This window comes from Mytilus galloprovincialis, chromosome 10 (genome assembly GCF_965363235.1).
Source record: "Mytilus galloprovincialis chromosome 10, xbMytGall1.hap1.1, whole genome shotgun sequence".
Lineage (NCBI taxonomy): Eukaryota > Metazoa > Mollusca > Bivalvia > Mytilida > Mytilidae > Mytilus > Mytilus galloprovincialis.
The window spans coordinates 81,050,318-81,122,406 of NC_134847.1; the positions used below are offsets into that span (position 1 = coordinate 81,050,318).

Genomic DNA, 72,089 nt, shown 5'->3' on the forward strand with positions numbered 1-72,089 from the left:
ACCATTTTAGTGCCCACCATATGTGCTCTATATATATTTTTTTGTGTGTTTTGAATGTGGACAACCCTTGTGTCATCTGTATCCTTTGTATGAGAACGAACTTAATTCTTGTTCTTTAGCCCAAAATGATACATTAAAGGAATAATGTTGATACATGTAATTGTGCCATTTAAGAAATGACAACACTAAACAGATTAACAACTGAGAGAAACTGTTTCAATGAACTACATGTCTCCACTGCATTTATAGAAGATACAATAGAAATGGAATGGCAAAATTCAATAGCAATATAATAAGAATGAGAAGATGTTGTAGAATTGCTACAAATACAAAATGTTGGTAATAAAAAATCTTCATTAAAAGGCAATAACACTTAATTGGCAAAAAGTTGAATGAGAATTTCAGTCATATTGACAAAGGAGTATGTGCGGTAAGGGTTGATTGGTCTCTAACTTCAGCATGTTCAGGTTCGACTGATGCAAGATTTGAGAGACTTTTTAAACACTTAAGTGCCAACTTCAGTTGATTCCAGTGTTCCAGCTAGGATTTGAAAATAGAGGGGCGCGTTTTAAAAAAAGGGCACTTTAGCGCGTTCTCACTGAAAAAAAATCAAATACTCAATTTTACCACATAATGAATATACAAGTTTAAAAAACATTTATTTAGAATCATTCAATTAGTTTATGTGAAAGATTGAAACTGACTAAGTTATTAAAGACGACCAAATTCAAGCTTAATTTGAAAAATCTATCAAATATGCCATAATATGTCACTTGTCAGATGTTTTTTGTCAAAAATTAAATTGGCCGCATCCTTTTTCACTCTCAACCTTTATATATGTTATGATAATCATAAAATACAACTAACAGTTTAATATTAGGAAATAAACTCATCATAGATACCAGGATTAGAATATTTTAAATTTACTCTAGATGTGCGTTTCGTCTACAAAAGACTCATCAGTGACGCTCAAATCCAAAAATGTTAAAAAGGCCAAAAAAAAGTACGAAGTTGAAGAGGAATGTGCATAAATGCAGTTACTTCCATTTTAGACAGAAACTGTCCAAAATATAGCTCAAATGCTAAAATTGTGAAAATTTCAATACTATAGCATGACTTAGTGAAGCTCGTATCCGATACACATGGATTCTACTGTAAAAATCAGCCCATATTTATGGAACAGAAGTATTGTTTTTTCCAATAAATAGCTTAAAGTTAACATTTCAACAATTAGTAAAACTGCTATATTTTTGGGCCAAAAAGGGGTCATAATGGACCTACTCCCTTGTTGATCTTAGATGGCTTATAACTTTATTTCTCTCTACTAGTTTTCTAAAATAAAAAGCAAAATCAATTGTCCTTTGAAAGGAAATGATAAAGCATACATATTTTAACCAAAGACCAATTTTGGATGAAAGTCATTACTTTAAAGGTTTCATTGATATAAATCAAACCAGTGAATAAATTTCCAGAAAATTATTTTCTACTATTTCAATTTTATTTATGTAACATACAACCAAAATAATATAACAATATAAGAACAAGCATGATATGGCAACATTTAAGGGCCACCATAAAGACTCAAATTTGTCAATTTATTTGACTTATTTACCTAAAGCCTTCTTAATTTACCATAGTTACATGACATTTCATTCAATATTAAGTAATAAATTCAGGCTTGTACTATTTTATCAATCACTCTCTTTAGTCATTAAGTTGATTGATTGCACTTTCTTGTTGTGTTGAATATGAATAAAACGTATCTTAACAGTAAACATCAAAGGAGAGATTTCTTCTTTTATGTTTTTTTTTTTAAAAAGATGCACACTTTTACCCACCAAAAAAAAAAAATATATCCTAAAAACTGTCTGGTAATATTTTAAATAAGAATTAGCATGAAGCAGTTTTTGAAGCAACAAAATCAATGCTTTACTTATAAAATAAAAAAATAATTTGTTTAAAATTTAGAAAATTGATGCATATACTCATAATTGTATAACTGACATAATGACAAATTCTTGATGCTCCTTTACCTGCATAAATCATAAGTCTCCTTCGTGTCTCTGTTAATGTGAGACAAAAATACAAGAGAGGCTGAACAAAAAGGATTCTTAAATCCATATCATTTTGTCTTTGCAGACAATCACATCAAAATTTAAGGTAAAAATTCACATTCTTTCTTATAGATTGGTGTACACAATGATGAAAAAAGGTTGATGCATAATAAATGAAAACCATTGCTCATAATTCACCCAAATGACAATGTTTTAGAAAACCCAAAAGAAAACATCATTACACACATACCTTACATAAAAGCTTTAACCTCTATAATCTATATCAATAGGATTTCATGTTTTAATAATTTCTCAATCATATTTGATTTTTATTAACTCTCAAAACGGCATTTTCCACATCCTTTGAAGGTAAACTCTCCTCAGTAATAATAGAACTATACCTATCAATAATATAACAATAAGTATTGTAGATAGTACTGATACAGAATGTTCTGGTTCAGGTTCAAGTTCTGCATACTGCACATGACTAGGTCCTTGTTGAGGACGTACAGGGTGAGAATCAATGTTTCTTTGTCTTAGTCCATCTGTAGTGATTGACTCAGTCATAGAAGGAGCAACATCCTGTTCATCTCTGTTTGTTTCTAAAGATGAAGCTGTAAGACTTTCAATTTGATCATTCTCCATACCAGAGGCAGGATTTGAATTGGTTACACTTGCTCCTGTACTTGAGCTCGGCACTGATTGTGTATTGGGTGTATTGCTCAAATTTGAATTATTTGGTGTCTGAGATCCTGATACTGAATTAGGCGCAGCACTGTTGTTTAGAAAAGGACTTTGGAATCCAGAAGTTTGATTAGCAGCAATAAAGGGATTTCCTGCCGACATTCTCATTTGCGCAAACATTGATGGTAGAAATGTTGGAGGAAATGGAAATCTGGGTACAAAATTTGATCCTTGCTGTTGTTGTTGTGGGGTGTTGGCCATGTGAGGAAACTGCTGAGGGAATGGAAATGCTGGGAAAGGAAACTGTGCAGGCATGTTTGGAAAAGCTGAATAAACAGGTGTATTTGGAGGAGTAGTTATAGGTGTGGAGGCTGTAGAACTTGTTGCTGTGGTAACTGTTGCTGAGGCTGTAGAACTTAAAGCTGCTTCCTCTGCAGGTTTGTTGTCTAAGGCTGATTTTTCACCCTGTAAATAGAAACAGTTAATATACGTTATCAAAGATGGTAAATAAATTTGATCATTGTTGATACAAGAGGAACTTTTTCAGTAAAGAGCTCATTTTCAATGAAGCATACCATTCCTTACCTACAATATCCAGACCTCGAAAAAAATTGGAAGGAACATTTTATTGTTTTTTGAAGAAAATAATCTTAACCATTAGTTTTGAACTTTTTATGAGTAATTAAAGAACCTTAGTGAGCACGCTCACATACCCCACGTCCCCACATTTTCATTGGAGAAATTAAATAAGTATAAGAAAAAATATTGAATAATAATTTCCTGTCTATATACAAAGTATGTCCTTATTATCTGAAAAGGTTTCGTGAAATTCTGTTGTGTGGTTAGAGAGGAGTTGCGATGACAAACTGTTGCAGTAATACATTAAAGTAAATAAGTTCAAAGGGGCATAACTCCTAGAAAAAAAATTGTATTGCAATTTCCCGTCGATATGCACAACTACATAGTATGTCCTTATTATCTGAAAAGGTTTCGTGAAATTCTGTTGTGTGGTTTGAGAGGAGTTGCGATGACAAACTGTTGCAGTAGTACATTAAAGTAAATAAGTTCAAAGGGGCGTAACTCCTAGAAAAAAAATTATATCGCAATTTCCCGTCGATATGCACAACTACATAGTATGTCCTTATTATCTGAAAAGGTTTCGTGAAATTCTGTTGTGTGGTTTGAGAGGAGTTGCGATGACAAACTGTTGCAGTAGTACATTAAAGTAAATAAGTTCAAAGGGGAGTAACTCCTAGAAAAAAAATTGAATCGCAATTTCCCGTCGATATGCACAACTACATAGTATGTCCTTATTATCTGAAAAGGTTTCGTGAAATTCTGTTGTGTGGTTTGAGAGGAGTTGCGATGACAAGAAACAGGACTGACGGACGGACGGACGGACGGACTGACGGACGGACTGACGGACGGACTGACGGAGGGACGGACGGACGGGTCAAAAACATTATACCCTGCGCAACGAACCTGCGCAACTTCGTTGCGTGGGGAATAAATATAATATTCCATAATAGTAATAGCTGACAAAAACCTCTTCAAATCTTCAAATGCAATCAAATTGAGTGTGCATTAGGGACATATTTATGGTACATAGCTGATTGTTTTCTTGCTCCAGCAGTATTAAAAAGTTTTAATCTTGTTTTTGGCTTCTTCCTGCATTCCTGTTGAATATTTTTGCAAAGATATTAGCTATTAATTCTATGCTTCTTTTTTTTTTTGCTATATACAGTGCTGTCTCAGATTATTTAATTTATTAGCTATGCTATTTATTTTATTTTGTTTTATTTTTAATTTATAATTGCATCCTTCCTTTCATCCTGCAGGATTTTAAGCTTTTGCTTGTTTTGAGCATACATGAATATACACATGTTTTTATACAGTGGGTTGTAACAGCGCATTAGAGTTAATAATACATCTGTTTAGTATATATGTTACTATAAACTGCTTATTTACACAATTTAAGTATCAGTATATCATGCAGTATATCAGTATATCATGTGGGAATTTCTCGCTACATTGAAGACCTGTTGGTGACCTTCTGCTGTTGTTTTTTATTTGGTCGGGTTGTTGTCTCTTTGACACATTCCCCATTTCCATTCTCAATTTTATGTAAATTAGAAATGAAACATTTTTAAAAATGATTATCTCCCTTTTACCAGAACTAATACTGACAAAAATGTAAATATGTTCTATTGCAATGGTGACAAAAATCAGAATACTAGCAACAATCATACTACAGACATCTTAACCTTATTTTAAAGTATAAGCTCTTTAGTTTATCAATAAAGACGTTCCAATGACTGGTAAGACCAAAGTCAACTATAAATCATAGTTCATTTGATATATAGTCATATATTGCTTTTTTTTTATTATTTGACTTGTGTCTCTTTATTCAAATAACTTCGGGTCTTAATATATTTTAGCATCTTATCGTTTTAAAGCCATTGACATGTAGTTGTGATGAAATCTAGTGTTGTAATATGTAGTTATGTACCCTAAAGTTGATCTGTGATGCTAATTCTTTGGCTTCTTCATTTGCAGCTTTAGATGCCTCTGTCACTGGTTTTAGGATGGCGGCTATATTGCCACAGTTCTCACACTTCCAGTCTAAAGTTCTGAAGAAAAATATATAAAGTTTAAAGTACAATAAAAGCAGTAACATTGTATCAATAAAACAGTATCTGTGTATTTTACTCTGATAACTACAACATTCCTGATTAAATTTACATACAAATGTACATCGATCTTTAATAGCCATATCAATAGGTTTTTTAATTGCCATTTTGAACTAATTTCTGTTTGCTATGCCTTTTCCTGCAACTCCAGTAATGTCAATAATATATATTTTTTATTCATTATCATAATGCTGCTCTTGTTGCACACAATATGTGCCTGAGTGTATTAATAAACTTGTCTTGTCTCTCAAAATGGCATATATTGTGTGCAAAAGTTCCTAATTTTTGTTAGGACAGTGCAGCTTTCACAGCTATAATAGTTTTTTTAAAGCAATGTCTGATATATATATATTGGTTTGAATAACATGATTAATAAAAGGCAGAGCTTTTTAATTGATAAATGAGCTTAACTGATGAAAAGCTGTCAACAATAACATGTGTCATACATTTAGCTTATACTATAAAATATTGATATCAGTTATCTCCCATCATGCTTAGTAATCTTGTAGACTTTCACATTAATGATTATATATTTTGTTTGTTTATTGTAGGAATCTAACTGAAATGTACCAATATCTATTGAACATTTATCAATCAGGAAAATTGAACAGACCTTTTTGCTAATTTTTTTCTCTCCTCTGGTGGGTAATCCAGAGATCCTATAGCACCACTTCCATGTGTAGGCATAAAACCTATGATGGCTAATAAGGCAGTCCTTACTGTTAAATAAAGAAATAAATGTAAAAATTGCATTGAAAGTTTTCTACTGAAAGGTAATATATTTACTGAACCTATATGCATGATATGTGTAGGACCAGTACTACTGTCATGGGAAGACATAAAACCTATGATGGCTAAGAAGGCAGACCTTACTGTTAAATAAAGAAATAAATGTAAAAATTGCATTGAAAGTTTTCTTCTGAAAGGTAATATGTTTACTGAACCTAAATGCATGATATGTGTAGGACCAGTACTACTGTCATGGGAAGACATAAAACCTATGATGGCTAAGAAGGCAGTCCTTACTGGTTTTTTCATAAATAAAGCAATGTGTAAATTACATTGAAATCTTATTATTAGAATAAGGCATGTTAACTATCATTAACTTATTTCAAAACTGCCATATTTTTATGGGTATGCCTGTAGTTCAGTAGTTGCTGTATGTTCATGTCTGTTAAATATTTGTTTCTTGTAAATTGTTGAGTTGTAAATCAGACCATTTAGTTTATCAATTTGATTGTTTCATTAATTCATGTCATGACCTTTTATCATGTTTATAGGCAACTATACAGCATAGGTTTTACTCACTGTTGAAGACCGTATTGTTGCCTATAATTGCTTACTTCCACTTCATTTCAACTTCGGTGGATAGTTGTCTCATTGGCATTCATACTTCAATATTTTAATGAAGAAACATTCTACATTTAATTCACTTCCATAGATTTAAAAACTTATTACTTACTAGACCAAGATGGTTGCCATGACTCTGGATGATGTCCAGATATACTCAGACATATCTTCTTATTAGTTTCAAATCTTCCATTTGGCTGAAATATTCATTTAAATTAAGTTTTTTGTCATGTACACATAAATTAAAGTTACTTTAACATTAGTAATTGTGGTTTTTAAATATTAATAACAAATGTAGAGGGTTATGAGGAAGCTGAATCAGGCCTCAATTTTTAATTCAGTGAAAAGGTGTAATAGTTATGGAGAGGGTTGGGATCCTGCTAACTTGTTTAACCTTTCCACATTCTGTGTGTGCCTGCCACAAGTCAGGAGACTTTAATTCAGTGGTTTTTGTTTGTTGATATGTTATACATTTGTTTTTCGTTCATTTTTTGTACATAAATTAGGCGGTTAGTTTTATTGTTTGAATTGTTTTATATTTGTCATTTCAGTGCCTTTTATAGCTGACTATGCAGTATGGGCTTTCCTCATTGTTGAAGGCCATACAGTGACCTATAGTTGTTAATTTTTAGTTGTTGCATTGGCAATACTGAAGACTACAATTTGGTTAAACCATTCCAGATACATAAAGTAAAGATGATTATAAAACAGACAATTAAACAGTTTATTATGCATAATACATGTAATAAGAAAACTAAAGTGACTATTACATTTAAGTTAAAAAATATTAAAAAAAAAAAACCAATGGGAGATAACTCCCCTTAAAACTATGTTACCTATCATTTGCCTATTCAACAAAATTAAACTTGCTAGAACAAGTACTACCCCTTTCTGACCTGTTGTTTAATTCAATCAATAAACATGTTTTTTATTGACAATTTTACATGTAGCTGCTGGTAGTTCTTTAAAAAGAACTACACATTGTTATGTATTTAGTTTCATGTTTTTCTCATATCATTATCATTTTAAAATGTTCAAACAGAAAACATCCCATGCTTAATCATTGGAACTCCTTTAAAAGCATTTTAACTTAATTATACATCATTGTACATAGCATCGAAATTGCATTGTGAATATTCAAAATGTAGGATCTAAGCAGAAGAAATTTGCCATAGTAATTTGACTGATCTGTGGTTAAATTCTCTATTATACAATGAAATTGTGGCCTATCTTAAGAAGGATCTTATAAGGCAGAGACACATATGATAATTGTTTAATACCAGTTTACCCCTATACTTACAGTCAATAATATAACATTTGGAGGTTTCATTGGATAATCAGGAGGCAGTATTATTCTTCCATGATACAATCCTCCATCAAAATCAGAGTTTTCTGGTCCTCTGATAGTAAAATGCCATTCAAATAAATTATCCTGTAAACAAATAAAACAGATTGTCATCATCATTATAATATTACTTTTGGCTATTTTAAGTAAGTTCGCTTCTCTTGTTTTTTTTAAATTTGGTCAAATAATCAGAATCCTCTAGTTTTATCCATAAAACTTTCCACCAATCCCTACCTTTCTTTTAATAATTTTAGTATATCTAGTTTAAAAAAGTCATTTTTGAAAATCTTAAATCCTTGTTATTGTTTCATAGATTCTGAAAGAAAAAAGGTGCCATTAATGTTAAAAGGTGCCATTAATGTAGAAGCATAAATAAATCTAGAGAGAATCATTTCCTTCATTTGGTCAAAGATCTTACAAATCTATTACGCAATACTGTACACTTGAAGATCTCTTCTTGAAACTTTTTAAAAGTTATAAAATTTAAATCCCCTAAAAAAATTGGACCCCCTCCTCAACTTTTTGAAACCCAGCTTTGAGCAATAACCCCAAAACTCAATCCCAACCTTTCTTGTGTAGTATGGAACCTTGTAGTACAATTTCAGAGAGATCCATACACTAAAACACAAGTTATCGTTTGGAAACTAGAAAAAATGCTTGTTTTGCCCCTTAGTTGGCCCCTATTTCCTACATGTTTTGGACAATTAACCCCAAACTCAATCCCAGCCTTTCCTTTTGTGATATGGAACCTTGTGGTACAATGTCAGAGAGATCCATACACTTACACAAAAGTTTTTGGGGCCTAAAATAAAATATTATTTGTTTCCCCAATCCCGACCGACCCTGCAAAAACAGTGCTACTCATAAAATTTTATTGTCAAATTTAAGTCAAATATTATTTTATTCATTTCCGATTTGCAGGCTTGCAGGATCGTCCAATGCTGTTCAAGCTTTTTGGAAAAAATAAAATTATTTCCCTACCTTCCGACCCACACCTGGCTTGGCAGGGTCGGGATTGGGGAAACAAACAATATATTAATTTAGGCCTGGCTGGAAACTAGAAAAATGCTTGTTTTTGGCCCCTTTTTTGGCCCTTTATGCCTAAACTGTTGGTCCATAACCCGTAAATTATAAAATAAGTCCAAACCTTCAACTTGTGGTATTAAACATTATGGTACAATTTCAGAGCAAAAGAAATACTTTTACACAAGAAATTATTCCAAAACTAGAAAAATGCTTGTTTGGTGCTCCTTATTCCTAAACGGTTGGGACAATCATCCCCAAAATCAATCCCAACTTCCCTTTTGTGGTATTGAATCCTCTTAAAAAATTTCATAGAGATCCATTCACTTAAACTAAAGTTAATGTCTGGAAACCAATGTGTCTTTGGACGACTTCAATGACAACATCATACCATTATACGATCCCAAAAATTTGTTTGTGGTACAAATGTAGTATAAAAACAAGGCCATACAATGACATAAATCTATCATTTTTTCTGCTTTTAAAGTTTGGTTACATAATTTCAATTGATAACGTCTGATGTGTTTGAACTTTTGATTTTGGCATTTGATTAGAGACTTTCAATTTTGAATTTTCCTTAGAGTTCAGTATTTTTGTGATTAAACGTTTAACTATATTTTTAGTACTGAAGTCAGAATAGCTAAATTCTTGACTGAAATTATGTTAAAGTGAACATTTTTCATGTAAGTGTGGAATTTTTAATTCAACCTCATTCCTTTATTTAGTAATGAATTTCAAGGGGCAAGAGAGAAGACATTTGATTAAATCCATTACAAAAAATGTTAAAACTTTCAGTTCATGTTAAACATGTTAAAAACACATGTATATTACATATGTAGGAACTTGTATTATTATGTTTCTGATACATGTACCTCTAACGGTTGTGTGAAATACAGTTCTGTTGGCTCACGTAGCTCCTGTGCTTCTTTCATCAGTCTCTTCACGGCTAGAAATATAAAGTGAGTACATGTACACCATATTTCAAAAATACAAAAGGGTTTATTTAAGAAATAATTCATGGAAGCTATATATTTGTTGGAAATTTACACATGGTCTGGGCCGTGATATTCAAATTTTATCCTGAGTGATAGGACAAATATGGTCATTAAAAACTGAAGAGAGGGTGGGTATACTGTGTATGTGGCTGATCCTTTTTACTCCCTGTTAGATAAGGCTCAAACATTCTAATAAATTTGTAGCTTTCATGGATTATTTTGTATGACATGTACATTGTATGACAAACTACTAGAAAAAAATCTGTTTGCTTCTTTAAATTTTCAAACCTAACAATTGCCATTTTTGATTTACAATGTACATGTTTTTTCTCGTATGCTTCCGTCAAATCCAAAGTTGACATTACTCAACTAAGGAAGGAGCTGTCATTTTGACTTGCTGAAATTAGTATTAAATATGCAAAAAATACAATAGAATAGAAATATTAAATAAAACCTACCTCAAAAATCAATTTTGATTGAATAATATACGAATTTCGATGCTATAAGTAACAGAAAACCTTCAACTCTAGTGTTTTCATTTGTATGAAGTAATGTTTTGAAAAGACTTAAGGAGGCTCGCGGATCACACTTACAAAAATTTCGGCAAAAAATTAAACATTTGTTTTTTCAATACAAATTTTATTTATTACACTATTAGTCTTGTTAGTTATTACTTTATGATATGGTATAAAAATCCACCAAAAAAATCGTTTTGGTTTGGGCCCAGATGACTTTTAAAATGTTTATATTATTGCAAAAGCTCCAAATTATCTCCCTATGATGCAAAAATGCCATTTTTTGGCATTAAAATTGAAATATCTTCTTTAACTCATCGCTGACCTATATTTTTTAATATTGTTTTCAAATAAGCTTTACATAAACTAAATAATTGTAAAATTTTAGCGATTTTTGTAATTTATCTCTTTTTTTATTTCGATATTACAAATGTATTACCTTTATTTCTCCAACATTTTGTATTTGTTCAACAGAAAAAAAGGACATTAACAAAAATGTATGCTTCTTTCGGAGGCAGATTGTGAGCTTAAATGAACGGTGACCCCATTTTTTTATTTCATTTTTCTATTGTTAATTTATGAAAAAATTTAGAGAAATCCTACATTAGGAAAAAAATTTGATTTAGACCCGTGAGACCCCTTAAATGCGCCAAAAAACATTAATAGAATTTTATTCTATTTTCATTTTGTTGATTTCTCCATGCTCTTGTTCATGAATTCTTTTTATTATGCATCCAAATAAGAATAAAAGTTCTTTTGTCTTTTTAATTGCAATTTTTAAAACAACAATATCGGCAAAGCATTTGAAAACAGGTTCCAATACATGTGGATTTATGTCGGAAGGTATATTGTAATATTTTTTATTATGCTGCATGTTATGTAAATCTCTAAGTCTGCACAGAGTATCAGAATAAGATATATATGGAGAATTTTATGAATTTTATATGTTGTTTATCAAGCAAAAGAAGCATGTCAAATCATATTCGAATAAAATACATTTAAGCACTATTGAGTCAACCTTAATTCAGCATATTCAGCAGTCCGAGATTACTCTGACTTCTAACGCCTTTTTTGCCAGACCCAGCTTGTCTGGCAAAACAGCCTTTGGATGTTAGAGTAATCTCCACCTACATATTCAGGTAACCACAAAAACAAATTGAAAATGAAAGTACATGATGTATTCACATAATTACAATAATCATAATAATGGCAGTAAAAAATGAAACCAAATTAAAATATTGCAAATGAATATAAAATGTGTAGAGCCCTGTCATCCTCGTGGATGCAGATTGATTGTTTGTTTTTTTGGCTGAGACTGCAGAATAACAATTCGAAAGAAAGGTATTTTTAAGCTGACATGGCTGATGTGATGCAGATTTAAGCCAAATTATGGGTGTGTCTTTCATTCTTACAATATTTCAATGTTTATACCTGGACTTCGCATACTGTACATAGCCTTCATGGTTGTTGAATGGATTTTGCAGTGAATTGACGTTTCAATGCAAGAAAAGAGGATGAATTTGTTAAGACAGACGTGGCAAAATATCTGACAAGAGTGAAACATAAACAAACTTCACAAATGGATTTGTTATCTAAATTTTGATTGAGTGTTGACTTTTTTATTGACGAATGAGATGAATTGTCTCATTTTGTGGAACTTATGAATAGCCACTTCCGCTTAAAACGAAAGTAGAAAACACGTGAGATTGAACATAAAAATGTCAAGAACAACAATTTGCAATTCTCAGTTGTACAAGCTGCTTACATCCAACAAATTCATATCATTTAAACAGATGTGTCACAGGCGATCTAAGAAAAAAATGGTATAAGAAAGATAAATTATAATTTATAATATTTTCCAAATTATTTTTTATTTTCCAAATATATTCTACACCACTATCATGACTATAGTCTACAGGCATGACAGGGGTCATGATATGAGGCAGGCATTACTTGTGAAAGGGGACGAAGTCTGTATGATTTTTTTTTTTTTTTTTGTAACTTCAAAAGGAAGGAAGCACTGACAAATCGCCACCTCTTTTAAAAATATCGCCCCAACCTGGTTTACCAACTCACCCCACTTTTTAAAAAATCGACCCACTTGTGAAAAGGGCTAAATCCTGTTCATTTTTCTCCTGTCAACTCGCCCCACTTAACATGACTTAATGAAAAAAGGTAAAAAGTAGACGATTTGGCAGCCCTAAATCCATGACAGTTTAATTCTTTTATTCATGAGAGGGGCTTTAGTTGGTATGCATTAATTCTGTACATACTTTTATTTATCCATGGAACGAGTTAGGAGACATAAATTCAATGGCATTACTTTCTTTTTCATAAGTAGAGAGAGTTTCATTGGGATTTTTCTATTTTTCTCAAGTGGGGCTAGTTGGCATTCATGTCACAGACGGTCACAGAAATAAAGATAATCGTGTCTTTCTGCTTATAATTTCAACAAAAAGAAAAGAGAAGAACTACAAAAACATGTTAATCTAAGGTTTTCATAAGTATTGATTTTATTTTTAAGTGGAGTCAGAAACATAGATATACAAAGGGATTGCATCTTTTGTCATTATAAAGAGGGGCAAGTTGGCATTACTGCATTCACTGTAGTTTATCTATATATGTGTCATGAGTGGGGTGAGTTTGCAAACCTCATCTGAGTGGGATTTTATAGGAGGGCAAGTTATCCAACCTATTTTTAATGGGACTTTACCATGTTTACCCTTTTTCATAAGCGAGGCAAGTTGGTAAAAATGAGTGGGGCGATTTTTTAAAAAGTGGGGCGAGTTTGTGAAAAAATAGGGCGGGTAGGTGTGGGGCGATTTGCCAGTGGGGCAATTAGTCATGGATTCACTTCAAAATCTGTTAAAAAAGAAACGGAAATACCGCAACGTTCTGTTGTTAGTGATTTTACTTGTGACGTTATTTAAGTTATGATGTCATGTTTAATGTAAACAAAGAAATGCTATCATCAGGTAACATTAATTCATATCAAAGACAAAGAATTATTAAAAATGAAAGTGGTATTGTGTTCCTTGAGTTCCTATATTTTTCTAGACTTATTCAAAGTCTCATGACATATATTTATATATTATGAAAAATACATGTATATAGTCATTTCAACATACAGTATCTAACATGGCATTCATTTAATATACCTAAAATATTGATACAGAATGAAACCTAATTTTTTTGAAATGTTAAAATTTATTTCTAAACACATTATCAAAGTTTATATGACATAGACAAAACTGGTAAAAGACCAGTTACCAGTCAAGGGTATAACTCTTGAAAGTATACGGTTACAGAAAAAATATCATGTATTTGTTATTGCAGATACTTTCATGAGTTCTCACTGACTAATCCTCTTGTATATTAGGACTCAAACAGTACTGGCCACATTTGCCTGTCTTTTGCCTTTTTCCAGGTTTTCCCAAGGTCTTTCTTCTCAGTTTCTACCATTCTTCTCCAGGTCTCTTTTCGCCTACCTCTTTTTCATCTACCATCAGGTGTCCATCTCAAAGCAATCTTGGTGATATCCTCATTTTCTTTCATGAGTTGTTTATTCATGTTATTCTTTATTTCTAAAATTTTCATTATTTGTAGAAGCATATATGTTTTTTATTTATTTAATATTAATAAATCATCAATACTTTAATTTTTAATGGGCACTTGGGATTTCTTGAAACCTTGTACAGTAACTTATTACTTTGAAATAAGAAGATGTAAAATGATGTATGAATTCATCAAGAATAGACACTTTTTCCATGAAATTAAATCAAGATTCCAGATTGAAAATAGAAAGTTGTTACAAAAAGTTTACTGCAAAGTTGAGTTTTAAAGTGGATGCTAATCATGTTTATACCAGTTGTCCGTACCATAATCATCTTATTGCTAGTCATCAGAATTATCATGATTATGTGTATCATGTTAATCATTTAAAGACATATGTACATGATAATCATGTTAATGTAAGACATCAGTAATTGTGTACCATGATTATAATGTTAAGACACCAGTACATGTGTACCATGAAAATCATGTTAAGACACCAGTACATGTGTACATGTACAGTAATAATCATGTCAAGACATCAGTACATGTATGTGTACATGTACAATGATAATCATGTTAAGACATCAGTACATGTGTACATGTACAATGGGAATCATGCTAGACTTCAGTAAATGTGTACCATGATATAAAGCATGTTACCACATCAGTGCATAATATCTATCTATCATGATAATAATATTAACGCTTCAGTGCAATTGTACCATGATAATCATGTTAAGACAACAGTACAATCATAATCATTTTAAGACAGCAGTACAATCATAATCATCTGATCATGTTTAGACAGCAGTACAATTATAATCATGTTTAATAATGCAAGACATGTGTACCATGAGGATCATGAGGATTATCTAACTGAAAGTCCTTTTTTGTAAAAATTGTAAAAGCTAATTATTTATTTTCTATCGTACAGGCTTTCCAGAGCAATCCCAAGAGTAATACACAGCATGCCTTAAATCACTTTGACATGTATTACAGTAGCTATTATAAAGAACTTTGGCCATCTATAAGAATATCTCTACTGTCACAACAGAAATATTGTGCTTTAGTAAATCACTGTGATGAGGGCACAACCTTCAAAGCAGAGTCAATTTTATCTGATTTAGGTGCAGAAGACTTTATACAGACAGCTGTTGATATGTCAACTGATTTAAAAACGGCACATTCACAAAGCATTGAGACTGGTCGTTTACATACTGAAAAGGAAAAGCTTATTGTTTCTGATGATTCTCATAAAGACAATACACAACCTTCTCATAGAAGTGATTCCATTGTATTTTCCAGTAACAATGATCCAATAGATGAAAAGAATACTAGTTTATATGATTTTATGCCTACAAATAAAGTTTATACTCAGAGAGAATTTCTACATCAAGAACTTGCCAGACAGAATACATTTGAGGATACAGACTTCCCTGTTAATGTTATTACAGAGGATATTCCTCGCATACCAGAAACACTCAAAGCATACTGTTATAAGAGAGGGAATATTGATCTGTTTCCAGAACCTTCCATCAGTAGGCGAAATAGTAAACTAGGTAAGAATGAAAATAGTAAAACATTGGAATAACTTGAGTCATTGTTTTAACATGGAGGTTATCATTGTGATCATAAAAAAGAGAGGCGAAAGATACCAAATAGACATTCATGACTGTTCTTTAGATAATGATAAGTCTCTGGAATTTTAACATGTAGGACGAATTCAAATATGGGTAGATGCTTGATTGTCTTCAACATGTGAAAGGACATTTGCTACAAGATATAAAAAAAAAACATGATTTATTTTCAATCATTATAAATGAAAGTATATATATGCAGAAATCATTGCCATGTTTTTATTATTGTGAAAAATGCAACATTGTTATGATCGCCATAATAAAAACAAGCATTTTGATTTTTTTTATATGAATGTATGAATCAAACATGATTTTTCAGAATATAGACATGATAGAAAAAATTAAAATCACATTTTAGTCAAAAATGACAAAATCGCAATATTGAATGCACTCAATAATTTCTGAATTTACAGTACTTAGTCAAATAATAATTATGTTTTAGCAGCTAATTTGGTTCAATATTTTCAAGTTAAGCTAAGAAACAAGTGAATAATTTGACCTCATTGAATTCTTATTTGCGTAACCTTTGATTTAACCTCTTATCTAGAGATTGATTACCGTATTTGTGCATGTATAGTCTGCACTTTTTTCCTTAAATATGTAGTTTGTACAAGGGGTGCAGACTATACACAACTATATATATATATATATATATATAGAAATGATAGACAGTTTTCGAAAGAAAAAAAAAATTCAGTTTTTTTTTCTGTATTAATAATGTATAATGAAGCTGTTTATTATATTTATTTTATTTAATTTACAGTGAACTAGACATTTATACAAAACTTTTTTCTCAATTTTTAGGGGATGAAAAGGGGATGCGGACTATACATAAATGCGTACTATACATGGCCGAATATGGTACCCATGCATTCAGCTATTTACAGGATCAACATTGAAAAGTGAAACAAGGATGAACAATAACATGAATAATGTACAGCTATGTCACATATATATTTCAGGTTATTACATGATGGACGCAGCCTCCTTATTGCCAGTTATTGCCCTTGATGTACAAGATAATGATAATGTTCTAGACATGTGTTCTGCTCCTGGTGGAAAGATGTTGACAATGTTACAGTATCCACATTCAGGTAGACAAATATCTGTGTTGTTTACTCATTTGTACAATTAACTTTACATATTACCTCATCTGTCTTGCAGTGTTATCTTCCTGTGTTATTAATGATACCAGAAACAATTCCAATGCACCAATCTTATCTTTATCAAACTTTATTGCCATTTGCATGATAACTAAAAAAAATAAAAAATCTATGATATAATAAAAACATATTGTAAAAATGGAGTGGTAATTTTGGTTGTCATCAAATAATACAAATGATACACTTATGCTTTACTTTAACAAAAAAGGGGGATTGCCCTCATTGCCATCTAATATTACTGTAGCAAGCTGCCTCTGATTATCACAACATATGACTGGTTTATCCACTGTTGATTTTAAGGGAATGAGACATAAAATGCTGCACATAGTAGAAGATTAATGAATGTACAATTCTGATTTTTTTTCCATCTCTAGTTATATACAAATTTTAGAATATGGTGTTGTTTAAAGAAGTACATAGAACAGGCTATTATTTGAACTTGAAATTATTATTAATTATAGAATTTGCAAAATTTCTTGTGCTTGAAATTTTTAATAAATTCTGTGTTTATTTGGTATTATAATGTTTTGAGCGGTTCATAACACTTTCCATAAAATGTTTTTTGTATAGATAGTGTTGTGCGCATCACAGTACATTGTATTGAAAATGTACTATCTTCTTTGTAATAGAAAGTGTTGTGTGCAGCACAGAACATTAGAGTACAGAATAAACATGGAATTTAAAAAAAAATTTCAACCACAAGAAATTATGCAAATTCCATAATTGATAATAATTCCAAGTTCAAATAATAGCCTGTTATCTATACTATTAAACGAGAAGACCTCATTTTGTGTGTCGCTTCTCTTCTTTCCATAATAAATTAATCAACACGCCTCTGTGTCCTAGTCACATTTGTCATCCATTCATATGATTATTAAGATTGAGTTATTTTGGGAGAAAAATGGAAAAAAAGGCATCTGGATATTGTCCCGTCATTGGATGAAATTTTAAGTCTGATAAGACTTCCGGTTTGCGTTTTTCTGTATACTTTGAACATACATATACTAAGAATAAAGTGTATTTTCAGAATTCTATCTGCTATCATTTTCAAGTTTACTATCCACGGCGGTTATCTATACTATTAAACGAGAAGACCTCATTTTGTGTGCCGCTTCTCTTCTTTCCACAATAAATTAATCAACATGCCTCTGTGTCCTATAGGTACAGTGCATAGTCGCATTTGTCATCCATTCATATGATTATTAAGATTGAGTTATTTTGGGAGAAAAACGAGAAAAAAGGCATCCGGATATTGTCCTGTCATTGGACGAAATTTTAAGTCTGATTAGACTTCTGGTTTGAATTTTTCTTTATACTTTGAACATACATATACTAAGAATAAAGTGTATTTTCAGAATTCTATCTGCTATCTTTTTCAAGTTTAAGAAAAACGAGAAAAAAGGCATCCGGATATTGTCCCGTCATTGGACGATTTTAAATCTGATTAGACTTCCGGTTTGCGTTTTTCTGTATACTTTGAACATACATATACTAAGAATAAAGTGTATTTTCAGAATTCTATCTGCTATCATTTCAAGTTTACTATCCACGGCGGTCACAGAGTTTATTAAATAGAAAGGGTCTGTATACTATATCAATGACCACCATGGATCGATTAGTAAACTTAGAATTGAAAGTAATTACACTATATTTATATAGTAATGAATGAATGTTCATAATATACAGATAAGCACTAAAATTATTCATATGAACTTTTGATACATTTTCTGAAATTCTCCAGTCATTAAATCTTTTACGAAATTCATTGATTACAAAAAAAAAAAGAAGTTGTGGTATGATTGCCATGTTGAGACAACTCTCCACAAGAGACCAAAATGACACAGAAATTAACAACTATAGGTCACTGTACGACCATCAACAATGAGCAAAGCCCATACCACATACTCAGCTTTAAAAGGCCCCGAACTGATGGGCGTCAAGTTGGTTACCTATTCCCTATTCCCTATTCGTTACCTATTCCCTATTCCCTATTCGTTGCCTATTCGTTACCTATTCCCTATTCCCTATTCGTTACCTATTCGTTACCTATTCCCTATTCCCTATTCGTTACCTATTCGTTACCTATTCCCTATTCCCTATTCGTTGCCTATTCGTTACCTATTCCCTATTCCCTATTCGTTACCTATTCGTTACCTATTCCCTATTCCCTATTCGTTACCTATTCGTTACTTATTTGATTTTTAATATCCTTCCCCTTTTTAATTATGGCATGGAATAGTTTAATATGGCTGCCGTTACCATGGAAACGGCACAATTGTGAAAAAAATGAGCTTTTGGTTTTTGGTGAACTGTTTGGATATGCTTCAACTCAGAATCATCATATTTTAAAACAATGTAGGTGCCCACTATATACAGGTGTTGGATGATTTTGGCGATCATTGGAACTACTATGTTGCCATGGAAACTACACCAAAATTTTCAAAATTCTCAAAATGCTCAAAACTTCATGAAACTTCACAGTAATGATGAGCAACATTGGAGTTGGAATTTCCAAAATAGGTCTTGTTACCATGGAAACAATGCAAAAAGGTCAAAAATTTCAAAAATAAGAATTTTCCGCAAACTGGATGAAACTTTACAGGAATGGTAACTGGCATAGGCAGAGTTGGATTTTGAAGTTAGAATTTTCAAAATGGCCGCCGTAACCATGGAAACAGCAAAAATATCAAAAATTCAAAATGTTCAAACTTAATGAAACTTTGCAAAAATGTTACTAGACATCTGTAGATGCTCTCTTTGACTTTGGAATTGTCAAAATGGCTGTCGCTCACCTGGTAATAGGGGGAAGAGGTGCCTTCCGTTATTGCTAGCAATTACAAATCTAGTTGTTAATAGTCTTACATATGGTAATAGTTCTGAATTGGTTGAGGTAAAATGATCTTTTTATGACCTATTTATATGTGTTTGTGCTCAACCGATCCTTTTACTTCATGTTCGATACGCATTTGTTCCTTACTTGTTTTTTATACGTTCTACCTTTTAACTGCTTTATGTCCGTATGTTTGAAGATGGATCTTGGTTCGACGGGATGAAATCACCGTGTTAGCGCTTGCGTAAAAACGAAGATGTGGTATGATTACCAATGAGACAACACTCCACATTAGACCAAAATGACACAGAAATTATCAACTATAGTTCACTGTACGGCCTTCAACAATGAGCATAGCCCAAACCGTGTAGTCACCTATAAAAGGCCCAGACATGACAACCTCATACAATTCAAACAACAAAACTGACGGCCGTATTTCATATACAAAAAAATAAACGGAAATATGTAACACAAAAACAAACGATAACTACTTAATTTCAGGCTCTTGTCTAGGGACAGGCACATACTTACATAATGTGGTAGAGTTAAACATGTAAGCAGGGTGTACATCGTTTCGGAGCATGCTATTACCTTGTTTAATTCGTTCCATCACTCGCTTATAATTCGCTTATAATACGTGTATCTTACGTTGCACCTTTTAAAACATGATTTTCAATTGTTTTGTTGTCTCTGGTGGAAGATTTGGGCTCTTAGAGGTGATATAACTCTATAAGTGCATTTGTATCCGTTCCAGCGGTCGGATAATACCCTGTTAAATATTCGTTACTAATTCGCTTTTAAAAAGTTTGTTGTACGTTGCACCTTTTAGAAAAGGATTTCCAATTGTGTTCATATCTCTGGTGGTAATAATGTGTACTTATAGATGAAATACCCCTATAAGCGCATATGTACTCGTTCCAGCGATCGGTTAATACCCTGTTACCTATTCGTTACCTATTCACTTATAGTACGTTTGTTGTACGTTGCACCTTTTAGAAAAGGATTTTCAATTAAATTCATATCTCTGATGGTAACAATGTGTTCTTAGAGATGAAATGACCCCATTAGAGCGCATGTACCCGTTCCAGCGCTCGGTAAATAACCTGTTACCTATTCGTTACTTATTCGCTTTTAATGCGCGGGGTATACGGTGCACCTTGAAATAAATCGTTTTTTAATTGTGTTCAGGTCTCTGGTGGTAAGAATGTGTTCTTAGAGATGAAATTACCCTATTAGCGCGCATGTACCCGTTCCAGCGCTCGGCTAATACCCTGTTACCTATTCGTTACCTATTCGTTACCTATTCGCTTATAATACATTTTTTTATACGTTTCACCTGTTAGAAAAGGATTTTCAATTATGTCCAGGTCTCAGACGGTAACAATGTGTTCTTAGAGATGAAATGACCCCATTAGAGCGCATGTACCCGTTCCAGCGCTCGGTAAATAACCTGTTACCTATTCGTTACCTATTCGCTTTTAATGCGCGGGGTATACGGTGCACCTTGAAATAAATCGTTTTTTAATTGTGTTCAGGTCTCTGGTGGTAAGAATGTGTTCTTAGAGATGAAATGACCCTATTAGCGCGCATGTACCCGTTCCAGCGCTCGGTTAATACCCTGTTATCCATTCGTTACCTATTCGTTACCTATTCGCTTATAATACATTTTTTTATACGTTTCACCTGCTAGAAAAGGATTTTCAATTATGTCCATGTCTCAGGTGGTAACAATGTGTTCTTAGAGATGAAATTACCCTATTAGCGCTCATGTACCCGTTCCAGTGCTCGGTAAATAATCTTGTTACCTATTCGTTACCTATTCGCTTTTAATGCGCGGGGTATACGCTGCAACTTGAAATAAATCGTGTTTTAATTGTGTTCATGTCTCAGGTGGTAACAATGTGTTCTTAGAGATTAAATGACCCCATTAGAGCGCATGTACCCGTTCCAGCGCTCGGTAAATAACCTGTTACCTATTCGTTACCTATTCGCTTTTAATGCGCGGGGTATACGGTGCACCTTGAAAGAAATCGTTTTTTAATTGTGTTCAGGTCTCTGGTGGTAAGAATGTGTTCTTAGAGATGAAATGACCCTATTAGCGCGCATGTACCCGTTCCAGCGCTTGGTTAATACCCTGTTACCTATTCGTTACCTATTCGCTTATACCGGTAATACATTTTTTTATACGTTTCACCTGTTAGAAAAGGATTTTCAATTATGTCCATGTCTCAGGTGGTAACAATGTGTTCTTAGAGATGAAATGACCCCATTAGAGCGCATGTACCCGTTCCAGCGCTCGGTAAATAACCTGTTACCTATTCGTTACCTATTCGCTTTTAATGCGCGGGGTATACGCTGCAACTTGAAATAAATCGTGTTTTAATTGTGTTCATGTCTCAGGTGGTAACAATGTGTTCTTAGAGATGAAATGACCCCATTAGAGCGCATGTACCCGTTCCAGCGCTCGGTAAATAACCTGTTACCTATTCGTTACTTATTCGCTTTTAATGCGCGGCGTATACGGTGCACCTTGAAATAAATCGTTTTTTAATTGTGTTCAGGTCTCTGGTGGTAAGAATGTGTTCTTAGAGATGAAATGACCCTATTAGCGCGCATGTACCCGTTCCAGCGCTCGGTTAATACCCTGTTACCTATTCGTTACCTATTCGTTACCTATTCGCTTATAATACATTTTTTTATACGTTTCACCTGTTAGAAAAGGATTTTCAATTATGTCCAGGTCTCAGACGGTAACAATGTGTTCTTAGAGATGAAATGACCCCATTAGAGCGCATGTACCCGTTCCAGCGCTCGGTTATTAACCTGTTACCTATTCGTTACCTATTCGCTTTTAATGCGCGGGATATACGGTGCACCTTGAAATAAATCGTTTTTTAATTGTGTTCAGGTCTCTGGTGGTAAGAATGTGTTCTTAGAGATGAAATGACCCCATTAGAGCGCATGTACCCGTTCCAGCGCTCGGTAAATAACCTGTTACCTATTCGTTACTTATTCGCTTTTAATGCGCGGGGTATACGGTGCACCTTGAAATAAATCGTTTTTTAATTGTGTTCAGGTCTCTGGTGGTAAGAATGTGTTCTTAGAGATGAAATGACCCTATTAGCGCGCATGTACCCGTTCCAGCGCTCGGTTAATACCCTGTTACCTATTCGTTACCTATTCGTTACCTATTCGCTTATAATACATTTTTTTATACGTTTCACCTGTTAGAAAAGGATTTTCAATTATGTCCAGGTCTCAGACGGTAACAATGTGTTCTTAGAGATGAAATGACCCCATTAGAGCGCATGTACCCGTTCCAGCGCTCGGTAAATAACCTGTTACCTATTCGTTACCTATTCGCTTTTAATGCGCGGGGTATACGGTGCACCTTGAAATAAATCGTTTTTTAATTGTGTTCAGGTCTCTGGTGGTAAGAATGTGTTCTTAGAGATGAAATGACCCTATTAGCGCGCATGTACCCATTCCAGCGCTTGGTTAATACCCTGTTACCTATTCGTTACCTATTCGTTACCTATTCGCTTATAATACATTTTTTTATACGTTTCACCTGTTAGAAAAGGATTTTCAATTATGTCCATGTCTCAGGTGGTAACAATGTGTTCTTAGAGATGAAATGACCCCATTAGAGCGCATGTACCCGTTCCAGCGCTCGGTAAATAACCTGTTACCTATTCGTTACCTATTCGCTTTTAATGCGCGGGGTATACGCTGCACCTTGAAATAAATCGTGTTTTAATTGTGTTCATGTCTGTTGGTAACAATGTGTTCTTAGAGATGAAATGACCCCATTAGAGCGCATGTACCCGTTCCAGCGCTCGGTAAATAACCTGTTACCTATTCGTTACCTATTCGCTTTTAATGCGCGGGGTATACGCTGCAACTTGAAATAAATCGTGTTTTAATTGTGTTCATGTCTCAGGTGGTAACAATGTGTTCTTAGAGATGAAATGACCCCATTAGAGCGCATGTACCCGTTCCAGCGCTCGGTAAATAACCTGTTACCTATTCGTTACTTATTCGCTTTTAATGCGCGGGGTATACGGTGCACCTTGAAATAAATCGTTTTTTAATTGTGTTCAGGTCTCTGGTGGTAAGAATGTGTTCTTAGAGATGAAATGACCCTATTAGCGCGCATGTACCCGTTCCAGCGCTCGGTTAATACCCTGTTACCTATTCGTTACCTATTCGTTACCTATTCGCTTATAATACATTTTTTTATACGTTTCACCTGTTAGAAAAGGATTTTCAATTATGTCCAGGTCTCAGACGGTAACAATGTGTTCTTAGAGATGAAATGACCCCATTAGAGCGCATGTACCCGTTCCAGCGCTCGGTAAATAACCTGTTACCTATTCGTTACCTATTCGCTTTTAATGCGCGGGATATACGGTGCACCTTGAAATAAATCGTTTTTTAATTGTGTTCAGGTCTCTGGTGGTAAGAATGTGTTCTTAGAGATGAAATGACCCCATTAGAGCGCATGTACCCGTTCCAGCGCTCGGTAAATAACCTGTTACCTATTCGTTACTTATTCGCTTTTAATGCGTGGGGTATACGGTGCACCTTGAAATAAATCGTTTTTTAATTGTGTTCAGGTCTCTGGTGGTAAGAATGTGTTCTTAGAGATGAAATGACCCTATTAGCGCGCATGTACCCGTTCCAGCGCTCGGTTAATACCCTGTTACCTATTCGTTACCTATTCGTTACCTATTCGCTTATAATACATTTTTTTATACGTTTCACCTGTTAGAAAAGGATTTTCAATTATGTCCAGGTCTCAGACGGTAACAATGTGTTCTTAGAGATGAAATGACCCCATTAGAGCGCATGTACCCGTTCCAGCGCTCGGTAAATAACCTGTTACCTATTCGTTACCTATTCGCTTTTAATGCGCGGGGTATACGGTGCACCTTGAAATAAATCGTTTTTTAATTGTGTTCAGGTCTCTGGTGGTAAGAATGTGTTCTTAGAGATGAAATGACCCTATTAGCGCGCATGTACCCATTCCAGCGCTTGGTTAATACCCTGTTACCTATTCGTTACCTATTCGTTACCTATTCGCTTATAATACATTTTTTTATACGTTTCACCTGTTAGAAAAGGATTTTCAATTATGTCCATGTCTCAGGTGGTAACAATGTGTTCTTAGAGATGAAATGACCCCATTAGAGCGCATGTACCCGTTCCAGCGCTCGGTAAATAACCTGTTACCTATTCGTTACCTATTCGCTTTTAATGCGCGGGGTATACGCTGCACCTTGAAATAAATCGTGTTTTAATTGTGTTCATGTCTGTTGGTAACAATGTGTTCTTAGAGATGAAATGACCCCATTAGAGCGCATGTACCCGTTCCAGCGCTCGGTAAATAACCTGTTACCTATTCGTTACTTATTCGCTTTTAATGCGCGGGGTATACGGTGCACCTTGAAATAAATCGTTTTTTAATTGTGTTCAGGTCTCTGGTGGTAAGAATGTGTTCTTAGAGATGAAATTACCATATTAGCGCGCATATACCCGTTCCAGCGCTCGGTTAATACCCTGTTACCTATTCGTTACCTATTCGTTACCTATTAGCTTATAATACATTTTTTTATACGTTGCACCTGTTAGAAAAGGATTTTCAATTATGTCCAGGTCTCAGACGGTAACAATGTGTTCTTAGAGATGAAATGACCCCATTAGAGCGCATGTACCCGTTCCAGCGCTCGGTAAATAACCTGTTACCTATTCGTTACCTATTCGCTTTTAATGCGCAGGGTATACGGTGCACCTTGAAATAAATCGTTTTTTAATTGTGTTCATGTCTGGTGGAAACAATGTGTTCTTAGAGATGAAATTACCCTATTAGCGCGCATGTACCCGTTCCAGCGCTCGGTTAATACCCTGTTACCTATTCGTTACCTATTCGTTACCTATTCGCTTATAATACATTTTTTTATACGTTTCACCTGTTAGAAAAGGATTTTCAATTATGTCCAGGTCTCAGACGGTAACAATGTGTTCTTAGAGATGAAATGACCCCATTAGAGCGCATGTACCCGTTCCTGTGCTCGGTAAATAACCTGTTACCTATTCGTTACCTATTCGCTTTTAATGCGCGGGGTATACGCTGCAACTTGAAATAAATCGTGTTTTAATTGTGTTCATGTCTGGTGGTAACAATGTGTTCTTAGAGATGAAATGACCCCATTAGAGCGCATGTACCCGTTCCAGCGCTCGGTAAATAACCTGTTACCTATTCGCTTTTAATGCGCGGGGTATACGGTGCACCTTGAAATAAATCGTTTTTTAATTGTGTTCAGGTCTCTGGTGGTAAGAATGTGTTCTTAGAGATGAAATGACCCTATTAGCGCGCATGTACCCGTTCCAGCGCTCGGTTAATACCCTGTTACCTATTCGTTACCTATTCGTTACCTATTCGCTTATAATACATTTTTTTATACGTTTCACCTGTTAGAAAAGGATTTTCAATTATGTCCAGGTCTCAGACGGTAACAATGTGTTTTTAGAGATGAAATGACCCCATTAGAGCGCATGTACCCGTTCCAGCGCTCGGTAAATAACCTGTTACCTATTCGTTACCTATTCGCTTTTAATGCGCGGGGTATACGCTGCAACTTGAAATAAATCGTGTTTTAATTGTGTTCATGTCTGGTGGTAACAATGTGTTCTTAGAGATGAAATGACCCCATTAGAGCGCATGTACCCGTTCCAGCGCTCGGTAAATAACCTGTTACCTATTCGTTACCTATTCGCTTTTAATGAGCGGGGTATACGGTGCACCTTGAAATAAATCGTTTTTTAATTGTGTTCAGGTCTCTGGTGGTAAGAATGTGTTCTTAGAGATGAAATGACCCTATTAGCGCGCATGTACCCGTTCCAGCGCTCGGTTAATACCCTGTTACCCATTCGTTACCTATTCGTTACCTATTCGCTTTTAATGCGCGGGGTATACGCTGCAACTTGAAATAAATCGTGTTTTAATTGTGTTCATGTCTCAGGTGGTAACAATGTGTTCTTAGAGATGAAATTACCCTATAAGCGCTCATGTACCCGTTCCAGTGCTCGGTAAATAATCTTGTTACCTATTCGTTACCTATTCGCTTTTAATGCGCGGGGTATACGGTGCACCTTGAAATAAATCGTTTTTTAATTGTGTTCAGGTCTCTGGTGGTAAGAATGTGTTCTTAGAGATGAAATTACCCTATCAGCGCGCATGTACCCGTTCCAGCGCTCGGTTAATACCCTGTTACCTATTCGTTACCTATTCGCTTATAATACATTTTTTTATACGTTTCACTTGTTAGAAAAGGATTTTCAATTATGTCCAGGTCTCAGACGGTAACAATGTGTTCTTAGAGATGAAATGACCCCATTAGAGCGCATGTACCCGTTCCAGCGCTCGGTAAATAACCTGTTACCTATTCGTTACCTATTCGCTTTTAATGCGCGGGGTGTACGGTGCACCTTGAAATAAATCGTTTTTTAATTGTGTTCAGGTCTCTGGTGGTAAGAATGTGTTCTTAGAGATGAAATGACCCTATTAGCGCGCATGTACCCGTTCCAGCGCTCGGTTAATACCCTGTTACCTATTCGTTACCTATTCGCATATAATACATTTTTTTATACGTTTCAACTGTTAGAAAAGGATTTTCAATTATGTCCATGTCTCAGCTGGTAACAATGTGTTCTTAGAGATGAAATGACCCTATTAGCGCGCATGTACCCGTTCCAGCGCTCGGTTTATACCCTGTTACCTATTCGTTACCTATTCGTTACCTATTCGCTTATAATACATTTTTTTATACGTTTCACTTGTTAAAAAAGGATTTTCAATTATGTCCAGGTCTCAGACGGTAACAATGTGTTCTTAGAGATGAAATGACCCCATTAGAGCGCATGTACCCGTTCCAGCGCTCGGTAAATAACCTGTTACCTATTCGTTACCTATTCGCTTTTAATGCGCGGGGTGTACGGTGCACCTTGAAATAAATCGTTTTTTAATTGTGTTCAGGTCTCTGGTGGTAAGAATGTGTTCTTGGAGATGAAATGACCCTATTAGCGCGCATGTACCCGTTCCAGCGCTCGGTTAATACCCTGTTACCTATTCGTTACCTATTCGTTACCTATTCGCATATAATACATTTTTTATACGTTTCAACTGTTAGAAAAGGATTTTCAATTATGTCCATGTCGCAGCTGGTAACAATGTGTTCTTAGAGATGAAATTACCCTATTAGCGCTCATGTACCCGTTCCACCAGAGACATGAACACAATTAAAAAACGATTTATTTCAAGATGCAACGTATACCTCGTGCATTCAAAGCAAATAAGGAACGAATAAGAAGCAGGGTATTAACTGAGCGCTGGAACGAGTACATCTGCGCTAATAGGGGTATTTCATCTAAAAGAACACATTATTACCACCAGAGATATGAACTGAATTAAAAATCCTTTTCTAAAAGATGCAACGTACAACAAACGTAATATAAGTGAATAGGTAACGAATAGGTAACAGGGTATTCACCGAGCGCTGGAACGGGTACATGCGCGCTAATAGGGTAATTTCATCTCTAAGAACACATTGTTACCACAAGAGACATGGAGACAATTAAAAATCCTTTTCTAAAAGTTGCAACATACAACAAACGTATTATAAGTGAATAGGTAACGAATAGGTAACGAATAGGTAATAGGGTATTAAACGAGCGCTGGAACGGGTTCATGCGCTCTAATAGGGTCATTTCATCTCTAAGAACACATTGTTACCACCAGACATGAACACAATTAAAACACGATTTATTTCAAGTTGCAGCGTATACCCCGCGCATTAAAAGCGAATATGTAACGAATAGGTAACAGGTTATTTACCGAGCGCTGGAACGGGTACATGCGCTCTAATGGGGTCATTTCATCTCTAAGAACACATTGTTACCGTCTGAGACCTGGACATAATTGAAAATCCTTTTCTAACAGGTGAAACGTATAAAAAAATGTATTATAAGCGAATAGGTAACGAATAGGTAACGAATAGGTAACAGGGTATTAACCGAGCGCTGGAACGGGTACATGCCCGCTAATAGGGTAATTTCATCTCTAAGAACACATTCTTACCACAAGAGACCTGAACACAATTAAACCAGGTGCTCCGCAGGGCGCAGCTTTATACGACCGCAGAGGTCGAACCCTGAACAGTTGGGGCAAGTATGGACAAAACATTCTAGCGTGATACAGCTCTGAATTTGGATTGTGATCAAATTTTTGACATTACATGGGTTTTTTTTACACAAAACAAATGTCAAGATTTTACAAATTTTACAATTAAAGATTTCTTCTTCAAACTTTTTAAATCTAAAATTAAATAGTTGACACAGCATAGGTTTCTAACACAGAATGAATGTGGTCTAATGAACTTAAAAGTTTGTTTTTGCCTTTTAGCAATTCACTATGCTGTTGAATATTAATCCTCTCAAAAAAAAGTTTGAAGAAATTTTCTTTTTATTTATGAAATCTGAAATGAGAAAAATTTAACCCCCCCCCCCTTTTTTCACATCCCCGTTTCCCTTTTTCCAAAACTGATATCAATTCAAATTTCTAATGGAGTTTGCAACAATAACTACTCTTTTAAATACATCATAAAAATTAAAATGTAAAATAAAGTGCTTGTTATCACTGAATGGTAAAGATTGGTTGGTAGTAAAAGTGAATATACATTGTTTATTGTATAGAACAATAAAAAAAACTTCATCAGCAACATTTTATATTGGCAAATTTCCAATGAAGTTATTTACATAAAGTTATTGGCAAATAAAAATAGAAAATGACATCATAGTCATGTCTGGCAAATGTCCAACATACATTATCTAAAATCATTTTAGATAAGATAAGGAAATAAGATGTAAAAAAAATGCTTGTTATCACTGAATGGTAAAGATTATTTTAATTTATCAGTTGGTAGTAAAAAGTGAATATACATTGTATATTGTATATAACAAAGATTTAAGTTGATTCTGGACAAAGAAAGATAACTCCAATTAAAAAAAAATCTTGCTATTGCACAATATTTTGCAATTAGATATTTCTTGCTTACTATTCTGGACAAAGAAAGATAACTCTAATTAAAAAAAAATTTGCTATTTCACAATATTGTGCAATTAGATATTTCTTGCCATTGCGCAATACTGTGCCATTGAAAAGACTTGCTATTGCACAATACTTAATATAATAATTTTAGATCCTGATTTGGACCAACTTGAAAACTGGGCCCAAAATAAAAAATCTAAGTACATTTTTGGATTCAGCATATCAAAGAACCCCAAGATTTCAATTTTTGTTAAAATCAGACTAAGTTTAATTTTGGACCCTTTGGACTTTAGTGTAGACCAATTTGAAAACAGGACCAAAAATGAAGAATCTACATACACAGTTAGATTTGGTATATCAAAGAACCCCATTTATTCAATTTTTGATGAAATCAAACAAAGTTTAATTTTGGACCCGATTTGGACCAACTTGAAAACTGGGCCAATAATCAAGAATCTAAGTACATTTTTAGATTCAGCATATCAAAGAACCTAACTGATTCATTTTTTGTCAAAATCAAACTAAGTTTAATTTTGGACCCTTTGGACCTTAATGTAGACCAATTTGAAAACGGGACCAAAAGTTAAGAATTTACATACACAGTCATGACAGTTAGATTCGGCATATCAAAGAACCCCAATTATTCAATTTTGATGAAATCAAACAAAGTTTAATTTTGGTCCCTTTGGGCCCCTTATTCTGTTGGGACCAAAACTCCCAAAATCAATACCAACCTTCCTTTTATGGTCATAAACCTTGTGTTTAAATTTCATAAATTTCTATTTACTTATACTAACGTTATGGTGCGAAAACCAAGAAAAATGCTTATTTGGGTCCCTTTTTGGCCCCTAATTCCTAAACTGTTGGGACCTAAACTCCCAAAATCAATACCAACCTTCCTTTTGTAGTCATTAACATTGTGTTTAGATTTCATTGATTTCTATTTACTTAAACTAAAGTTATTGTGCGAAAACCAAGAATAATGCTTATTTGGGCCCTTTTTTGGCCCCTAATTTCTAAACTGTTGAAACCAAAACTCCCAAAATCAATCCCAACCGTTCTTTTGTGGTCATAAACCTTGTGTCAAAATTTCATAGATTTCTATTCACTTAAACTAAAGTTATAGTGCGAAAACCAAGAAAATGCTTATTTGGGCCCTTTTTGGCCCTTTATTCCTAAAATGTTGGGACCAAAACTCCCAAAATCAATACCAACCTTCCTTTTGTGGTCATAAACCTTGTGTTAAAATTTCATAGATTTCCATTCCCTTTTACTAAAGTTAGAGTGCGAAAACTAAAAGTATTCGGACGACGACGACGACGACGACGACGACGACGACGCCGACGACGCCAACGTGATAGCAATATACGACGAAATTTTTTTCAAATTTTGCGGTCGTATAAAAACGATTTATTTCAAGGTGCACCGTATACCCCGCGCATTAAAAGCGAATAAGTAACGAATAGGTAACAGGTTATTTACCGAGCGCTGGAACGGGTACATGCGCTCTAATGGGGTCATTTCATCTCTAAGAACACATTGTTACTACCAGACATGAACACAATTAAAACACGACTTATTTCAAGGTGCAGCGTATACCCCGCGCATTAAAAGCGAATAGGTAACGAATAGGTAACAGGTTATTTACCGAGCGCTGGAACGGGTACATGCGCTCTAATGGGGTCATTTCATCTCTAAGAACACATTGTTACCACCAGACATGAACACAATTAAAACACGATTTATTTCAAGTTGCAGCGTATACCCCGCGCATTAAAAGCGAATAGGTAACGAATAGGTAACAGGTTATTTACCGAGCGCAGGAACGGGTACATGCGCTCTAATGGGGTCATTTCATCTCTAAGAACACATTGTTACCGTCTGAGACCTGGACATAATTGAAAATCCTTTTCTAACAGGTGAAACGTATAAAAAAATGTATTATAAGCGAATAGGTAACGAATAGGTAACGAATAGGTAACAGGGTATTAACCGAGCGCTGGAACGGGTACATGCGCGCTAATAGGGTAATTTCATCTCTAAGAACACATTGTTTCCACCAGACATGAACACAATTAAAAAACGATTTATTTCAAGGTGCACCGTATACCCCGCGCATTAAAAGCGAATAGGTAACGAATAGGTAACAGGTTATTTACCGAGCGCTGGAACGGGTACATGCGCTCTAATGGGGTCATTTCATCTCTAAGAACACATTGTTACCGTCTGAGACCTGGACATAATTGAAAATCCTTTTCTAACAGGTGCAACGTATAAAAAAATGTATTATAAGCGAATAGGTAACGAATAGGTAACAAATAGGTAACAGGGTATTAACCGAGCGCTGGAACGGGTATATGCGCGCTAATATGGTAATTTCATCTCTAAGAACACATTCTTACCACCAGAGACCTGAACACAATTAAAAAACGATTTATTTCAAGGTGCACCGTATACCCCGCGCATTAAAAGCGAATAAGTAACGAATAGGTAACAGGTTATTTACCGAGCGCTGGAACGGGTACATGCGCTCTAATGGGGTCATTTCATCTCTAAGAACACATTGTTACCAACAGACATGAACACAATTAAAACACGATTTATTTCAAGGTGCAGCGTATACCCCGCGCATTAAAAGCGAATAGGTAACGAATAGGTAACAGGTTATTTACCGAGCGCTGGAACGGGTACATGCGCTCTAATGGGGTCATTTCATCTCTAAGAACACATTGTTACCACCTGAGACATGGACATAATTGAAAATCCTTTTCTAACAGATGAAACGTATAAAAAAATGTATTATAAGCGAATAGGTAACGAATAGGTAACGAATAGGTAACAGGGTATTAACCAAGCGCTGGAACGGGTACATGCGCGCTAATAGGGTCATTTCATCTCTAAGAACACATTCTTACCACCAGAGACCTGAACACAATTAAAAAACGATTTATTTCAAGGTGCACCGTATACCCCGCGCATTAATAGCGAATAGGTAACGAATAGGTAACAGGTTATTTACCGAGCGCTGGAACGGGTACATGCGCTCTAATGGGGTCATTTCATCTCTAAGAACACATTGTTACCACCTGAGACATGAACACAATTAAAACACGATTTATTTCAAGTTGCAGCGTATACCCCGCGCATTAAAAGCGAATAGGTAACGAATAGGTAACAAGATTATTTACCGAGCACTGGAACGGGTACATGAGCGCTAATAGGGTAATTTCATCTCTAAGAACACATTGTTACCACCTGAGACATGGACATAGTTGAAAATCCTTTTCTAACAGGTGAAACGTATAAAAAAATGTATTATAAGCGAATAGGTAACGAATAGGTAACGAATGGATAACAGGGTATTAACCGAGCGCTGGAACGGGTACATGCGCGCTAATAGGGTCATTTCATCTCTAAGAACACATTCTTACCACCAGAGACCTGAACACAATTAAAAAACGATTTATTTCAAGGTGCACCGTATACCCCGCGCATTAAAAGCGAATAGGTAACGAATAGGTAACAGGTTATTTACCGAGCGCTGGAACGGGTACATGCGCTCTAATGGGGTCATTTCATCTCTAAGAACACATTGTTACCGTCTGAGACCTGGACATAATTGAAAATCCTTTTCTAACAGGTGAAACGTATAAAAAAATGTATTATAAGCGAATAGGTAACGAATAGGTAACGAATAGGTAACAGGGTATTAACCGAGCGCTGGAACGGGTAAATGCGCGCTAATAGGGTCATTTCATCTCTAAGAACACATTCTTACCACCAGAGACCTTAACACAATTAAAAAACGATTTATTTCAAGGTGCACCGTATACCCCGCGCATTAAAAGCGAATAAGTAACGAATAGGTAACAGGTTATTTACCGAGCGCTGGAACGGGTACATGCGCTCTAATGGGGTCATTTCATCTCTAAGAACACATTCTTACCACCAGAGACCTGAACACAATTAAAAAACGATTTATTTCAAGGTGCACCGTATACCCCGCGCATTAAAAGCGAATAGGTAACGAATAGGTAACAGGTTATTTACCGAGCGCTGGAACGGGTACATGCGCTCTAATGGGGTCATTTCATCTCTAAGAACACATTGTTACCGTCTGAGACCTGGACATAATTGAAAATCCTTTTCTAACAGGTGAAACGTATAAAAAAATGTATTATAAGCGAATAGGTAACGAATAGGTAACAGGGTATTAACCGAGCGCTGGAACGGGTACATGCGCGCTAATAGGGTCATTTCATCTCTAAGAACACATTCTTACCACCAGAGACCTGAACACATTTAAAAAACGATTTATTTCAAGGTGCACCGTATACCCCGCGCATTAAAAGCGAATAAGTAACGAATAGGTAACAGGTTATTTACCGAGCGCTGGAACGGGTACATGCGCTCTAATGGGGTCATTTCATCTCTAAGAACACATTGTTACCACCTGAGACATGGACATAATTGAAAATCCTTTTCTAACAGGTGAAACGTATAAAAAAATGTATTACCGGTATAAGCGAATATGTAACGAATAGGTAACAGGGTATTAACCAAGCGCTGGAACGGGTACATGCGCGCTAATAGGGTCATTTCATCTCTAAGAACACATTCTTACCACCAGAGACCTGAACATAATTAAAAAACGATTTATTTCAAGGTGCACCGTATACCCCGCGCATTAAAAGCGAATAGGTAACGAATAGGTAACAGGTTATTTACCGAGCGCTGGAACGGGTACATGCGCTCTAATGGGGTCATTTCATCTCTAAGAACACATTGTTACCACCTGAGACATGAACACAATTAAAACACGATTTATTTCAAGTTGCAGCGTATACCCCGCGCATTAAAAGCGAATAGGTAACGAATAGGTAACAAGATTATTTACCGAGCACTGGAACGGGTACATGAGCGCTAATAGGGTAATTTCATCTCTAAGAACACATTGTTACCACCTGAGACATGGACATAATTGAAAATCCTTTTCTAACAGGTGAAACGTATAAAAAAATGTATTATAAGCGAATAGGTAACGAATAGGTAACGAATGGATAACAGGGTATTAACCGAGCGCTGGAACGGGTACATGCGCGCTAATAGGGTCATTTCATCTCTAAGAACACATTCTTACCACCAGAGACCTGAACACAATTAAAAAACGATTTATTTCAAGGTGCACCGTATACCCCGCGCATTAAAAGCGAATAGGTAACGAATAGGTAACAGGTTATTTACCGAGCGCTGGAATGGGTACATGCGCTCTAATGGGGTCATTTCATCTCTAAGAACACATTGTTACCGTCTGAGACCTGGACATAATTGAAAATCCTTTTCTAACAGGTGAAACGTATAAAAAAATGTTTTATAAGCGAATAGGTAACGAATAGGTAACGAATAGGTAACAGGGTATTAGCCGAGCGCTGGAACGGGTACATGCGCGCTAATAGGGTAATTTCATCTCTAAGAACACATTCTTACCACCAGAGACCTGAACACAATTAAAAAACGATTTATTTCAAGGTGCACCGTATACCCCGCGCATTAAAAGCGAATAAGTAACGAATAGGTAACAGGTTATTTACCGAGCGCTGGAACGGGTACATGCGCTCTAATGGGGTCATTTCATCTCTAAGAACACATTGTTACCGTCTGAGACCTGGACATAATTGAAAATCCTTTTCTAACAGGTGAAACGTATAAAAAAATGTATTATAAGCGAATAGGTAACGAATAGGTAACGAATAGGTAACAGGGTATTAGCCGAGCGCTGGAACGGGTACATGCGCGCTAATAGGGTAATTTCATCTCTAAGAACACATTCTTACCACCAGAGACCTGAACACAATTAAAAAACGATTTATTTCAAGGTGCACCGTATACCCCGCGCATTAAAAGCGAATAAGTAACGAATAGGTAACAGGTTATTTACCGAGCGCTGGAACGGGTACATGCGCTCTAATGGGGTCATTTCATCTCTAAGAACACATTGTTACCATCAGAGATATGAATTTAATTGAAAATCCTTTTCTAAAAGGTGCAACGTACAACAAACGTACTATAAGTGAATAGGTAACGAATAGGTAACAGGGTATTAACCGATCGCTGGAACGAGTACATATGCGCTTATAGGGGTATTTCATCTATAAGAACACATTATTACCACCAGAGATATGAACACAATTGGAAATCCTTTTCTAAAAGGTGCAACGTACAACAAACTTTTTAAAAGCGAATTAGTAACGAATATTTAACAGGGTATTATCCGACCGCTGGAACGGATACAAATGCACTTATAGAGTTATATCACCTCTAAGAGCCCAAATCTTCCACCAGAGACAACAAAACAATTGAAAATCATGTTTTAAAAGGTGCAACGTAAGATACACGTATTATAAGCGAATTATAAGCGAGTGATGGAACGAATTAAACAAGGTAATAGCATGCTCCGAAACGATGTACACCCTGCTTACATGTTTAACTCTACCACATTATGTAAGTATGTGCCTGTCCCTAGACAAGAGCCTGAAATTAAGTAGTTATCGTTTGTTTTTGTGTTACATATTTCCGTTTATTTTTTTGTATATGAAATACGGCCGTCAGTTTTGTTGTTTGAATTGTATGAGGTTGTCATGTCTGGGCCTTTTATAGGTGACTACACGGTTTGGGCTATGCTCATTGTTGAAGGCCGTACAGTGAACTATAGTTGATAATTTCTGTGTCATTTTGGTCTAATGTGGAGTGTTGTCTCATTGGTAATCATACCACATCTTCGTTTTTACGCAAGCGCTAACACGGTGATTTCATCCCGTCGAACCAAGATCCATCTTCAAACATACGGACATAAAGCAGTTAAAAGGTAGAACGTATAAAAAACAAGTAAGGAACAAATGCGTATCGAACATGAAGTAAAAGGATCGGTTGAGCACAAACACATATAAATAGGTCATAAAAAGATCATTTTACCTCAACCAATTCAGAACTATTACCATATGTAAGACTATTAACAACTAGATTTGTAATTGCTAGCAATAACGGAAGGCACCCCTTCCCCCTATTACCAGGTGAGCGACAGCCATTTTGACAATTCCAAAGTCAAAGAGAGCATCTACAGATGTCTAGTAACATTTTTGCAAAGTTTCATTAAGTTTGAACATTTTGAATTTTTGATATTTTTGCTGTTTCCATGGTTACGGCGGCCATTTTGAAAATTCTAACTTCAAAATCCAACTCTGCCTATGCCAGTTACCATTCCTGTAAAGTTTCATCCAGTTTGCGGAAAATTCTTATTTTTGAAATTTTTGACCTTTTTGCATTGTTTCCATGGTAACAAGACCTATTTTGGAAATTCCAACTCCAATGTTGCTCATCATTACTGTGAAGTTTCATGAAGTTTTGAGCATTTTGAGAATTTTGAAAATTTTGGTGTAGTTTCCATGGCAACATAGTAGTTCCAATGATCGCCAAAATCATCCAACACCTGTATATAGTGGGCACCTACATTGTTTTAAAATATGATGATTCTGAGTTGAAGCATATCCAAACAGTTCACCAAAAACCAAAAGCTCATTTTTTTCACAATTGTGCCGTTTCCATGGTAACGGCAGCCATATTAAACTATTCCATGCCATAATTAAAAAGGGGAAGGATATTAAAAATCAAATAAGTAACGAATAGGTAACGAATAGGGAATAGGGAATAGGTAACGAATAGGTAACGAATAGGGAATAGGGAATAGGTAACGAATAGGCAACGAATAGGGAATAGGGAATAGGTAACGAATAGGTAACGAATAGGGAATAGGGAATAGGTAACGAATAGGTAACGAATAGGGAATAGGGAATAGGTAACGAATAGGCAACGAATAGGGAATAGGGAATAGGTAACGAATAGGGAATAGGGAATAGGTAACCAACTTGACGCCCATCCCGAACTGACAATGTAAAACAATTCAAACCAGAAAACTAGCGGCCTTATTTATGTACAAAAAATGAACGAAAAATATGTAACACATAAACAAACGACAACCACTGAATTACAGGCTCCTTACTTAAATGTTCATAACATACTAAATGTATGTTCATATTGAAATTGATAGAAAAAGGAGGAGGGATAAAAAAAAATCATTTTCCTGCCCCCAATAACCATGATAACCTATGACTTATGATGCTTTTGCTGAAATTCTCCAGTCATTCAATATTTTACAAAATTCTACCAACAACACTTTACATACTTTAAACTACGCTCTGAATGCCCGCGATTTCGTGGGTGTGTTCTAGTAGATAATAACAGAAGAAATCAGACTTTGGTAAATAAAACACAAAAATATCTATAGATTTTAATGTATACATTAGGACATTATTTCAATGATCACATTAAGGAAATAAAGATAAAAATGTTACAACTTGTTCTGAATTTCATGATAATTGATAAAACATAGTGTAAAATGAAGATGATTTTAGTAATAACAATTCAAATTATCTCCCCTTAGCACAAATTTGTGCAAAAATTATCTCCCCTGAGATGAATACCTAATTGTGGAAAATTATCTCCCCTGAAGTTAATACCAACTTGTAAAATTTTTATTTCTCTTTCTGTCTTTGCCTACAATTATTTTACCTTCTATCTGCATTTTTAAATCATTCTGTTTTACACATGAATTAGACAGCAGTGATAAAATGTTTTGAGTTTGAAAGTAAAGAAATGTTTAGTAATAATTTTGGGCAATAAAATGGGTCTAGCTTGGACCATTGAACATGTCAGATGTAGCCTATTATTAAAGGTCAGATGTAGACTATTATTAAAGGTTATAACCATACTTAAATTAGCCATAACATAAATGCTTCTGTAGTCATTTTGTCTGTTACCACTGGGACAGACTTGTTGCACTACATTTGTTATAATTTGTAGGCACATTGCTTTGTAATGATTCATCAAAAAGTAGACTACAGAGATTGACAAGGACACTTCACTCCTATGGCAACCAGACAATGATTGACAAGGTCACAGTTAATCAAGATGATGGTGTGACCTTAAATGAACCTAATTATGAAAAGGTTTGTATTTTCCCCTAGATCTATTCATTAGATGTCAGGCAAACAAATCCTTAAACAATGATTTTATTTACAATTAGAAAATTCTCAATTCTGAAATAACTTATTTCTGAGACTACTCTGGGTGACAAAGAATATATTATAGTTTTATATTTACTTGTAAAACATCAATTGATACCTACATAATGCAATCTGTTGGATGGATGTCTCATAATGGCAACCATACTGCATCTCATAATTGTCCCCCTGCACTATGCATTGCTGGGGACATAGAAATAACAGGCGTTCAATGGGTCATGTTGGTGCTCTCACATGTACAATTCTTGCCAGATAAAAACTTATATCTGATATATGTCTCGGACAGGTTCCAAAATCAGTGCTGATCAACTATGTTTAAAGAGCTATGTCCCTTAGAAATCTTAAGCATATGGAAAAATTTTATGATTGCACACTCATGTGTACAATTCTTTTAAGATGTTTATGTCAGCAATGTCTAGGACAAATTTAAAAATCAGTGTTTATCAAAATAGTTTATGAAAGAGTAATGCCCCTTAGAAATATTTATTATATAGAAAATTGTATTGTAAGTCATTCTAAGTGCTCTCATGTGTACAGATTTTTTATCAAACTTATATCAAAAGTAACATAAAGGATGTCTTAGACAAGTAGGAAAATCAGTGCTGATTAATATATGTTTTTTATGAGTTATGCCCTAAGAATTATTAATTATATTGAATATTGCATTTTATTTGCTCTCAAGTATCCATTTCTATAAGATATTTCTAAAACATTTTAAAGAAAGAAAAAACAGGGTTTTTTTTAAAGTTATTGCCCTTGGATAGATTTGTGCAACATCAGGGGACATTGGAACTCTTTTCTTATATTTTCATATGTTATATTATTATGTATTATAATAAAAAGCTTGTCTGTCATAATCATACCAAACTTTATACAGGTATTGGTAGATGTCCCTTGTACAAACGACAGACATTCTGCATTAGAAGATGATAATAATATATTTAAACCAGGCAGAATGAAAGAAAGACTTCAGATACCTGCACTTCAAAAACATTTACTGTTGTAAGTTGATTTGAATTATTAATGTCAATGATGCTCTAACAGATTATTTTATTAGTGTGTGTATTGAAGAATAATAATACTTATTAATGTATAAATGCTTCATTATTTAAGTTTCAATAATATTCTTGCTAAAATCACAATATAAAAAAGAAGATGTGGTATGATTGCTAATGAGACAAATCTTAACAAGAAACAAAATGGCACGGAAATCAACAAATATAGGTCACTGTATGGCCTTAAACAATAGCAAAGCCAATACGTCATAGTCATCTATAAAACACCCTGAACTGACGAATGTCAAACAATTCAAATGAAAATCGAATGGCCTAATTAATATACAAAAAAATTAACAAATCAAATGTTCACCTCTTATTTACCTGTGTGTAAGCCATAGTAACCATGTAACCTCAAGTTTCCGAAAATTCTATTGAAACCCCTAATTGAAAAATAATTTTGCTTTGAAATACCCAAAATATATGTTTATGACACATAATTTTTTAACTGCAATGAAAAGTAGGATAAATAACCTACACTTGTGATATTCAATAGAATATTTTCCGACCCTTTTTCGTATGCACTGGGATGTGACATACTATGATTTGGTGGTATTACACCTTTAATGTTGTATTTTGTAGATCTGGAATAATGTCATGTGTACCAGGCGGAAGTGTTGTATATTCTACATGTTCTTTATCCCCTGGCCAGAATGACGGTGTCATCCAGGCAACATTAGAACATTTATGGAAGGAAACCAATATAGATATTAATGTTATTGACTTAAGTTATATGCAAACACTATTTAAAGATACTTTCAACTTTTATCCTAGTTGCAGGTTTGGACAGTTAGTTTCACCAAATCTGAGGGCAAATTTTGGACCTATGTTTATATGTAAATTAAAAAGAATTCAATAATAAATCCATTTAAGTTACTATGTATAATATGAATAAAAGGAGGTGTGTGATATATGTCAATAAGACAGCTACCCTACAACACTTATAACCAAGACATATAGAGAGAAACATACATTATTACACCAGGGTTTTCGATATCACAAACTAGTCAAAACCTTTACTAAATTTTATCATCTATACAAGGCCATCATTCATAAATATAAATCAACATGCAGAAATCATCATATACGTTCAGGTATTTGACATCCAATCTTTCACAGTAATTTTCTTGATAAAGCACGAAAGGTCAATATTCCCATCAAATCTAAACAAATCTTCAAACAGATCTAGACTTATTAAGAAGGGATATAGTTTTTGTTTTCAGGTCATTAAGGATGGCATGTTTTAAAATAAATATTGATATCCTCAAAGGGTCAATAGCAATAATATACAATTACTGTCTTTTGATGAGGTAAATGTGTGGTTTTATTGACTTTTGAAAAACTAATATTCATTGAGGCCAATGGCCGAAGTGAATATCAGTTTTTGAAAAGTCAATTAAACCACATATTTACTGAAATAAAAGACAATAAATGTTTTATTCCATATTCCGTGAGAAATGAATGTAATGGAAAATATTTACCAAAACCAGTCATCAAACGCTTTTTACCAAAATTATACATGTAAAATCATGCGACGTTTTGTGCGGTGAATATCCTTTTTCCGCAAGTGAATATGGTTATTTATTCAAAATCCCATTCATATAGAAAAACCTACTAAGATTTTATCAATATGGAATAAACGCATTTATTCTAAAACCAGTGGTTGGCATGATACAGGTTATGCTCTTCTTGTATTGTGATTGTATGCTACTAATCCCCTTACAGGAGGGATTATGCTTAATTTTCAAATGATGAAGACGTTATCGTTCAATCAATTTAACTGAGGTCTAGAGCTATCATGTCAGTAACTGCTAGTAGTCTTTTGTTAATTAATGTATCATTTTCATTTTGCTTTGTTTCTTTTGTACCTTTTCTGACATCAGACTCAGACTTCTTTTAAACTGAGTTTTACTGTGCATATTGGTGTGTGGTTTTTTTATTCTACATTGCCTAGAGGTATAGGGGAGGGTTGAGATCTTTTGAAACATGTTAAACCCAACCGCATGTTAGCACCTATCCAAAGTCAGGACTTTCTGGACTTTGTTAGTCTTGTATGGTTTTTAATCACAGTTTTGAATTCAGGAACTGTTAGCTTTAGCCATCAATTAGCGACAATCATCATCCACCTGGTGTAAACTATTTCAAACATCTTCTCTGAAAGTACTAAACAAACCAAGCTTAAGCTGAATGATCCTTATGGTATCTAGAATAAAAATTGTGTTTTATTTTCTGTTTCCTCAAAAAATATGGCCGCCATGGCTAAAAATAGGACATAGAGGTAAAATGCATTTTTGGCTTATATCTTAAAAACAAAGCATTCAGAGCAAATGTAGCAGGGGAAAGGTGTTCATGAGGTCAAGTTCTATCAGACCTATAAATTTCAGATGAATCTTACAATCCATTGTTGGGTTGATGCCACTAAATTAGTAGTTTTAAGGAAATTTTGCAGCTTTTGGTTATTATCATGAATATTATAAATGATAAACGTAAACTGTAAACAGCATATATGTTCAGCAAAGGGAGATCTACAAATAAGTGTCTATTACCATACTTGTCAACTGACCCCTGAAGGAAACTGTCATTGCCCTTTAAAGATAATTTTACACAATTTGTTTATCATGTTTTCAAACATAAAAATATCTACTCTAAAACTACTGTTCCAAATCCATCAAAACTTAAGCTGAATGATCCTTATGGTATCTAGAACAAAAATTGTGTTTTATTTTCTGTTTCGCCCAAAAAACATGGCCACCATTGCTAAAAATAACACATAGAGGTAAAATGCATTTTGACTTATATCTCAAAAACCAAAGCATTTAGAGAAAATCTAGCATGGTTAAAAGTGTCCACAAGATCAAGTTCTATCAGCCCTGAAATTTTCAGATGAATCTAACTATTCACTGTTGGATTGGTGCCACTAAATTGGTAATTTTAAGGAAATTTTGCAGTTTTTGGTTATTATTTTGAATATTATTAATGATACACGTAAACTGTAAACAGCATAAATGTTCAGAAAAGGAAGATTTACAAATAAGTGTCTATTATCATAATTGTCAATTGACCCCTGAAGGAGTTTTTGCCCTTTAAATATAAGTTTACACCATTTGTTTATCATATACTGTTTTCAATCATAAAAATATCATCTCTGAAACTACTGTATCAATTCCAACCAAACTTAAGCTGAAGTATCATTATGGGTATCTCAAATAAAGTTTGTGTTTCATTTTCTGTTTTGTCAAAAACATGACCACCATGGCTCAAAATGAACATAGGGGTGAAATGCAGTTTCTGCACTTTTGGATTTTCCTGGCTCAATATTTTTGTTAAATGTTTGTTATAATTTATATTTTTATTCAAAGTCGTTTTCCCCTTCAAAATTATCTTTGAAATGATAAATATTAATATTTCTGTGACCAACAACATGAACGTGTTGATAGGTTATATGGTGTTTATTATAAATAGTATTAATATTACTCTTAAACATAAAATTCTTCAATCATTTTTCAATTAAATTTGTATTCTTTCTTATAAGTTACAAAACTTTTTGTTCGTTGAATTGGAACAACAACATGTAGTTTTCATTATATTTAAGACTTGTCAGCTGAAAAGAGTTTTGCTATATATTTTTATCGTTTTTAGGTATGTTGGTACTCTTCAAACACTAATGTATTTGAAAACTTTATTACAAAACCGCTTTGTCATTTTCACTGCCCCTTTTGAGGTGCGTAGTCACACCAAAACATTTTCATAACTTAATATGACCAATTGGTAAATCAAAATATATTGGGCCCATTTTCACACCCTTTTCTTACACTCAATCACATGTAAGTATTAAGTGTTTTATTAGTGAATTGTTTTCTGAAATGAATCATGGACTTTTGTCTTTACTACATATTTTCAAAATGCTATCATTAACATAGTGAGCTAGTACTTTCATACTGGCGTTACGTATTATTTTTTGAGATTTGATTTGTTATGCTATAATTTGCTGTCACAACTTTTGAAGTTACCTTGGAAAACATATTTTCTATACTGAAGTTAGATCTTGTCTGAAATTATCAATAATTTAAATCTTTGAATTGTCTTATATTCGTCCTCGGCCATAATAACCTTCCATCATTACCGGACTGAATATACATGGTCATTATACATATCAAAGGTACCAGGCTTATAATTGATATTCGTATTACGCCACACGCGCGTTTCGTCTATAAAAGACTCGTCAGTGACGCTTTCATCGAAATACATGGGAAAACAAACTGAATAAAGAAAGAACACCAGTGGTGCCTTATTTGGTGCAGGATATGCTTACCCGTCTAAAGTATCTAATTTCACTCCCGGTTTTTAGTGGAGTTCGTGTTATTTCTTATTTATTTTTTACTGTTGTTGTAAATGTATTGGATTTATGCCTCTTTTTATACGCCCGTCAAAATTTTGACGGGACGTATTATGGTATACAAATGTCCGGTGTCCGTCCGTCTGTCTGTCTGTCTGTCCGTCCGTCCGTCCTTCCGTCCGTCCGTCTGTCTGTCTGTCCGTCCGTCCGTTCGTCCGTCCGTCTGTTTGTCCGGCGTAAACATGTCGCACCGTAACTTGAGAACGACTTATCCAAATTTCATGAAACTTAATATAGTTGTTTCTTATGATGGTCAAATGATCTGTATACTTTTTGGAGAAAATAAGATTAAAACTTTTTGAGTTACGGCACTTTGTAACTAAAACAGGGGAGTGTTTTTTTCACATGTCGCACCGTATCTCAAAAACGATTCTTGATTATGGCTTAAAACTTTAAACACTTCTTAGTTATAGTAATCTTAATATCTGTATACTTTTTGGTGATGATTCAAAATTTTATTTTTGAGTTATTGAGTATTTTGTAAAAAAAGGGGGAGGGTTTTTTTACATGTCGCACCATATCTCAAAAACGATTTATGATTATTGCTTAAAACTTTACACATGTCTTTGTTATATTAATCTGAAGATCTGTATACTTTTTGGTGATGATTCAAAATTTCATTTTTGAGTTATTGAGTATTTTGTAAAAAAGGGGGAGTTTTTTTTTACATGTTGTGCCGTATCTCAAAAACAATTTATGATTACTGCTTAAAACTTTACACACTTCTTTGTTATATTAATCTAAAGATCTGTATACTTTTTGGTGATGATTCAAAACTTTATTTTGGAGTTATTGAGTATTTTGTTAAACAGGGGAGGGTTTACTTACATGTCGTGTCGTATCTCAAAAATAATTTATGATTATTGCTTAAAACTTTACACACTTCTTTGTTATATTAATCTAAAGATCTGTATACTTTTTGGTTTTGATTCAAAATTTTATTTTAGTGATATTTAGTTTTTTGTAAAAAAAAAAAACAGGGTTGGGGGTTTCACATGTCCCGCCGTGTCTCAAAAACAATATATGGTTATTGCTTAAAACTTTCTCAGAAACTATTTATGATTATTGCATAAAACTTCCACACAAGACGTCGGGCGTATCATGCGCTCATGGCGCAGCTGTTTATTTTACTCCTAATTGGTTTTGATTGTAATTGTCATAATTAAGTTGACTCTGGTTATCAATGTTTCTTTGTTTTTTTTGTGTTTTTTTTTCAAATGTTTCAATGAGTTTTCATATATGATACGTACATATTTGGATGCATCAAAATTTGATACGCACACATATTATCCGGAAGAGAGGATTGCGGACAAGTTTATAACGAAAAGTGTAAACCATTAGGGAGACAAGAAAGACACAAAAACGCAATACGAAGAAGAAAAATGAGAAACACGAACCCCGTAGACATAAGGTGGAAACCGTAGGTGCTTAATCAAGGTAAGTAGTGTATAATAATCAGCTACCATATATATATATACTCAGCTCTTTTGTAGATTTAGCCGATTCAAAAACCTGGATCAACACAGGTGATTTTACGTTTAGTAACAAAAGGTATCCCGAGCCTATTTCTTTATGCCATTGTAATTAACACACGTACCATGCATACAAAATCATGCCGAATTATAAGTATCAATGAATAAAAAAAAATCTTGAATATCATTCATATTTTCTAGAACGACTAAAGCATAATTGACAAATAACACTATATATTTTTTTCAATTGTGAGACTTGTCATAAAACGTCAAAACTAAGTGTTCTGATATAGGAGAGATTGGAAAAAACCAGCAAAAAATACGCGTTTAAAAATCAGCTTACAAAACTTAGTAAATTCAATCAACATAAAAGGTGAAATGCTTTGATATGCATTTGATTCAAATTTATATAATATAAAAGCAAAACTTTTGTTTCGTTAGAACAACAACATATAGTTTTTATAAGATTATAGATTTTCAAATCAAAAGAGTGTTGATATATATTTTTTATTGCTTTTGGGAACTCTGATATACTCTAACCGAACATCAAACACAGATGTCTTCGGATATTTTTGTGTGTGCTTTTTTATGCAAAAGGGAAACTTTATTTCAAAATTATTTTTCATTTTCACTGCCCCTCTTAAATTTTTCGAAGTCACAAATAAAACATAAGAACTATAAAAACTCAAATGAAAACGCTTAAGCATGAAATCAAATTAAAAAGATCTAAATAAGAACAGAGACAAATGAAATGAGGAATTACTCAAAAAAATAAAACTGTAACAGTAGAGAGAAAGACCGGTTGTTACCTTTCCTCGTCCGTTTTAGCGTCGTAATACAGTACAAGATATATAAGGCAATTTGATGAAGTATATCTTCATGTCGTTCTTTATGCCCTTTTCACACGTACATTTAATTCGAATTGAATAACCGCTTTCACACACTCTCCTTTTTTAATTCGAATTGAATAACCGCGTTCACACACTTTCCTTTTTTAATTCGAATTGGCTACTTCGAATTACCCAATTCGCATTAGAATTAGTCTGAAATATGCTTTTGTTAATACGAATTAAATTAAAAGTTAACGGTTGTTTGAACAGTAAAGCGAATTTGACGAGCAATTCAATTCAAATTACGTATGAACTCAGCATGAGTGTCAAGATGACTATAAAAAAAGTAATCCCTGTCTTTCATTATGTTTTTATTCTGCTCTTTGATCGGGTTAGTTCTAATTTGATTATCTGTTGTTGATCTTTTGTAGTTAAATTTGTAGCTTTGAGATTTTATTGCTATACGTTCTTTTACTTTTGTCTTCTATTTTTTGCAGTTTATTCTCGTGATTCTGTTGATATTCTTGTAAGATATCAATTCCAAAAATGTTTATGATGTTGCTGTGTATTTGTGTTAAATTGTTATCAACTTTTTGAAGTTGTGTAGCACATACCTTTATACTTTATTTGATTAACTGATACGAAGAGTTCTCTAAGATATTATTCATATTTTATTGATGAATGACGTCCACTTTACCTAAGTGTGATGTCCACTTTAAAATAAATCCCTTTAGTATGATTCAAAGTCAAAAAATGAAAGGTGACTTCCGTAGCGGCATTTCTTTTCAATTTATTTCAAATTCTCTTTGTCATTTTTAGCTCACTTGGCCCAAAAGGGCATTTAAAGATAGTCTTAGTAGCTAAATAATTTCCTACAGTGAACAGGTGAATTTCGAAGCTCAGACTTGTCTGTATTTGTCTATAGTGTTGGTACTTAATTAAGTAAGGTGTCTGCATGTGGTCGTCAATATTTCTTTGAGTTTATTTATTTTCAAAGTTTCGGCGATTGTTTCATACATGAAACGCACATGTTGTAATGCATCAGCATTCGTTTTACCAGGAAGGGCATACACTGAAAGCAGAAAAAAAGACAACAGTAGTATACCGCTGTTCGAATAGAGAAAAAAGCAAATCCAGGTTACAAACTAAAACTGAGGACAGCACATCAATATATAAGTGGAGAACAACGACACAGCAGAAACACAACACTAAAATGCATCACACGCAGAAATGAATTATAATTTAACAATGACCACTTTCCTGACAAAATGTATGTAAACGATCTACTTGAGGACATACAATCTCATAATATCGGCTTAAAAATAGGAACAACCTACAAGTGCAGATGATATTAGCACTATTTCTGTAATTGGAAAAGACAAAAGGTATATAAGTCAGACACTCAATGTTGTATTAGAAAATATTTGTCAATGGGTTGATGAAAACAAAATGTTAGTTAATGTGTCAAAAACTAAGACAATGTGTATAGGTTCAAAACAAAAACTGTCTGTAATGTGTAATGACACATTAAATGTATCCATTAATGGCCAAAAGATTAATGAAAGTCACTGTGAAAAAGTCCTGGGTATTTTTGTTGACAAAACTCTTTCTTGGTATGATTAAATTAATCATATAATCAAAAAAGTTAATTCTTCATTAGCTTTATTAAAAAGAATCAAGAAATACTTGAATCACAATGCACGAATTCTATTTTACAATGCGTATATTCTTCCACATTTGGATTACTGTTGTTCAGTATGGGGAAACTGTAACAAGTTTTTAGTTGACAGTTTACTAAAATTGCAAAACAGGGCAGCTAGAATTATTTTAAACGAACACAATATTCGTAAACCATCTATTGAACTATTTAAGAAATCTGGAATTATTCCTGTTACTAAGAGAATATTTTACCACAAATCATTATTAATGTATAAATCAAAACACCAACTGGCACCAAAATATTTATCCAATCTTATTGTGCCTACAAGTAGTAAACAATCGTACAATACTCGACTTTCATCATCGGATAATTTTATTGTCCCTAAATCAAATACAGAATTATACAAATCAAGTTTTTCTTTCAGTGGTCCAAAAGTGTGGAATTCACTGTCCAGTGAAATTAAAAAATCAAAAAGTATATCTGCATTCAAAAACTCTTACAAGTCATTTTATTTTTAAAAGTGTTGAATTTATAAGTTAAGCCACAATGTATACCATAGTTGTTTTTATTGTTGTTGTTATTATATTACTTTATATACGTCTATTGTTTACATGTGTGTAATAGTAGATTAATTATTTTTTTATTCATATTGTTAACATTGTATGTAGAGAGCCTTATTGAAAATTGGTTTAATCCAAATGAGTTACTCTCTTTAAATAAAGATATTATTATTATTATTATTATTATTATTATTATTATTATTATTATTATTTATTATTATTATTATTATTATTATTATTATTATTATTATTATTATTATTATTATTATTATTATTATATCTTCTCATTTCATAAAGATATACATTACCCAAACACGATATATTTTGTTGTTTATTGCTTACGTTACCTTCATTGGGAAATATTCAATGCATATTCAGTACAACAAAACATTATAAAACGTATCCACATTGATGTGCAAAATAAAAAATGCAAGTTAAATACAAAACTTATCCCAAATAATCGGTAATCCCCGTAAAACGTAAAAATTTGACGTTACCATTTGAGACGCAATATCGTGCTTAACGTCTGTATGAACCTGATGAAGTGAAATTACAGAACAAGGAAATAATTGTATGAATCTGATGAGGTGAAATTGTAGAACTAGGAAATAACTGTATGAACCTGATGTCAGAAGTGAATTACAGAACTAGGAAATAACTGTATGGACCTGATGAAGTGAATTACATTTACAAAAATGAAACATCATGAATATACTCTATAATTTTCATTCTAGATCTGATGTTGCAACGTGTAGATTCATGAAATTAAACTTTTAAGAATTTGCTCCTTGTCTAGCTAAAATAAATTATGTATAGGTATTCATATCTTAAGTTTGTATTCATTAATTAAGAAAAATAGGTAACATGGATGTGTTGATTTAATTCATTCAAATATGGGTACAATTTCTGGCGAGAAAGATAATTGATTGTTGTTTGCTAAAACGTCCAGTGGCAAAATGTTCATATGTTCAGGAAGATGGAGAGAAAAACAACGTTGAGCCAATGAATGTAGATACGTTGGGCCATTGTTGTGCCAACATGCAAAGGTTGTCTGGGACTAGGCTAAATTTGGGTTCCAGATTGGTAACAAATGATTATATTTAGGTTCCAGAATGGTTACACAAGGTTCTATTAAGGTTACATATTGGTTATAAATACAAGTTTCTATCAAGGTTCCAGTTTGGTTACACAAGGTTCTATTTAGGTTCCATCATAACCTTCTTACAACGTAACTGGACAGGTAGTCCACACGTTTACGTTCCTACAATGTTTTAAAATCACAACGTTCTCACAACGAAACAGAAACGTTCATGGAACATTTCCTGAACGTTTTTGTGTTTTGTGGGATATAATCTTTAAGTCAAAACTGTCAACCTTTGGATCCACTGACTCATCCATCTTGGAGCTGTCTACATTCTACTTTATCGGGTTTAAAGACCAAACAGCCTATTGTTTATGCGCATCAGCTAACGCAACTTGGTAGTGACATAAAAGCTCTATGACGTTGTTTCTAGCAATGAAAAAACGTCAAATTATAACGTCCTATTTCGCGTTTTTCACGGATTCCAACATGGTGTACGCTACGTAGGTACGCTACGTCTCCCAAGAAAAGAGGAACTATTATGCGTCGCGCTACTTCCTGTGGAGATTTAACACAAATGGACACATAAGATACTACACTATATTTAACCTTCGTTCTAATAAAAATAATAAAATATAAATTTTGATCTCGACTTTTTGCATTTGCGCCGTTCTGCATTTCCTTTTTTTTTTATTCTTTCACATGCGTAGATTTTGTCTTATATTTGCGTCGATCTGCATTTCATTTTTTTTCTTCTTCACTTGCGTAGGTTTTGTCTTTCGTTTGCGCCGATTGTGTACAGGTAAGGTGAAAGTTTTTTTTTGCCCGATTTATGGGCATTATGTTTTCTGGTCTGTGCGTCCGTTCGTTCGTCCGTCCGTCTGTGCCGCTTCAGGTTAAAGTTTTTGGTTACAGTTTTTGGTCAAGGTAGTTTTTAACGAAGTTGAAGTCCTATCAACTTAAAACTTAGTAAACATGTTCCTTATGCAATGATCCTTCTAATTTTAGTGTCAATTTTTCAAAAATTAAAAAAAATGAGTATTCACAAGGTTAGGCCCATAATCAAATATTCCTAAAAGTTTTGACATACTGGCAACATGTGCATGTAACTGATGTCTGGATGATTCTCGTAAAATAATGTCCGATCTTGCAATGAAGTTAAAATTTATTTATACTGTTTATTTGACAAAATCTTATAGTAAAATAAAATGATAACAAAGGGTCATTTTTGTTTGTCATTTGTTTCATTTCAAATTGTCTTAAGGAGAAATGATAAACATATTGTCTAATCTCACTGAAGCTTACAGCTAATTTTCTAATGTATGTAGATCAACACTTTGGTTTGCCTGCTTTCTTTGTTTGTATATTTTGTATAATTATATTTTGATAACGTCCAATTCAATTAAATAGCATGTTTACAGGTTTACATACCTATATATAAAGATGTCAATCTTAATAACAGAGCTTGAGTAAATATTAATTAAGGAAGCCAACCAAAGTTTCACCCTACATGCATTAGGAAATTAGCTGTATGGCAAAAAGTATTAATAAAACTAATACTCAACGAATGTGAATGTGAATTAAAATCAAAATTTTCGGTGTTTAAAACTAAATTGTTGTAAGTTTAACTTATGACAAAAACAATTGCTCCAAGAATAATATCTTAAATAAAATCGCTCCCTTTCATTTAGCTACAACTGTGACCGGAAAGATAGAAAACAAATTTCGATTTTCAATGCCGGCAACAACCTTTTCTTTGTTTTAATTTCCAAAATGAGCAATTTAGATTTATTATATTTTATCCTGTTGGAGAAATCTTACTTTGTAGTTTTCAACGGAAAATTATTTCTAAATTAATTTTTGAATCAAAAACTTTTTGTATTTTATATTTACTGTCTGGTTTATTGAAAACACATGAGGTAGTAATAAAATATTCTAAAATAATGAATTCACAAACTCAATGCAATAATTTCTAAACGTTCGTCCTAGGTCGGCAAAAATAATGGTATAAAGAACTCCGTCCATGCTTTTGTATGTCCGTCTTTCAACAGTACCGAATGAGTTCGTTACGGCAATCTGAAATTGACGCGAAAAAGAAACAAGCACATATAGTCTGGTATAGTCAAATACTCTGTAAGTTGACCAGTGCCGTCTTTCATTTCTTTTTTTATTTTCAATCATTTTGCTTATGTGGGACAGAGGACAAAGACAGACTTTCCTAACAAAAGCGGCGTGAAAGGTTATTTTAAACAATTTTCCATTCCGACGGATGGTGTTTCTGAAGGTTAATATTGTGCGGCAACATCGTAAGATCTGATACTGACACATGCATTTAATATCTTGTATTACCGGATAATAAAGTAGGTGAATATAGTTGTCATTCTTGGAAATTTAAGTGTGGGTTTTAAACGTCCAATTTGCGAATTTTTTTTCAAATAGTGCGCCAGCAAGGAAAGTTTGTGCTATGACGTCAGATGCAAAGTTCTGAAGAAAGACAACTCTTTTCTTCAAAATGAACGAGAAAAAAACATGAAAATTACTTATAACTTTTTTGAAAGGTCGGTGACATACGCTTTTTATTGCTTTATTTTGAAGAGTACACATGGCACTTTCCTTCTTGAAATTATTATGAAGAAATCACTGGTAGATATTTTTTAATACTGGAAACGTTTTTCATTTTTACGTTTTATTTTTGGCGGGAATGAAATAAATCATATTTTTAAAGATCAAAACAATACGAGTCTAAAACTCTTGAACCTGTATTTGATAGATACAAATCTACTGTTTAACGTGAAACAAGAATTATGCTTGTAATTTGATATAAAGTATTTTTTGGAGAGTTTATATAACAAGCACATATTATGTTAATATTCGGGAAAACACGAAACTGGGGTTGCTATAGCGACAAAACTAAGTCGGTGACCCCCAATTTTTCTCATCATATTTTGTTCCTCAAATCATGAAATACCTTCACACAAAATTTTAAGGAAAAATGGTAATTTTTGAAATCTCAAGAAGAGATTTTATATGAATTTATAGGGTTAAATATACTTACCATGAAATTACATTTATATTATATAGAATATGTTTGCTTTCACAACATGTTCTCATCGCAATTAACTAGGTGATTAAAAATTACATCCATGAGATGTACTCACCTACGTCATAGTTCACCTGTGTAACATACACTAGCTTTAGTTTTAATTTGTCGTTTAATTGAATAATTTCAATTAAGTGAACAAAAAACTGAATTTATTCCAGGGGTGGTGGTGGATTGTGGTAAGTATATTTAACCCTATAAATTCATATAAAATCTCTTCTTGAGATTTCAAAAATTACCATTTTATATGAATTTGGTTAAATATACTTACCATGAAATTACATTTATATTATATAGAATATTTACTGATTAACAAGCAGTATTTCATTTGGTGGAGGATAAATTCTCTCACACACATACAATTTCAACATATAAAAAATTATGTGAAATTTTTTAAAAAGTAACTCCATTAAATTTTGTAAATACGGATATTAGTAAAAACCGAAATTACTGAATTTATTATACAATGAAGCTATGCTGCATAACTATATGTATCAATGGCAAACTTTGCAGATTGTATAAATACAAGTATGCAAAATTAATAGACTTGATGTAGAGTTGTCTCAATGGCACTCACATGTATATATATCCCATCTTTCTATATCTGATGAATAAATAATCTGCAGGTCAGTATAGAAATAATTATATTAAAGCTCCTTCATTATGAGCTAAATGTGTTGTAATATTTATGCAACAGTAAATAAGCATTTATTTCTGAATAGGTTGTTCTTGTTGCTTGTACAAATCGACAAGAACTAATCCAACCTTAATTTCATTACTTTCCACTTTGAAACTTAAGTTTATTTGGAAACATTATTACCTTTCTTTAACTTTCCATTGTTTTCTCTATGTTAATATAATAACAGATAATATATGATTGCTGTCATCTTTTGATAACCTGATCAATATCACATCTTTGGAAATAAATTCTTTTCTACTTAATTAAAGAATTATAATCAATTAAAATATACTTTGTAAATAGGTGTCCTTAATACAATCAAAGTTTATTAAAGACTCAAACCAAAGTTGTTTCATGATTATGCTAAATCTGGATTAATCTTTAAACTTTTTTAAAGTTATAGTCCCTGAGAATTTGCTTCTCTGCTAGATATACTACTTTTAATATTTTATAGATTTAGAATAAAATATTTTCATCAAGAGAAGTCTTGTACTATTGTATAATGACAATTCTCTAAACTGACTAAATTTTAAAAATCTGATAAAATTTCTATGAGTGGTAGAACCTTTGAATACAATGTCTACCATTTCAACCATGACCCATATTTTTTGTTTTGTATTGGACTACTCAAGTGTAAAAATACAGAAATGGACAAATCAGTGGAAAAGTTTCAGTATACATGTTTCCATTGATATACTGCTTCCACAGAACATTTGGATGTTGAGCTGAATTAAAGCCAAGATTGTTGTCCTTATAAGTCCAAAAAGAATGCTAACAGATGATTTTCTCCAGCTATGAAAAATCTGTCTAAAATAAAATGTTTTGATATTTCTAATTAACATTTGACAACGGTTAACTTTCTAGAATATCTTGCCATGTACAGTTCCAAATTTAAAGAAAACAAAAATTTGACATAATGAACAACTCTTGTATATTGCTCTTGATAATTGTTTATATTAATTTCAGAAATTATTTCGCTATCAGAAATACTAAAATGCAACTTGTCAAATATAGATCTATAGTTGTATTTAAAGAAAAACACTTGTTTGGCAATATGGAAAACACTTGTACTAACTTGCAGTATCCTTCAGTGTTCTTAGTTATTTCAGAAATGGTTTCACTATCAAAAATGCTCATTTTATTTCTGTCTTGGTTCACCTCATCTGAATCCTATACATTCTGATATGATTCAATATATATCAACCAAACAGCATTTGGTTAACTTAGTCACTCAGAGAAGAATTTTGCATTTGTCCCCAGATTTGGCAAAAACAAAATTAATGTGATTTAAATAATCACATCTTTCAAAACAAAATTGAATCAAAATTCAAAGTAATTGTTTAAAATAAACACATTTCAATTTTGTGTAGCATATTCTTGCATAAGATACTAACTCTATGCTATATATTTATATTATTCTGGCTGGTAATATGGAAATTGAAAAGTGAATAATTACCATCAATTCCGAGGTTAAAATCACATGCATTCGGAAAACCTTCCTGCATATAGATAATACACAACTTGACTTTGACCAGACTAGATTTTTGTAACTTTATGCTTATAATGAGCAAAAATAAAAAATAAACAGTGACATTTTAATATTTAGGTATAATATTAAGAAAATGTCTCGCATTTGATTTGATATAATCATGGAATTATCATACTATATTTTACTTCCATGTACTATTCTTAGACTATTGAAAGCTATTTGCTAACTATTAATCAGTCTTTTAAATAAATTGCTTTTCCTACATTTTGCTGTTAGATTAACTGCTTCTACACTGGTGCTAAAATTTGAGAACCAATTGAAATATATATATATTATATGTTTATATTGGTACATCATGTGTTACTCCAAAAAAAACCTCTTCTTTTTTTTCTGCATCTCGTAAAGACTGACTAAATAAAAGGTTTATATAAAGAGCTGTATAATAGATAGTTTCAAATCTTGAGAACTACTTCAATTTCCTAGACCATGTCTAGCATTTTAAATAAATCCTGCATCCACAATCTTATTTATTAATTTACCAATATTTTACTAATTTTTTTTTTTTTTTTTTTTTTTTTTTTTTTTTTTTTTTTTTTTACAAGATCTAAATTAATGATAATCTTGTTTCTATAAATCAGCATATTTGAGTCCTCTATACTTCAGAATTCTGAATCAATATTTAACTCTATGAAAAACAATGTGTAGCCATTGCATAAACTGTTGGGTTTTACCAGAGACATATAATACATGTTATTATATGTCTCTGGTTCTACCAATCTCACATTAAGAATAAAACAGACCCAATGAGTGAATCCTTATAGCAGAAACTTGCCCATCTGTTGGCATTGCTTAGAAAACTTAAGATGTAAATTAAGGCATAATTTTCTATCTTAAAAAGAACATCCAAACTCCTTTTGCTTTCATGATTGGAAGATATATGTATAATTTGACAGTGATTCCCATATAGTGAGGGTAAGATAGTCTCTTAAGTCTTACGTTATCACCTCTTTTTTGTGTACTCAAAACAAAACAGAATTAGTACATATTATATTTAATAAATGCATTGGCAATGTACACTCTGAATTATGTAATCAATATATAAGCCATTACCTTGAATGAGTCTTTGTGAAATGCATCATGGCATCCCCTAAACTCTTTATTCAATAGACAATCTAATGTTTACATAAAAACATATAAAAGCCTTTGTTTCCTTACTGCCGACAAAAACAAACAATTGGTTATAGCAGTTCATACTTATAATATTCATGTTCTTCTTGTCATAAGTAAACTGACCATGAAATTTAATATTAGTAAAAAGAGTTGTCACAAGCTATCAACTGTATTTAGAACAGTGCTCCATTCTTACTGTCTCCATGTCTGTTAGAGCATTGGAGAATTATTTATCAGTAAAAAAATAATTAAATATTTACAGCAATTTGCTGTTCTGGAAAAATATTTCAGGCTTCTAGAATTACTGTCCTGATTTAAACTGGACATATTTAAAAGAAGTATGTATTGGTATGCTTAAACTACAATCACATTTGTATTGTACTAGATAACAATGTATCATTTTAGTGTCTTTAATATCTGTCTTGACTATTTCCAGACACTTGTTCAATATATTTTCAATATGAGCAAATATGTTAATTGACTAAACTGTTGGTTCATCACAAAAAACAATGTGCAACCAAATATTAGCTATGCTTGTGTTGTTTTAAAATATAATAAAAGTAGACATAATGTTCCCTGGGTGGAAGGATGTCTAGAAAAGTCAGATAGACCTGGACTTAAATTCACTAGTCTGATTCTAATTTATTTTATTTGCAACAATCATCCACGTGCAATTCTATGCTCCATAAATATCAATGTGCAATCAATAAATAGTTATGATTTAATTTTATGTAAGATATCAAATCTGTATTTTATTAGAATGAATGCAACTTATAGATTCTAAATCATGCATGTTGTTCTAGTTCCTATGTTTCCTGTATGAAACATGTCAACATTAATCAAATAGACTTGGGCAAAATCCCTATTCTATTTTAAGTCTTGAGCACGTTTTATTTTCAATAAATATGGTTTACGTTCCCTGAATGGAAGGTTAACCAAAAAAACATCATCAGTTGTGGGCAAAATCCCTATTCTGATTGTGATGTATTTATCAACTGTTAAGGTTTATGTACCCTTCTTGGTCTTTCAAACTAAAAATTTTTTGATACCAAAATAAAGTTACAAAACAGAGGAAACATGCCAACTTTAGAGGTTTTCTCTGTAATTCATATTGGGGGAAAGGCTTCTGACTTATTATTTATTGTTAAAAGTTGTACCTAACGAAGCTATTTCAGTTTATTTATTGAAATTATTGCAAAATTTATAGAAAATCCAGCACATTGAAATCACACATTTCGGTAATCTTGTATACATATAGTGATGCATGTGATTATGATAAATACCGTGCTAGCATTTATTCTTGTTATTTCCCCCCAGGTAATGCAGTACCTCGGTGTTAAACATGTGTCCCTATGTGTTGATGGAGGCCGCCATGTTTGGGTTTTAAAGAAAACTATTGACGATTTTTGAACACACGCACAGAAGAATCGAAATGGGTTAGTTTTGTTATTTTTTCACATACATTTCATGGCAATCATGTTCAGCCGGAACTTCTGACTATTCCATTGAAGTTTAACTTACAAAGTATAAAAAAAATATTTTTCTTGAGCATGTTCGTAATGTTTACATTTTGTCTTTCCCGGTCTGATTGATAAATTACTACGCGGTATTGATATCTCATTCAATTTACATCGTTTTTCGAAAAAAAACCATACTGAATTCTTCTAAATTGTTGTTTAACGAAAATGATACATGAATTTTTGAAACAAGATAAAATATAAAAATATTTCTTTAAGAACTATACTATTACGCATTTACTTCCGGAAGTGCTCTTAGGCTACAAAAGATGAAAACATTGTGAATTTTAGAAAATCGTTTATGAGAATTGCATTCTGTGTAGAGCATATATTTCCATTTTGGTAATATCTTTGCATAGAGCAAAGTTGTATATAGATCGGGTAAGTGGTTTTGATGAAAATAAGTAAAATACAATCGAATGCAACGGGTTGATGAGGGAAAACTTCCGGTGCTAAAATAACTTTTTAATTAATTTATTTTGTGAATTTAAAGGTATATTTTGCTTCAAACACTTTTACAAAGGTAAGTATAGTCAGAATTTCAACTTTAAAGTCTGTATTTCTATTTCCAAACATGTATGTAAACATCATACAATGTATGGATGGCCTCATCTGTCATAAAAGTCTTACACATGTAAAAGTCCTAAACACACAAGCAAGAATAAGATTAGCAGAAGTATATATTATTAGTCATAGGGACATGAAGTATCAAAAGAGAACCAATAAGTTTGGTTTAGGAGTTGGTGGTCATCGTTATAAAAGAACATGTATCAGAAAAGGGAAATGTACTTTAAAAAGGGGGAGACCTATGTTCTCATTCACATGTAACAGCAACAGAAAATTGAACGGTAGAGCCAGAAACAGACTTAAAATTTGCATTTCGAAATTCAAATTGAACTATAAAATCAATAAAGCAAAACAACAACCATGTTTTGATTCTGAATATGATATTGTATATAGGGATACAAATTATTTGAAAGCAATTTTGAAAAAGAAAAAACTACCAACGCAGAATGGTTACCGATTTATTGATCTTCAACAAATGCAGTCATTCATTTCACAAGTTACAATGCATTCAATATCATGTGAACGTGCTGTTGAAATTGCATTAAAGGGTATTTCACCATACACAGATTTAACAGAAATAAAATCTTATGGGATAGCTTGTATCCTTGGCATTAAATGTAAAGGGTGTAATTATATACACACAATGAACACTAGTTCAAGACTACAAACGTCTAAGGACAAAATTAATCGTTTTGATGTTAATGTAAGAGCTGTGTGGGGAAGTATGGTCACTGGTAATGGGGCATCTCATTTAAATGAGCTGTTAGGGACGATGAACTCACCGGGTTTGAGACAAGCTACATTCGGTAGCATTGAAGAAGAAATAGGTCAGATGTGGCATACTGTATTAGAGGAAGAAATGCTAGCAGCAGGTGCAGAAGAAAGGCGTATTGCCATTGAAAATAACAACTATAATGAAGGTGTACCCAGCATAACTGTAATCGCTGATGGTGGGTGGAGTTAAAGGTCCCACAAACACACGTATAATGCTTCAGGTGGGGTAGCAATTATAGTTGGTAAACAAACTGGCAAAATTTTATATATAGGTGTAGGAAACAAATACTGTTATATCTGCAGCAGGGCATTAAATACTCAAACTGAACCACCAGAACATGTATGTTTTAAGAATTGGTCAGCCTCCAGTCAGGCTATGGAAAGCGACATATTAGTTGAAGGATTCAAGCAGGCGGAAAAGGTACATGGTTTGCGATATATGCAGTTAATAGCAGATGGAGATTCCTCAGTATATGCGAAAATTCAGGAAGAAGTACCCATTTGGGGTAAATTTGTGACAAAAATGGAATGCTCAAATCATGCTTGCAAATGTTTACGTTCAAATTTGGAAAAACTGGTAAATGACAATCCAAACTATAAGGGTCAAAATAAGCTAACCAAGACAACCAGAGTAAAGATTGTTAGTGCAGTTAGATGTGCTATTAGAATGAGGTCCAAGGAGTCTAATCGATCTGCAGCTATAAAACTTTTGGCACATGACATAAGAAATTCAGTTCATCACATATTTGGCAATCACAAAAACTGCAGTAATTTCTGCAAAGCTAATGAGAAACGTAATGAAACATCTATAGCTAGTACTGATAATTTAAGTACAAATGACATTCCAGACATTTTTGAAAGTCAAAGCTTACTTTGGTCAGAAGGTACATCTTTATTAGCTCAAGAGGAATCAAGGTTTAGTAGCAACTTAATTTATACTGACTTAGACAAGCAAATGCTATCAGATATTACATTCCTATTGAATAGACTTGCTACAAAGAGTGAACGACTGGTAGGAAATGATACTACAAACATTGCAGAGTCATGGATGCATGTCAGAAGTAAATTTGATGGGGGTAAATTTTATAACTTGTGTAATCGTGGGTCATGGCATGCACGATGCTACGGAGCTGCTGCAAGACAAAATCTAGGTCCAGCATGGGCCCCCCAAGTTTGGTCTAAAACAACTGGCAATGAAGCAGGATTTTATTTTAAAACAGTATACAATAGACGAAAGAAACATCTTATCAACACTAAAATCTATACAAACAAACCAGAACAGAAAACAAGGAGGTGGAAAAGAAAAATGAAAAGCTGGACTGACAGTACCACCAAAAAAGCAAGATATGAATATGGTCCTGACTCAATGGAAGTAACTAAAGATGTAGAAAAATTAGAACTTGACCAACTTAAAGATAATTACATATCTCATCATATTGAACTAACTAATGATCAGATATTGGCTATTGAAAGACAAACAAAAACCCAATCTAACTCTCAAGTTTGGAAAACAGAAAGAAAAAAAAGACTCACAGCTTCTAACTTTGGCAAAATTGTAAAACGAAATACCAAACTCAAAATTAAACCACTTATTTCAGAATTGTTATATTCAAGTTTCAAAGGAAATGCTTATACAGTAAAAGGACTGCAAGAAGAAAGAAATTCAATTCATGAATACATTTTGAAAAAAACTGAATCTGGGGTAAATGTCAACGTTGAAAGTAGTGGACTTATTATTGACAAAAATCACAAATTCCTAGCCGGCAGTCCAGATGGACTTGTCAATGAAAATGGAGAAATGGGCCTTATAGAAATTAAAAATATTCTGCAGAAAAAGAATATGTCATTCATTCAAGCAACGAAAAAAGTGTCAAATTTCTGTCTACAATATACTGATGAAAAAGTCCAGTTGAAAAAGAAACATAACTATTACTTTCAGTGTCAAGGTCTTTTGAATATATCTGGTCTACCCTGGCTTGACTTCATTGCAAGGTCTACTAGCCCTTATCAGATTCACATAGAGAGGATATACAGAGATGAGGTTCTTTGGAATGATACAATGCTTCCAAAATTAGAAGCTTTCTATTTTTTGGCATTATTACCGGAATTAGCTGCACCACGATATAACAAAAGTCCAGGAATTAGAGAACCTGGTGATTGGGTACGGCATATATTGCTTATTCATGTTATTTGCACAAATTGGAATTAATTGATTACTATGACAATTATCAAATTTATAAATTACATGCTAATTAATTTCCTAATGGTTCTTATCCAAAATAGGCTCAGATCTTAATCAATTGATAGGAAAGAGTTTCAGTATATGTATTAAATATTAAACTGAAGAACAAAAATATACATGTAACATAAAAAGTAACCAGCTATGAAAATCCTTTATAAATAATCAGGATTAGTTCATTTATTAGGATGATTAACTTAAAACGGGACTTGACATGACATGGTACAGTAATTTTACATGTTTTACTCATGATAAAATGTATCACATTGTGGGTGTTTGATAGAACTTTTAATTACCTATATCTAGTCAGTAAATGTACATGTTACACATGTACTCAAACATATTTTTTTTTAAATTGCAGTACAGTCATGACAGTTGTATCTTTTGTAAAACACATGATGTGAATATAGTACCCCCTCTGAGCAGTTGAATAGTTACATAGAATATTCTATTAGTGTAAGCAGAAATAAGCAGAAAAAAAATATATTGAAGCTCTTCAGTAATGTGTAAAAGAGAGAAAAAATCCTGCAAATGTGCAATTTGACAGTTTTATTTTTTTATTTGGCTGCCCTAGAATTACAAAGTGTTTCAATTTAAGTTACACTAGTAAATCTATGATAATAACTTAATATTCTCCATACTTAGGATACTAATTTCAATATCATTTTAATTTGTTATCTTATTTATTTGCAGTTTTTAGTCAACACTTCCAAGAAAAAAACATCTACAAGAAACAGAAGAAATCCAAGAAAAATAGCTGTAGCCAAGAAAAAAACTACAATAAGAAAGGATACTGACAATTCAACAACCAACAAAAAGCAGAGTTCTAAGTAAGAAATGTATATATTTGTATTCAGATATATTTATAATCAGTACTTATCATGCTTATAGAGTTCACAAGGACTTATAATTGGCAAATGCTTGATACATGTATGTAAGCAGTTTGATATACATAATACTAAATGAACCAGTTTATTATTGTTATGGTAATTCAATAAAAACCAAGAGTTGAACTTGATACATGTATCAAACAACATGTAGTTATCAATAGTTCTTGTGGTATAACTGTCTATCTGAGAAAATATAATTCCACAAAACATTGGTCTGATCTTTACATTTTTCATTCAAATTTATTATTTAATAGTGGTGACAAAAAAAAAGGATTTAGGTGAAACATTTTTATGTCTTGTATATATTGCAAACATCACATTTTTTTGCAGCCGTACTGCATCCAATTTGAAACCAGCAATAATTTTTCAGTGGAAAACAGTTCACATGCCAGAGCAATAAGATAATGATTGTAACAGATATTTCCCTTATCAGTAATTGATATCATTAAGATACAGTATAAACTCCTCATATAAATTACAGCTGACAGCCTTAATGGGGTTTGGGATTATTTCCATGTTAATACACATAAATGACATACATGTAGAAGGGGCGTTTATACATTTTAATATAAAAAAATGAAATTATAATGAGGTGTATAGCACTCAAAACATAGATATGTCAAAGAAACAATGAATGAGACTTTGAATATATATGCAGACAAAATTCATGCATGCTGGGGCTTACAGTCATAAAGATATCAAGTATGAATGGTGGCCTCACATTCATTAATCAAGCAATAAAAAATTTTGTACTGAGATTATTGTTTGGACTACAAATTTAGTACTTCAAGTATTGGTAAGGTTTTCTGACAAAAAGGCCAAAGTTCACATTAACAATGGTTAAGATTTCAATGAACAATGTAAATAATGAAGCAAATGATATCACAAAGCTGTTAATGGCCCAAATTTATAAACTTTGGCATAAAAAAAGATATATTGCACATTTAATCATTGTTAATTGTTAAATATTACACGCATGAGCTTTTTACAATATGAGATTTCTTTTTTACATCTAGGAATGCAAGTAACAGCAAAACAACTATAAAGCCATCTACAAGTACAACTGAACAATACACTGTTAAAAGAAAAAAATCAATGAGGTGAATTTATATTTTTAACCTTAAAACAAAAAACCTTCTTTTTTTACAGCTTATTTCCTAATGCATGTAGAGTAAAACTTTGGTTAATTTGCTTGCTTTGATTGTATATTGTACAATCATATTAGGATAACAAACACTTAAATTCAAATATAAAAATATATATATTGTTTAAAGATGTCAATGTTATTTTCAAAGCTTGCATAAACAACTATACACACAAAGCAAGCAAGCCAACCAAAGTTTTACTTTTCAAGCATTAGGAAATCAGCTGTAAATAATGCAAAAAATATTTATTTGTTGTTTTTCAAAAGCACATTTTGATTTATAAATCCTGGCTTCTTCTCCATTCACTTCCTTTTAAGAATTGTCTAGATGTTTTGTAAAACTGCTGTGATTCAACTGTTTCTAACATTTAGTTTGTGATCCCTTATAAAAGTGTATAGACTTTTGAATTCTAATTATTAAGTATTTAAGTGTCTAAAATGTTAAAAGATTTCCAAGCTTTAGTCAGTTTTGAAATTTTTATTCATGAAATTATATTTTTTTTTATCAAATAGGAGTGTATACAAAAGAAGATGTGGTATGATTGACAATGAGACAACTCTCCACAAGAGATCAAACGATACAGAACTTAACAGCTTTAAGTCACTGTTCAGCCGTCAACAATGAGCAAACCTCATACACCATACATGAAAGGCCACAAAATTACAAATGTAAAACAATACAAACACAAAAACTAACAGGCATAGAATGTACAAAAATTAATGAAAAAAGATACATAACACAGCAGCCAAAAAGTAAAACCACTGAATCTGACAGTAACTTCATACCAAGCATAACAAGAATTTGAAATTTTATACTACTGAAGATAAACAAATTGTTGAAATGCTGTCTTTTCTTTCTTTTAATAGCATATTTTTGTTTTGTTTACAGTTTTTTGTATTTACAACAAATTTTTGTTTTTGTTTTGTCAAACATGTAATTTTCATTTTAAGTATAAATTCTCTTTCGAAAATTTATTTTGTATACACCTTGAGAATCCAGTGCTTGCTCTCTAACCCAAAATTAACTAAAAAAATTCACCAAAGCATATTTTCTGTATAAAATATGCATATATTATATACCTTTAAATACCCATTCAAGCAATTCATCAAAATCAATTCTAAAGAGTATAACTGTATTCATGTTTTAGGCTACTATTTGATTAACATGTTCGCTTACAGATAAAAAATATTGTAAAAGAAGGAATAATAAAATTCCTTGTTTTCAAAATTCCAATAGGGAACATACCTTTTATAATTGTATAAATAAACCAATTGTTCAGACGTTTCGGCCATTGGCCTTCTTCAGTTATTTATTATTCCTCTAAACTACATGGCTGACATTTCTTTTTTCAAACATGTTTGAAAAAAGAAATGTCAGCCATGTAGTTTAGAGGAATAATAAATAACTGAAGAAGGCCAATGGCCGAAACGTCTGAACAATTGGTTTATTTATACAATAATAAAATTGATAATGAAAATTGTGAATGTGGCGAATGTATCATTGGGACAGCAAGTTGTCCATTGAAAAGACTGCTGTAGGCCACTTATGGGTCTTTAACACAGCCACAAAATCATGCACCAGGGGAAATGTTTCAGCTGGTCCCTATTAAACAAAAAGTGTACTTGTTCATGCATGTTCAAAACTCCAAAACATAGAAATGAACAAAAATTATAAACATACAAGACTAACAACTCAAAAACACTCTAAACTTGGACCAGGCAACAAAAACTTGGACCAGAAAACATTGGACCAAATACTCTGTTAAACATGTTTTATAAGATCACAACACCCCCCCCCCCCTATACTAATGCCATTGTAGAATAGTAAACATAAATAAAAGTGTTGCATCCTATAGTATAAAAATTAATTTCATAGACAAGACTATTATTCAACAGTATTGATATGATTTTAGGTGTTCGAACACTAAATTTGTTGGTCGTAGAATCAAACACAAGTGGATGGTTAATGAAGAAGAAATTTGGTATGAGGGAACAGTTTTAGCAGCAGTTACCGGAAAAGATGGTGAAAAATTGGCAGAATATGACATACTTTATGATGGTGAAGATTCCAGTTGTATAGTGAACCATTTAGTTGAAGATTTCAGAGACTCATCAGTGCAGTTTATTGATTTGTAAGGTATGTATTACACCTAACAACAGCCTGGATATTGTACTTATTCACACTTCAAAAACACTGCTAGAGTATAGTGTTTTTGACCCACCCATCCATCTGTCATGTTCAAATCTTGTTATACCACACAACAGAATTTCATCATGATTTGAAGATTATATGGACATATTATGTAAATGTGCATATCAACATGAATTATTGATTCAAACTTTTAGGAGTTATGCCGCTTTGAATTTTAAATTTTGTTCAGGATATATAATTGCAACAATTTGTCAGTGACACTCCTGTGAAACTACATGAAACTTTGTAGTTATAAGGACACATAATTATATTAGATGTACGTTTCATTATGATACTTTATTCTGATTGGCTAACTGCACATCACGTGTTATTCCTTAAGCAATTGCATTACTCAATAAAACATTTCATTCATGATAACATGTGGTCCCACAATAAAGTGCACAGGTGAATTAAATAAAACAATTATAAAATTTGTGTTTTCATGATCATACTAGCTTAAAAATGTAATTATAAGTATTGAATACTTCTTTTTGTAACTTCATAGGGTTGTAAAAGCGTTGACCGTGCGCAAATATTTAGAATGAAGCGCTTCATACAAAATGTACTTTGGTCAATGCTTTTACACCCCAATAAAGTTACAAAAAAACCCATTCAATTCTTAAATGAAAATAAATATAATATGTAGATGTACTAGAAATTTACATCAGTTGACTTTAGTAAATTATTTTAAATCTCCACATCCTTTATTCAGTCATTATATGATTTGGATATAATGTGACTATAATTATTTGATTATGCTTTTCTAACTATAGAGATATAGGTTCCTTTTGTACCCTTCATATTTTTCTGTTGATACATGTATTACTCTTGAGAGTTTTTAGACTTTTTTTTATTTCACTTAATTCTTGAAACATAAGGTATGTAAGTACAATATTTAACAAACAAATAAAAGAGAACTATTAACATATTAGCATTAAGAAAAGTCTCACACATTATTTATTAGTATTTTAGATTTTATCATATGCTATTGTTATTGCAGGTTTATTTTTTTCTTTATGGAACTCCTGTAAACCAAGACTTTTATAATGGCACCAAACATAGTTTTTTCTGGAATATCAGAAGTTTTTGATGAACAAAGAAGACTATGAAGAATTGATTTATTTTGGCAATATAAGATACTCATTGATGTTAATACACCTGAGGGTTAACCACTTGACATTAGATGCTACTTTTAAACTGAGTTGTATTTATATACCGGTGTGTATTTTTACTTTATAATTAAACATCATTTAGTAAAACTTTTGATATATACTGATTAGTTGAATGTATTGTTTTTATTGGTACTGGAATTGTAAGACACACATTGATTGTGTCACTTGAATTTTGTTTTTCAAAAACTTTCTGAATCTTTTGAAGGAAGTCATATAAAATTATTTATTACATATAGGCTATATTTGGATTTAATTTTTTGTTGTAAAATTTTGTTGAAATTTCACTTAGAATTTGATAATGTAATTGGATTTGCAACACATTAGTGTACTTGCATTAGAGATTTTTAAAAGTGTGACACATACATGTAGGTAGAAGAGTAAAGAGTTACTAGTAGTCTACGGTTTGTAATTTATATGTATATATACATGTATTATATTAGACTTTGTAAATACATACATTTTTAAGATTTTGGAAAAGAAGTAATGTTTACTATTGAAAATTTGAGACATACATATTTTAATATATACTTCTTATTTAAACCATATATAGTGATGAAACTTATATAGAGACATCATATTTTGTGTTTCTTATTACTCACTGAAGTTTCCATAATTAGGAACAAATGTAATTATTTGAAATACATTCTTTATATCTGAACACATAGATTATGATGTTCCTATAACATATTTGTTTTACTGTAGATGTTAGATATATAAACTGGTTCCACATATTGGGTTATTTTTATCACTATGTTTACTTGTGTAATAAAGTGATGTCAAAGAACCTTACACCTGTCGCTTATTGAACTCCTGTAAAACAAGACTATTATATAATTTTTTCAATAAATTTATCAAAAACAGTAGATTTAATTATTTATTTAAAAGAAAAAAAAAGTTTAAAGGGAAGGATTTCAAACCCATTTTACAATATTCAAGTTAGCCAATAAAAAATATAAGATTGTAATTTTCACACAACACTTTATATATGAATTCCACCAATCTTTGTTTTATCATTAAGGTGCATTATCTCCCTTTTTGTATTTAAAATTTTGTTTTGTGGTTTTCAGTAATTTCAATAGCCCAAATTATGGATAACTATATTTCAAAAACAATTTAACATAAAACATATGTATAATAGACATAAATAAACATGTTTAAGGAATTTTAAATTATTTTCTTTTTATTTATATCAATATGACACTCCATACTTTAGTATTAAAAAAGTAGTTCCAATAAAATTTGTACTCCATTTTTTTTTCAAGAGACCCTTTATATGATTTGAATTTGTCAGTTCATGAAACTTATTTGTCCCAAATAAACACTAGCATGATATTGTTTATGTTTCATTGTTTGATTTTCTCAATTTTTTATATAAATTGGTGAAGAAATTACAATGGTGTATTTTCTGCAAGAATTGGTGACTTTTTATGGTAATATGATCATTTGGTGATGAAACTAAAGAAATTACCCATGCCAATGAGTAGAACATTTTATGAGGAACATTTTGGTGTATCATATGTATATATTTGAATTGAAATATTGAAATAACAATGATTTGTATTTTGCTTGTTAAGAAGGGTACATAATCCTTAAAACAGTATCACTGTTGGTCTACGCTCCCTGTATGGAACGTTTTCCAAATAAAACAATCAGAAATGGGCAGATTCCCTTTTCTGATTGAAATTTATTGAACCAATTGAGGTTCTAGTCACAATAGTGGTATACGCTCCCATACGGACGTTATCCACATTAAAATAATCAGATCTGGTCAAAATACCTATTCTGATTTAATAGTTATGTGTTTACACAGTCTCGTGTACCAGGTGTACACGTAACAGACTGCAAATTGTAAACAATCGAACCAATTGAGGTTCTAGTGACAATAGTGGTATACGCTCCCATACGGACGTTTTCCACATGAAAAACAATCAGATCTGGTCAAACTACCAATTCTGATTTTAATATAGTGATGTGTTTACACAGTCTCGTGTACAGACTGCAAATTGTAAACAATCGACTTTATCCAAACTTTACACTCGACCCGTTTCGTAGCATTGCTCTAATGCAGTGAAAAATCCGGTCAGCTGAGCGTGAAAAAAGAAATAAACATCCGTTTAAAAATATATCTTTTTAAAAACGTAGCACTCACGTAACATGTCCGATTTTGACAGCTAAATTCTGCCTTTCCTCGGACCCGATTTAATGTTTGAAAATGGCGGCTGAACAAAGGTCATTTTCTATGTCGTCGTATTTCCAGACTCGTAAGCTGTAAAAATGACGAAAACGTGCATATCAGAAACTTGGCAGAAGCGCTGTATTCTGATTCACATTAAATTAATCGTATACCGATATTCCGAAAACAAATAATGTCTTTTATAAAACATAAGGATTTTCAACAGTAAACTGTTAAAAATCCTTGCCGACGAGAAACATGCGTTCTCTTGAACGCAAAAATTAAAACTAAAGCTAGTGTATGTTACACAGGTGAACTATGACGTAGGTGAGTACATCTCATGGATGTAATTTTTAATCACCTAGTTAATTGCGATGAGAACATGTTGTGAAAGCAAACATATTCTATATAATATAAATGTAATTTCATGGTAAGTATATTTAACCAAATTCATATAAAATCACTGGTAGAAATGAATAGGCTGTTTGGTCTTTAAGAAAAGGAGCTGTAAAAGTTCGCCTTATAACTGGAAAATATCTCCTTCAAAGTCTGAAACATAAATATTCTGAAGAAAAGAACACAGGCACTCGTCTCTGAAAAAAATTCCTGTATACCTTTATCATGTTTATGATAACACGTACTACGTTAAGGTATACATGGGGGTTATCTGAGACGAGTGTCTGTGGGAAAGAAGCACCAACTTGCAAATGTTGTGGTTTGACTGATGAGGATACGATTACAAAATAATAAAAAAAATAAAGCATTATTATGATAAAAAAATATTGGGTACGAGTTGGTTGAGTACGAGTTGCCGAAAGTACGAGTTGACATCTATCGGTAGAATCCGCTAATTAATGTACGTTATTTACTTCCTTGTTACTGGACAATATTTCATTCGTAACAGCATTTCATCCAGCAGATTAGGTACCTAATTACGAAGGCAATCATAAACACATGTCATTTGATTTCAAAATTTATTAGTGCAGTAAGACTCTTGTTATTTTTCGCTGCAGTCCAGACATGCAATCACAGGCACTTGTTTCTGTCAAACTTGGGCCAGGGGTTTACGTTTTTCGTACGGCCACGGGTGTGCAGGCGCGGATCCAGGGGGGGGGGGTCATTCCGGGGGTTGGAACCACCCCTTTTTTTTTGGACGATCAATGCATTTGAATGGGGACATGTAATTGGAACCCCCCCTTTGTCCTGGGTTAGGACCCCCCCTTTTTAAAATGGCTGGATCCGCCCCTGGATGTGGATAGTTAATCCCACATTGACAGAAACAAATGCTGGTGCATGCAATATAGAAATTATACAGGTCAGGCTCGACGTTCTATAAAGTATAGAAATCCAGTCAATCTAGCATAAATTTGACCCTAACCTAGTCCAAATAATAATGACGTCTTGAAAGGCTATTATAATTTTTTTCTTTGACGCCTTACTTCAACGTCATAATTATTTGGACTAACCCTAACCTTGAAGTAATACACCTTATCCAGTAATATTGTTTGACTTAAATTACCGGAGAATAAAGGCTTTACCCCTGGAGGAGAATCCCAATTTGAAAATAAAATGGCTTAAAATTATGGCACTGGCTACGGTTATATGGTTCTCAGCTGTCAACCCCACTAAAACTTGTAATTCCGTAAATCTAAATTGATTTGTCTTCACAGTGGTGTATATGTAACAGTTTATTTCTTCCTCTGTGATATTTTATCCTGAGGATAATTTGTCCTGGTAATTTTTTTCCAGGCATGGTACATTGTATTTCACAGGTTGATTTTTTCCAAAGGAGTGAAAATCAATCTGTGTGATGTGGATAGTATGTACCGGTATATATTTGCCGTACTATATTTCACAGAAACGTGTGAAATAGAGTCCCATTAACTACTATGAAAGTTATTCACAATCAATATACATGTATATACCTGACTATAATTATAAAATGTTTCACAAAGGTAGACCAAATTTGCATAATTTATCATAGGGAGGTAATTATGAGCAATTTATATTTTAAAGATATTAATATGATATATTTCTGAATCTATTTAATAGTGAAATTTTTCCTTGAATCTTATTTTATATATATATATTCATTATATAAAAAGGTGACTTACAACTTGATTTAATAAGACAGATTACATTTCACAGGTAAAAACTATCCAGCTGTTAAACATGCTTTTGTTCCAATATATTGTTATGCTATGATTTATCTGATTTCCGTATAATCAAAAACTACATCTCTGTCCCCAGACAAAACTATTTATATTGTTAAAAATATCATCATAATCAAATTATTCTATTACTGTTAACAGTAGTAATGCGATATATTTCTACCTTACTTTTAAATTTATATTTGTACTGAGATCTGAAAACAACTCACTTTTACATGTATTTCATTAACCTTACATTTGTATTTAAGCATGATATTATTTTCACAATTATGATCTTTGAAATTACTTCTGGTTTTCTTCCCTATGTTTCATGATAATTTTCTTTAAAAGGATGATATTGACTTGAATATTTCAGGAAATTTTTTCAAGGATAATTTGTGAAATTATTTTCCATTATAATACATTTTTTTTTTAGCAATTTAGCTTTATTTCAAATACACTATTATTATTTCATAGTATTTTCAAAGGATAAGTTTTTTCTAATAACTATTCATTAAGTTAACTACCCAGATAAAATTTAATGGCAAAGGAAAAAATATTCCACGGAAATATTTTCCTCCGGATATAAAAATAACAACAACTACTGTGACATTTTTTCCTCCGGATCAAATTTCACCCGGATATGATTTTGCTTTACATATAACACGCCTACTTTTGTTGTCGGAATCATCCG

The 72,089-nt window shown here is 32.9% G+C and overlaps 2 protein-coding genes across 3 annotated transcripts; one reads left to right on the top strand and one right to left on the bottom strand.

Annotated features, from left to right (window-relative positions):
• Positions 1–1,475: 1,475 nt before the first annotated feature.
• Positions 1,476–12,248, bottom strand: LOC143048545 (uncharacterized). Its single transcript, XM_076222270.1, has 7 exons — positions 12,088–12,248; positions 10,019–10,092; positions 8,079–8,210; positions 6,891–6,975; positions 6,042–6,147; positions 5,248–5,368; positions 1,476–3,203 (listed from the first exon to the last, which is right to left on the bottom strand). Exons 1-7 carry the CDS (start codon positions 12,218–12,220, stop codon positions 2,394–2,396), a joined length of 1,461 nt encoding a protein of 486 aa, XP_076078385.1. The 5' UTR covers positions 12,221–12,248; the 3' UTR covers positions 1,476–2,393.
• LOC143048546 (5-cytosine rRNA methyltransferase NSUN4-like) lies at positions 11,687–41,000 on the top strand. 2 transcript variants are annotated; one of them, XM_076222272.1, is made up of 6 exons: positions 11,687–11,795; positions 15,146–15,770; positions 16,811–16,942; positions 38,866–39,011; positions 39,964–40,088; positions 40,724–41,000. In XM_076222272.1, exons 2-6 carry the CDS (start codon positions 15,200–15,202, stop codon positions 40,998–41,000), a joined length of 1,251 nt encoding a protein of 416 aa, XP_076078387.1. In that variant the 5' UTR covers positions 11,687–11,795; positions 15,146–15,199. The 2 variants fall into 2 exon arrangements, with proteins under 2 accessions (XP_076078387.1, XP_076078386.1); XM_076222271.1 differs by lacking the exon at positions 11,687–11,795 and adding an exon at positions 12,261–12,479.
• Positions 41,001–72,089: the final 31,089 nt, after the last annotated feature.

Bases quoted from the DNA above. Each gene is read 5' to 3' on its own strand.
- LOC143048545 (XM_076222270.1), bottom strand. From the start codon at position 12,220: ATGTTTCACTCTTGTCAGATATTTTGCCACGTCTGTCTTAACAAATTC. The intron at 8,211-10,018 runs GTACATGTATCA...ATTTGTTTACAG, and splicing joins ATTTCACACAACCGTTAGAG to GATAATTTATTTGAATGGCA. The intron at 5,369-6,041 runs GTCTGTTCAATT...ATTTTTCTTCAG, and splicing joins AGAAAAAAATTAGCAAAAAG to AACTTTAGACTGGAAGTGTG.
- LOC143048546 (XM_076222271.1), top strand. From the start codon at position 12,375: ATGTCAAGAACAACAATTTGCAATTCTCAGTTGTACAAGCTGCTTACA. The intron at 16,943-38,865 runs GTAGACAAATAT...TATAATTTGTAG, and splicing joins GTTACAGTATCCACATTCAG to GCACATTGCTTTGTAATGAT. The intron at 40,089-40,723 runs GTAAGTTGATTT...TGTATTTTGTAG, and splicing joins CTTCAAAAACATTTACTGTT to ATCTGGAATAATGTCATGTG.